Raw genomic sequence first — 71566 nt, forward strand, 5'->3', positions numbered from 1 at the left:
TTTTCTAATATGGACCTCAGATTCTTGTTAACACTCCATGGCACAAATACTGTTCCCTTTAGGCTCTGTGTATGTGTGTGTGTATCAATATTTCTCCCATTTTAAAGTATTACTCCTCCACAATTGTATTTCTGTTAAATCAAAGTACTTTTACTACATCTTAGTACTTCTGCTCAATCATAGTATTTTGCCAAATCATGGTTTTTGTGCCAAATCATAATATTTGTGTTATGTTATAGTATTACTACTAAGCGGAGGAATTTCTGTCATGTTACAGTATATGTGCTGATTACAGTATTTCTGTATAATAGAATTTTGGCAAATCTCCTCAGACCAACACAAAGTCTGGAAACTGCATAGAAAGTCAATGGAGAGCTTGTTCAAAATCACCGCTGGATTTCTCTAATGAGAGGCAGTTTCAAATCGTCATATCTCCTTAACGCAGCGAAGTTAAGACATGAGGCTTGTGCCAATATATCTTCAGACACTCCTGACGCTCACAATTCAAGAATTTCTTTCTCGCCTATTACCATTTGGCCATGAATTGGGTTTGTTTGAGGGTAGGAAATTCGTCCCTCGCTCAGATTTCTTCAGATTTCAAACTCTGGAAATGAGGCACTTTTTTCTCTCGTCCTATCTTTTTGATGGATTTCCACACAGACCTGAAAATTTCCATGACTGTTCACCAAAGCCTGCTGTCTCTTACGGTGAAAGAATGATATCGATACTCCAAATAGATTTAGAGTGACAAAGCATTGTTTGAGGGCAAGTCAAGGCAGTTTTCGCTTTGCCTCTACTCAGTTATGGTGCATCAGAAGTCAAATATCTTCAATAATTCATATTTTCAAGATAAATTGTCAACACCTTAAGATTCCCCCATCTCTTCTGAACAAAACGGTGTAAGAATGACCGTTCTAGCCCCTACGGTTAGGAAATTATAGCCATTTGTTTGAGGGGAATCCTCACTATGAAAAATAGACAGCACAAATCCTGTCTCTGTGCTGCGTGTGTAAAAACAGGTGCACCTGTTTTGGCGGGAAAAAGTACACAGCCTCTCTGATTGGTGGATTCAAATTCAGCAGCTCCCAGGCTGTTTGGCTGCTGCTGCTGCTAGTGTGTGTGTGTGTGTGGGTGTGTGTGTGTGTGTGACAGAGAGAGAGAGAAAGAGAGGGCGAGAGAGAGTTTTTATGAGAGCATCTTATTGTATGATTTAAATTCAATATATTTAGACTGGTTGACTGAATTTGATCCTGTGTGTCTCTCTGTGGTTGTGTGTTTCCATATGTGTCCATATATTTGATTGTGTGACTGTTATACTTTTTTTTTGCTGATTCTTTTTTTTCATTTAACAATTACATTTGAGGGACCCTTAGAATGTTCAGCATTTTTTCAGCTGTTCATTTTGCTTTTCCAATTTTTCTATTTAAGTTATTACTATTGTGCTAAGTCATAGCATTTCTGCTGCTTTTCAGTATTTCTGCTAAATACAGCATTTGTGCTAAATCATACTATTTCTGCCATTTTATAGTATTTGTGCTAAAACATAATATTTCTACTAAACGCAGTATTTCTGGGTAATCATAGTATTTCTGTGTATTCCTGCCAGCTCCTCAGGGAGCCAATCCTCTGTGAGAACTGTAATTTTCAAATTGACATATCAAGTCATGCATGACTTCCCAACCAGCCAATCATATCTGAGGGCTGAGACATTCAAATTTGCATATTGAGGCCTTCATGACTTCCCAGCCAACCAATCACATCTGAGGGCTGACACATTCAGATTTGCATATTGAGGCCTTCATGCCTTCCCAGCCAGCCAATCATATCTGAGGGCTGAGACATTCAAATTTGCATATTGGGGCTTTCATGGCTTCTAAGACAACCAATCATCTATGTCATATATCTATAATTATTCATCTTTTAAAAAGACAACACTTGATGATTCCCCCATGTCTTCTGAACAATAGAATGTTAGACCTGAGACCTGAAAATTTCCATGACTGTTCACCAAAGCCTGCTGCGTCTTACGGTGAAACAATGATATCGATACTCCATATAGATTTAGAGTTACAAAGCATTGTTTGAGCGCAAGTCAAAGCAGTTTTTGCTTTGCCTCTACTCAGTTATGGTGCATTACAAGTCAAATATCTTCAATAATTCATATTTTAATGATAATTTGTCAACACTTTAAGATTCCCCCATCTCTTCTGAACAAAACGGTCTTAGAATGACCGTTTTAGCCCCTACGGTTAGGAATTTATGGCTGTTTGTTTGAGGGGAGTCCTCACTATGAGAAATAGACTGCAAAAATCCTGTCTCTCTCTGTGCTACATGTGTAAAAGCCTGCACTTGGTGCACCAGTTTTGGCGGGAAAAAGCTCACAGCCTCTCTGATTGGTGGATCCAAATTGAGAAGCTCACAGCTGTTTGACTTACCTAGAAACATGCTGTTAACAGCCCCTGTTCACTTGCTGCTGCTGCTGCTTTGTGTTTGTTTGTTTGTGTGTGTGTGTGTGTGTGTGTGTGTGTGTGAGAGAGAGAGAGAGAGAGAGAGAGAAAGACAATTTTTCGGGCAGCATGTCATTGTTGGATAAAAATATAATATATTCAGACTGGTTGACTGGCATAGACCCTGTTTGTGTCTCTCTCTCTGTACATTTGTGTATCCATATTTGATTTTCTGTGTATCTGTTGGCTGTTCTTATTTGGGTTTTTTTCTAAATGTATTTTTATTTTATTTTTTTTCACAGGTGAACAAAAATTAGTTTTGGGCAAAACTTAGCCATGTTCCTTTTTATTCAGCTTGTCATTTTACCTTCCCAATATTTTCACTTAAGTTATTACTATTGTGCTCAATCATAGTATCTGTTCTAAATCATTGTTATTAAGCTATATTGTAGGATTTCTGCTAAATCATAGTATTTCTACTATATTATATTTTTCTTTCTAAATATATCATTTCTGCTATAGAATAGTATTTCTGCTATGTTATAATACTTGTGCTAAACTGGAGTATTTTTGCTAAAACATAGTATTTATTTAAAATTACAATATTCATAGTATATTGCAGTGTCTCTGGTAAATCACAGCATTTCTGCTATGTTGTACTGTTTTTCTAAATCATAGTATTTCTGTAATGTTTAAGAATGTTTGGCTAAATATATTCTTTCTGTTATCTTATACAATTTCTCCTAAATTCTTGTATTTTTGAGAAGTTATCGTGTTTCTGGTAAGTTACAATGTTTCTGCTAAGTTCTGCTATGCTATTGTATTTCTGCCAAGTATTATGTTTCCTCTAAGATATTGCAGTTCTGCTAAGTTACTACATTTTAGCAAAGGTCCTTTGCTTCTGCAAAGTTTTTACAATTTCTGCAACTTTTCAGCTTTTTCAACTATTTTTAGCAGACAGCTTCAGCATTACAACATCCACACTGCATTTTCGCAGGAAATGCAAATTTTTCTAGTTATTGTGTGGATGCCCTCAAGGGCTTCCACACTATTGTTTTCCTGTTTCTCTTTATTGTGTGGATGCCCTCAAGGGCTTCCACACTATTGAGTTCCTGTTTCTCTTTATTGTGTGGATGCCCTCAAGGGCTTCCACACTATTGAGTTCCTGTTTCTCTTTAAACTTTATTCTTTTTCAAGGTGCTCGCGTTTTTCGGCACTTAACTACTTCTCCAGTTTTCAGCCGATTTTCTCCGTTCAAACTCTAAACTGTTCTGCTCTTTCTGCTAATTCCAGCTATATCTTTTGGTGTTTATAACTATTATACTTTTTAAAATATTACACTTTTTTCCTTTAATTTGTCCCATTGAAATGAATGGAGAACTTCCACAATTCTGCTAAAACTTTCTTGTTTTTGAAACTTAACTACTTTGTCATACTTTCACCTAGAAACTCCATTCAAATTTTAAAATGTTCTCAGATTATTGGGCTATTCCTGTCTGATTCAGCTTTTTCAGATCTTCTACCGTTTTAATCTTATCTCTCTTTAAGTTTTCAGTTGCAAAACTGTTATTTTTCAGAAAATACATGCGTTGCTATGGTTGCTATGCAATTAAGTCAGAGTGAGTGCTGGTCTGTTCTGAATTTTCTCTTCATGTCTAAATAACTTCTTGCTACTCGATCAATTTCCACTCAACCCCCACAAATTATACATCAAAACGTAGGTATTTTTGCTGGCTTTCAGACAATGTCACTAACTTTATTGTGAGATTTACCGTTTTTTCGCAATTTGCCTCGGAGTGACACAAGGTCTGACAACTCCCCATTCAAAGTCTATGGGGAGGTTTTGAAATTCAGAGCTGAAATTCTGTAACGGGAGGTATTTTCAAATCGCCATATCTCTTGAACAAAGCAAAGTTAGGACATGAGGCTTGTGCCAACTCTGGAAATGAAGCCGTTTCTTCTCTCGTCATATCTCCGCGACGGAGGTAGAAAGAGCTATGAAAATCGCAGTCAAAATACACCAAAGTCCGCTGATTCACCCAGTACAAGAATTATGCTGCTAGCCCTCCTAGTTTTTGAGTTACACGACGTTTTGTAACTCCAAAAAACGGCGTTTTTCGCCTCTCACCGCGATCTATTTTCTGACTGCACAAGTATCTGTCTTTCAGACCCCCGCCCCTTTCCAGGTGGCGCAATCAGTAATGACACGGCTCTGCAGCTCAAAGGTCATGGGTTCAATCCCACCTTGGTCCACGTTTTTTTTTTTTTTCACTACAAATTTAGACACTATCACAGACCTGTAATTTATATTGCTAATTTATTACAATTCTGCAAACTTTTATGATTTTAGCATTTTTTCTAATATGGACCTCAGATTCTTGTTAACGCTCCATGGCAGAAACAAGTACACAGCCTGATGAAGCAGACTGAGGCAGTACCTCTGATTGGTGAATTTGAGCAGAACCAGGTTGTTCTTTCATTTCATTTCTTTATTTATTTCACACATGGTTCAACAGTGTTTCTTTTTCTACATACAGAACCTTGTGCCTCTTTTCAGCAGAAATTCTGCTCATTCACCTCATCTCTTGTGTTGGAGTGCGCTCTTGTGGCGCCTTTTGGGTAGTGCCTTAGTAAACGTGAACACTGCAAAGAAGTGGTATCAGACTGGTTTGTAGTGGAGGAATTTGTTGCCAGTTTCTTTCATCTTTAATCCGTATTCATGTTGTAATGTAGTAGTACCACAATATGGCAGAAACACTATGTTTTGGCACAAATACTTTGATTTAGTATACTTTAGCTTCTTCACCCCTTTTCAGCAAAATTTTCATTTTTTTCACCCCTTTTCAGCACAAATTCCAGCTTTTTTGGCTGTATTCAGAAAAAAGACAACTCTTTTGAGCAGAAACTCTGCTGATTCATCTCTTTTCAGCGCAAGTTTCCTCTTCTTTGCCTCTTTTCTGCAGAAATTCTGCTGATTCACCTCTTTTCTGCAAAATTTTCAGCCTTTTCACCTCTTCTCAGCACAATTGTCAGCAGCTTCTGCTTATTTCAGCAGAATTGTCCGTCTCTCCACCTCTTCTTGAGAGAATGACTTTGGCTCAGGGAAATGAATAGCCGCCTTTGAGCAGAAATTCTGCTGATTCATCTCTTCTCAGCGCAACTTATTGCTTCTTTACCTCTTTTCTGCAGAAATTCTGCTGATTCACCTCTTTTCTGCAAAATTTTCAGCCTTTTCACTTCTTCTCAGCACAATTCTCAGCAGCTTCTGCTCATTTCAGCAGAATGGTCCGTCTCTCCACCTCTTCTTTGTAAGAATGAGTTTAACCCATTGAGAGTGACTTTGGCTCAGTGAGATGAGTAGCCGCTTTGAAATTAGGAGGGCCAGGTTCGAATCCTGCTCAGGGCAACATTTTGTTTTCACCAGTTTTCAGCAAAAATTTCTCTGTCTTTACCCCTTTCAGTAGAATTTTTGGCTTTTCACCACTTTTCAGCAAAAAAATTCTGCTTCTTCACCTGTTTTCAGCAGAATTTTCAGTTTCTTCACCGCCATATAACTTTTTCCAAGTTTTCAACTTTTTCAGCTTTTTCAGCAGGCAACTTCAGCGTTAAGGCATCCACACAGCATTTTCGCAGGAAATGCAAACTTTTTCTAGTTCTTTATTATTATTCTTCAAGTTGCTCCGTTCTTTGGACCTTATCTACTCCTTCAGTTTTTGTGCTATTTGCACCATTCAACTCTTAAAAAATTCTGCTTTTTCTGCTCTTTCCTGCTATGACTTTTGGTGCTCATAACTTCTATACTTTCTGAGATATTGAATTTTTTTTGCAATATTTTTTGCCCATTGAAATGAATGGAACACATTATCAATGTGGTCACTTGTTTCTGCTCACCGGGCTGAGCTGTGTTTTAGCTCAGTGAGATGAGCAGCCGTTCTCAGACTGGGAGGCCTGGGTTCAAATCCCGCTTATGGCAACATTTCTTTCAGTTAACAATTAAACTTTTTTTTAACTCTTTTTAACTCAATTTCAGCTTTTTCACCCCTTTTCAGCAAAATTTTCAGTTTTTTCACCTCTTTTTAGCCCAAATTCTGCTTATTCACCTCTTCTGCAAAATTTTCAGCCTTTTCACCTCTTATCAGTACAAATCTCAGCTGTTTTCAGAAAAAACCTCTTTTCAGCAGAAATTCTGCTGATTCATCTCTTTTCAGCGCAACGTTCTGCTTCTTTGCCTCTTTTCTGCAGAAATTCTGCTGATTCACTTCTTTTCTGCAAAATTTTCAGCCTTTTCACCTCTTCTCAGCACAATTCTCAGCAGCTTCTGCTCATTTGAGCAGAATTGTGCATCTCTCCTCCTCTTTTTAGAGAGAGTGAGTTTAGCTCAGTGAGATGAGCAGCTGCCTTGAGACCAGCAAGGCCAGGTTCGAATCCTGCTCAGGGCGACATGTTTTTTTTCACCACCATGCAACTTTTTGCAACTTTTCATCTTTTTCAGCTTTTCAGCAGACAGCTTCAGCGTTAAGGCATCCACACAGCATTTTCGCAGGAAATGCAAATTTTTCTAGTTCTTTATTCCACTATTTACTAGTTGCTTCCGTACGTTTTTCGGCACTTAACTACTCCCTCAGTTTTTGTGCTATTTTCACCGTTCAAATCTTAAAAAATTCTGCTCTTTCTGCTCTTTCCTGCTATGACTTTTGGTGCTCATAACTTCTATACTTTTTGAGATATTGAATTTTTTATGCAATATTTTTTGCCCATTTCTGCCACACTATCAGTCTGGTCACTAGTTTTCCTTGCCGGTTTGAGCTGTGTTTTAGCTCAGTGAGATAAGCAGCCGTTCTCAGACTGGGAGGCCCAGGTTCAAATCCCGCTTATGGCAACATTTCTTTCAGTTAACAGTTAAACTTTTTTTTAACTCTTTTCAACACAAATTTCAGCTTTTTCACCCCTTTTCAGCAGAACTTTTAGTTTTTTCAGCACAAATCCCAGCTTTTTCAGCTGTTTTCAGCAAAAACCTCTTTTCAGCAAAATTTTCAGCCTTTTCTCCTCTTATCAGCACAATTCTCAGCAGCTTCTGCTCATTTCAGCAGACTTGTCCGTCTCTCCACCTCTTCTTTGTGAGAATGAGCGCGAGAGCGACTTTGGCTTAGTGAGATGAGTAGGTGCTTAGAAACTAGGAGAGCCAGGTTCGAAACCTGCTCATGGCAACTTTTTTTTTTTTCACCACTTTTCAGCAACAATTTCTCTGTCTTTACCCCTTTCAGTAGAATTTTTGGCTTTTCACCACTTTTCAGCAAAAAAATTCTGCTTCTTCACTTCTTTTCAGCAGAATTTTCAGTTTCTTTATTGCCATACAATTTTTTGCAGCTTTTCATCTTTTTCAGTCATTTTCAGCAGACAGCTTCAGCATTCCGGCATCCACACAGCATTTTCGCAGGAAATGCAAACTTTTTCTAGTTCCTAATATGTCACAGGTGAACTTTGACAACTACCGAGCCATTTTATCCTTTGTGAACATTGGAAATGTACACTGGAAGTTTCTGGTTAGTACAAGCAGCATTTCTGTGAAAAAAAAGTTTGTTTCAATAAAACATTCTTCATAATTTATGTACTTTTTAAATTTATTAATCTATCGCAGTACATAAATGCAGATGACAGCTGTCTGTATTTGGTCGATCCTTCAAGAAACTCTTTGGAGCAGGAAGAGTCTGACCGTGCAGCCAAAAGATTCCGGTAATCATGCATTATTACATGTATATAATAATAACATAAAATATTAGGTACTCTGTAATGCCATTAGAAAAGTGACAGGAGGACAGAGGATGTCTTTTTCTATAGGTGAACATATGGTTGTAGATGAAAGTGTAATAAAATCCACGGTTATCAGTTCTTTAAAGAATTAAAAAAAATTACTTCAAAATTACACACATATGTAATTTTAAATAATAAAAATACCCTGACAGTGTTTAAGCAGTGAGACATTTGACACAGTTAACATTTGTAGATTTAAAAGAACATATTATTATTTTTGATACTTCATGTAACATAATCTACAGCACAGGGCTTTCTGACACGCCATTAAAAACACATTGATATGTATTATATGTGTCTATGTGATTTATAAAAAGTACAGAATGTTCTTTTTCTGTGTGACTTTTATCTTTCATTTCTATATAAATGTCATGTACATTATGTTCACACAGTGAATACTTCAAAATGAGAAGGACATGCTACAACAAAACAGACTGGGTGAATGTGAGACTTCGAGGAGGAGTACTGACACATCCATTTCAACGGGATGGTTCTAGCTGCGGAGTAATGGTCATCATGGTATGGTACCACATTAAAGCAATAATATTGTTCTGTAAAATTAGATAAGAAGATAAGTTAAAAATAATCTCAAAAGGTTAAACTGTTTAAATAGGAAGTGTAACATTTGCAGATGTTTTCAATTAAATTTTATTTTTTGTTTTCATTTCAGATGGCCAAAGCAGTAATGGAAGCATTCCCAAATAAACCAGAAATGACATTTTTGACGGCAAAAAAAGAGATGGCCCAGGCACGAAGGACATTTGCACAGACAATACTTGAGGCCTCAGGTGTGTAATATCTTTTTCAAATGGACATATTTGTTTGTGTCAAACCGAAGGACACTAACATATATATATATATTTTATGTTTTAGTATTTGACAGTGACACCAACTGTGCCATGTGTGCAACAGCGAAACCACCCAATCCAGGACCCTCCATCACTGACTGGGTATAGTGTTTTTAAAAAATAGTTTTGTTATCTACAACAAAGTATTTGACTCTGTGTTGTTAAGGATTGTAAATTATGAAATCATAGAATTATTTACTTCATGTGTTTATGAAAACTCATATGTTATTTGTTTACAGATTCAGTGTGATAACTGCAACTGCTGGTTCCATTCTGAATGCCTGGACATGACAAATGAACAGCTCAGCAGCGCTCAGAAGACAGAGTGGAAGTGTGTGCTTTGTGTAACCTAATTCTACATGCAGTGAAAGCTACTAGAATAATCTGCTTATAGTTATTATTGGTGTTTTGAGGAACACGTGTAAAACACAATATGTATAACATTCTTGCTTTGAGCACGTATTTTAAGTATTTCCTTTTTGATTTTTTGGGTTGATTTGTGTGATGACAGATAATGAATAACAATATATCAAAACTGTATAATAGTAATCTGAGAAATCTGTAATATGAGAAATGTAATTTCTCACCCTGACCGGTCACAGCAGATGGCCGCCCCTCCCTGAGCCTGGTTCTGCTGGAGGTTTCTTCCTGTTAGAAGGGAGTTTTTCCTTCCCACTGTCGCCAAAGTGATTGCTCATAGGGGGTCATATGATTGTTGGGTGTTTCTCTGTATGTATTATTGTAAGGTTTAACTTATTATGTAAAGTGCCTTGAGGTGACTATTGTTGTGATTAAGCGCTGAATAAATAATGTCTAAAACTAAAGTTGCTACTTGAGGTGGTGTGTGAATGATGTTTTGAAAATTTAAATTTTGTGTGGAAAGAAATTTCTTGTAGTTAAGCAAATACTTGAATGAACTCATTTTGTTCAGTAATAGATTACGATTTAATTTAATCAGAAAACAGTACAGTAATTTGGGTAAAGTTCACTATTGATTTACTGGAAAACCGTACAGTAAATTTGGCTGTGGATCACAGGGTGAAGAGTGGAGATGGCCTAGAGTCAAAATCCAGTGAGATATCAGTGTCACCTCTTATAGTTTTCCTGTAATCTGAGGTGAAAGATGGGAATATATAGAGTACAGTAGAGTAAATTGTGCAAAGTTTACTATCAATTTTCAGGAAAACCGTACAGTAAATTTGTGTGTGGATCACAGGGTGAAGAGTGGGGGTCACCCAGAGTCAGAATCCAGTGAAATATCTGCGTCACCTCTTACAGTTTTCCTGCAATCTGAGGTGAAAGATTGGAATATATAGAGTACAGTAGAGTAAATTGTACAATGTTTACTATCAATTTTCAGAAAACCCGTACAGTAAATTTGGCTGTATATGACAGGGTGAAGAGTGGGGGTCACCCAGAGTCAGAATCCAGTGAGATATCTGTGTCACCTCTTACAGTTTTCCTGTAATCTGAGGTCAAAGATAGGAATATATAGAGTACAGTACAGTAAATAGTGCAAAGTTTACTATCAATTTTCAGGAAAACCGTACAGTAAATTTGGCTGTGGATCACAGGGTGAAGAGTGGGGGTCACCCACAGTCAGAATCCAGTGAGACATCTGCGTCACCTCTTACAGTTTTCCTGTAATATGAGTAAAAAGATGGGAATATATAGAGTACAGTAGAGTAAATTGTGCAAAGTTTACTATCAATTTTCAGGAAAACCATACAGTAAATTTGGCTGTGGATCACAGGGTGAAGAGTGGGGGTCACCCACAGTCAGAATCCAGTGAGACATCTGCGTCACCTCTTACAGTTTTCCTGTAATATGAGTAAAAAGATGGGAATATATAGAGTACAGTAGAGTAAATTGTGCAAAGTTTACTATCAATTTTCAGGAAAACCATACAGTAAATTTGGCTGTGGATGACTGGGTGAAGAGTGGAGATGGCCTAGAGTCAGAATCCAGTGAGATATCAGTGTCACCTCAAAAACTAATCCCATACGGCTTGTGTCAAAATTTGATTGATGACCCTAGCCTTGACCTTTTGACCCCTCCCCTCCCCCACCGGAAGTGTGTAATTTGATCCCTAAGCGTGACGAATTGCATCCGGAGAGGGGAGGGGGGAACTCCGGAAGTGTGTAATATGATCCATAATCGCGCCACCTGTTGCGACACCTGTTGTTGGAAAAAAAAAAAAAGTTTTTAGAGGGGGGTCTGTGGAGGGAGGAGAATAAAAACAGAGAGGGCGGCGCACACTTTTCTATGCACAGACACAAGATGGATCCTTTCATTCTGCAGCCCTGCGTTCCTCTGTACTTGGACAGGGAAGAGATCTGGGGATCAGAGAGGGAGGGGTTCCTGAGACATGGGGGTGACGCATCAGATTTCTGTTGAGTCAGTGCTGTATAGAGAGACAGAGTGGCAGTTAGTTTTCCACAGACAAACTCATAGTTTGAATGTTTAAATATTATGACAATTTTCTCAGTAAAGAACTATTTCTTTTTTCAATAGCGGATGTAATTTTACTTTCTTATATTACAGGCACAATAAAATAAAAAAACTTTAAGATTAAACGACTAGTAACGGATTACATATATATATATATATATATACATATATATATATATACATATATATATATATATACACACATATATACACATATATAGTGCCGGGTGGAGGTAAGCTACACCAGCGCTTGTAATGGGAAAAAAAGACTGACTTCCTATTGGCTGTAGAGAACCATTTCTTTCAATAGTATTTTCTTTTCTTTTATTACAGACGCAATGACAAACCTTTAAGATTATCAGCCTAGCAACAAATTGCATTTTTTATAGAGCGGGGTGGAGGCAGGCTACACCATCGCTTGTAATGAAAAGAAGAACTTTCTATCTGCTTGTAACCTACAGACTGCCCACCTCGTACGTGTAAAAATAAATAAATATCCCTTAGTGAATACTTAGGATACTTGCTTAAACAATTAAAACACCCTCAGATGCGCTATTGTGTGGGAAAGACTTTTCTTTTTTGAGAGTCCCTTTTACAACAGACAGAAAAACAAACCGTAAAAGATAATTGCCGAGGCAGACGGTCTTGTTTCTCACACACACACACACACACACACGCACACACCCACCCACACACACACACACACGCACACACACACCCGCGGGTCAAGGAGGAGTCGTCCCTTTCCAGAGTTCAATGCTTATAACCTATAGTGCGCCCGTATGTGTAAAGTAAGCCTTAGCGAAAAAATATTATTATTAAAACACCCCGATGAGGTATGTTTTGTGCAGCCACTCCTTGTCAGATCAAAGTAAAGAGTTTTTCTTCATTTTTTTGAGCTCCTTTTACAATGGGTTTTCTCAATAGACAGAAACTCTAAAAGAAAACGGTCTTGTTTTACGCACATCGAGGAGGAGTCAACAACCCCTCTAATCGTTATTAGTATTTCTTAATGCCTCCAGCCAAGCAAAGAATTTCATAGAGGCCTCAACTCCTTGTACGTGTAAAATAACCTCGAGTAAAAAAAAGAAAAAGAAAAAAAAGCACATATTCAGAACTCTATCCCAAGTATTTTTGTTAAAACACCTATATGAGGTATTTTGGTTTTGTGCAGCCACTCCTTCCCAGATCAAAGTAAAGAGTTTTTCTTCATTTTTTTGAGCTACTTTTACAACAGGGTTTTTTCAATAGACAGAAAAACAGAAACCCTAAAAGTAAACGGCCTTGTTTTACGCACATCAAGAAGGAGTCAGACGACCGTCGGTTCATCCCGGTCAGTTACCTCCGAGAGATCGGGATGCTTCCTCCGTCTCGTACCATAAACGTATGAGAAAAAAAACCCCCAGAGAATTTATTATTTTGATAAGAGTGAGAGAGAGAGAGCGAATCGAACAAACTTTTCTACAAAACGTTATACCACTCCGGGTCAGGAGGGGTGATATAGCACGGAATGGCCGGACGACTACGCCGGATGGAAGCATAACCGGAAGCGTGGCAGGGACTTTCCCTTTGACCTTCATCCTGCTCCATGATCAGCCATTAAATCTTTCCTCAATATTGCTGTAATGTAACAACAAAGTTAGTGTTTTCAAGATCAGACATGTCCCAAAGCATTCCTTACACACTGTCGCTGAATTAGCATCTGTGGCACAAATAAGCTTCAGGGACTGACTTGTTTTTTAGAACCGACCTTTGACACTTGGATGTCAGCTTAATTTTTTACACAAAGAGAAATTTGACCCTAGTAATAAAAAACACGATACTGTGGTGAATACTTACCTCAACTTTGATGTTTTTTTTCACAGCTATTTATTTAGAAAACATGTTACAAGGACACAATGCACATTGCAGAGTACATGAATGGGAATTCCTCCTCTCTATACTTACACTCCTCCCTAACAAATGCCGAGTCATCATCTCCATATTGTGTGTCCCACTTTTCGAGTTTCATTGAAGTGTGCACAAGATGTAAAACAATGTATCAGTTTTTTAAGTCCCCGGTCTAACAAGATGCCGTTCATTTAAGAGACTAATAATTTTTTGATTTTAATTTGTGCTAACGCAGTAACATTAAAAATAAAACATAGCAGAACTCATTTTTGTTGGACACAAGAACAACTCAAGCATATTTTTCGGGAGCCGGAACTAGGGCTTACAAGTTTGCCGTGCCCCCCCTGGGGACCAGTGCGAGGTTGTGTGGCGTGGAGGGTCCAGACACTCCCACAGCGCAGACTTTGCTATCTGCACAGAGCTTTTCTGGTGTGGCTTATGCAAAAGAGACAAAACAGCGTGTTTCTCTGCTCCCGGTAAGCCTGCCCTTTATAAATATCTCTTTGATTATTCAAACAGTGTTTAAATTGTGACTCCAAAAAACATTTTATCTATGTTAAAATATACAGATATATATATATTTCAAGTTTTTAGCTCAAACAGACTCTTGAGCAAAATCCGTAATGGCATAACCAGTGTGCAGCCTAATGTACATCTTTTAAGTGTATGTTTATAGGTACATGAAGCGTACCTCTGAAAAGAGTCCATCATTTGTGAATTTACAGATTTATTTTTTTTAACCGCAGTTTGTGAAATTATTGTAGAAAATTGTAGCTGTTGGCATGATGACACTGTATATAATTTGGATTATTTCTTTATCTTGTCAAGATCCATGTCATGATTGTAAACTGTTTAAGCTGTACATTACTTTGTTTGTTTTTTGTAGTCAACATTTTGGTGCTTTTATTTTGAAAGTCAAGTTCTCTGACAAGTTGCGCTAGTTTCCTCTTTGGGTAGAAAGAAGAAAAACACCTGTAAGCGCGCAGAAAGGATGGTTTTATTCGAAGACACGTTAAGTGGACTTTAACTACACACGATTAAAGGAAACCTCAGAAGAACGGCGGCTAATTCCCTTTTTGCAGCATGCAGCCAACGAGGTATTTATTGATTTATCATGTTTGTTGTACAGTGTTATTTTTAGTGCTGTGTCTTACGCTGAGTTTTATTTTGTTAATACTGTATAGTTTTCACGGTGGCTTTGGAGAGAAGTCTTCAAATAAACCAGTGACAGAAAACCACTTGCGTCTGCCTGTGCTTCGAGGGAATTATAAAAATGTCTTTAAACTATCGCTGTTCCTACTTACTGAGCTACTTCTTTACTATGTGAATAAACAATTTGAACGAGAAAGGATTTAAATACACACTGAAGCAAAGGTAAAAACTTTGTAATGACATTTATGTGACCGTTCTTCTAAAATCCGACAGAGAGTGAAAATCCAAGAGCTGCTGCAATCCTCTGCATTAATGATCTTTCTGTTTCTCTCCTTCTGCGTGTGTGTGTGTGCGTGTGTGTGTGTGTGTGTGTGTTCACAGAGGGGAGGTCACGGCAGGAGTTCCCTGAGTTGACACGTATGAACCATAAAGTCAGTTTGGACCGAGGAGCAGTCGGTAAACTACATTCAGTGTAGACAAAATTACTTTTTTATCCGACGCATGCAGAAGAAATCAAATCTCTGTATCACAATGATTTTAATAAAACCTTATTATTTTATGGGGACAAATTACCGTAGATCATTAGTAGGGAACAAAAAAAAAAGGAGGATCACATCAGCAATGGGAGACAGTAGTCTTGATACGTGCTTATAACTTAAAACACACAAAAAACCCCCAGCTACAGCCGGTAAGATTTATGGTATAAACCAGACTTTCACAGTCCGCATCTTTACAGGGTTTTTTCTGCTTTTGTTCACTCCTAGTGTGATTAACAAACATCAACCCACAGAGCCCACTAACTATTAGCTGCTTTTCCCCCCTAAACAGTCAGTTGACTGAGAGAAATGCTGTCCATTATTGTGAACGCTGAAGGAGATGCACTCCATAGTCAAACTTTATATTTCCTTAACTTACATCCTATGTTCGGTTTATTCCCTTTGATGGAAAATTGGTTAAACCATTGCTCAACTTATGTCTGAATGACGACAGATAATTCTGATGAAAAGGAAACTGACCCCGTAAGCACTTTGCAGCTGAGTCGAGGGCTCGTGGAAATAAGGTCAAGGAGGTGTCCGGCGTGAGTGCGGCCTGACATTCCATTTGGGACAGCTGACAGACACATTAGTGCAACTGTGAGCAGCAACTCCAGTATACTGAACATAAGAAAAGTAATGTGTAGGTACTTCTTCTTCTTTCTTTTTTTTTTTCTTTTTTTTAAAAAGCCAAGATTCCAGGGCTCATGCTTATATGGTTTTCTTTTATCCAAAACAATGTTAGTTTAGCCGGTTTGAGGAGTTGGTTCCCTGGTCCGGATATTTGGGATGGTTCAAATGCCGAGTCTCCAAATGCAAACAAAAGGATATTTTCCACGTTATTTCTTAAATGTGCATAAATGGGATGTCCGATAAAAGTAATAAACAATAAATGTAAATCAGTTTTTTTAACTGTGCAGACCCACACCAGTGAAAGCGATAAAAAAACGTTCATGACTTTAAAGAGATTATGAACAAAATGACTATGGACACTGACGAGGAAGAGTTTTTGTATTTCGGCGACTCTTGATGAGGTTGTGTATATGTTTGTTATGTGCTCTAATGTAATTGTATGATAATGTTTTCATTTTGATTAGTTAACCCTCGGGCTAGTCCGGATGCTCACCCGAATAGGTAGAGTATAAAAGGAAGCCATTTTGTTTTTAGTGTTTGTGCTGTTAATATGTGCCTTCAGTCTCGCGTCACATTATTGGAAGGAACCCATGACCGCTGGCCAAAAACTGACAGGTTGTGATCTCAGTGAAGAGGTAGATACGCAGAGACCGCATGAGCATTAGAGGGCGTGGCCTGAAGAAACGAGACTGGGTATATTACTTCAGAAAATAAAAATACATCGCAAGAACATATCTGTTGTGTTTTGGGGGGATGTGAAATAAATAAAAAACTCGCAGCCTCAAAACAGAAGCTGTATCCAAACAGCCTTTAATAAATCCCAAACTTTACTTGAATACATACATAACAAGCGATAAGAATTACAACGTCTTCAGCATCTACAGTGAGGCCACACCCAAAAAAAAAAAAAGGTAGAAAAACTGATTTCATTACACTAGTTGAGCAATCAAAAATCATGCGACCACTCAACTAATCTTAAAGGCTCATAAAAGAAAAAATTATGACAAAGTTAAATGTATCGAGTCTGTCAAAACTAAAAACAAAACTACGATAAAATAAAAAAGGAAACACAAATTGTCCTTGCTTTTTCCAAAAACTGTGAAAATGGTTGTCAAGAGCCCCATACCCATTGTCGTAATGATAACGAGTGAAAAACTAAGAATTTGTAAAATAAGAGTTCATCTGTACAAAACAGGCAAACAAACTACTGCGATCATTCTGTCTCTACACAGCCATCTGCTCAGAATCTGTTTTATTCTCAACTTCATGCAACAAACGCGCCAGGTACGCCTTGCTTTGACCCCACAACAGAGGCTATAATGTTTTCTAGGTGAGGATTTCCCTTCGCTTCCTCCTCAACTCTTTCCAACGCCTCCCCATACCCATCTTTCTTCAGATTATCCACAAAGTTTTCAAATATAGTGAGCAGAGGAAAGGCGTACTCAATCACACTCTCGCTAAGGTTCGGAAACCCGTAGAAAAACCCTCCGCTGTGCAAACCAAACACTTGTCCCTCTGCATCGAAAACCGGGGAGCCGGAAGAGCCGTGGTAGCTACATGAGAGTGTTGTAGGTGACGTAGATATTTTCATACGGGTCGTATTTGATCTGCTGATTGATTTCACAAAGACTGCAAAATTCCTCGCAGTCTTCTAAATTGTCATTATTCTCTCGCCTCTCTTTCTCCATGACCCACGTAGGACTCATTTTTTTCACTCCTCCTCCTGGGTGTCCGACGACACAGGCCTCGCCGTCTGAAGGTACAGGCCCAAATCTCTTAAGGAGCCCCGGCGGTACTTTCTCTGTTTCCAGCTTAAGTATGACATAATCTAACTTTTTGTCGCCGACGAACACCTTAGCATCGAGGTTGTTCCTGTCTGATTCTTGGTCTTCAAAGTTAAAGACCACGGTAACGTTTACAAATTCACGCCAGTTAGGTGTGTTTGATTTAACCCAGTAGTCGAATAAGTGGGCGTTGGTCAAGACAAAGTCGTCAAATAGCACAAAGCCTGTGCCTTGCTTTATGAAGGAACTGGTTATGAGACAAACTGACTCGCTCAATTCGAGCAGCAACATAATGCTGCGAATTTCAGTAAAAGACTGCCGACTCTTTCCAAAGCACTCCTTCCTGTATTTCAGTGCTTCCTGGAAAGAATTTCTGGGGAATCTGCTCTCCATCCATCATTTCAGACGCGGATACTGCTGACAAAGTAGATCGTAAACCTCTTTACGGTCAATGTTGCTGCCCGTTTCTTTGATTGCCGTTGTTAGACTCAATCCGTTCTGTCGTGCTACATCTAAGACCGATGTCATTCCGCCGCTGCGCTTTGCATTATTTGATGCGTGTGGAGGTTTCTGCTGCCCCGTGGTGGCTGCATCCGTATCTGCTCCCTGTGGAAAACATATCTGGAATTTCTTATTGTCCAGACAATCAATTATGTCTGTGCACTCGGTCTTACGTTCGTCCTTGATGTTAACCAGCTCAAAGTAGCCCAGGTCATCGGCGAAGCGACCGTCTCTTTTCAGAGCCTCGGCCGCAGTTATTCCCTTTTCCCCGTAAACACAAAGATACTCGAACTGTTTTAAAGCGTCATTTTTTTAAAAAACTTTTCTCCTTTTTGGCATTTAGTCCTCCCTTTGTAGCGATGTAAAAGACAGAATAGCAATCTCTCGCCTTAACCATCTTCTTACATTTACTGAAAGGCCTCCGTGCATGCTTGAACATGTTGCGTGTGTCGTCTGAACTGGATTTCAGTCTGGAGTGATGTCCGTGTGGGTCCTGCAGGAAATCAGAGTTGGAAAAGTTGTTAATGTAGCAAAAAAACCAAAATGTAATGCGTTTTGTTCATAATCTCTTTAAAGTCATGAACGTTTTTTTATCGCTTTCACTGGTGTGGGTCTGCACAGTTAAAAAAACTGATTTACATTTATTGTTTATTACTTTTATCGGACATCCCATTTATGCACATTTAAGAAATAACGTGGAAAATATCCTTTTGTTTGCATTTGGAGACTCGGCATTTGAACCATCCCAAATATCTGGACCAGGGAACCAACTCCTCAAACCGGCTAAACTAACATTGTTTTGGATAAAAGAAAACCATATAAGCATGAGCCCTGGAATCTTGGCTTTTTAAAAAAAAAGAAAAAAAAAAAGAAAAGAAGAAGAAGTACCTACACATTACTTTTCTTATGTTCAGTATACTGGAGTTGCTGCTCACAGTTGCACTAATGTGTCTGTCAGCTGTCCCAAATGGAATGTCAGGCCGCACTCACGCCGGACACCTCCTTGACCTTATTTCCACGAGCCCTCGACTCAGCTGCAAAGTGCTTACGGGGTCAGTTTCCTTTTCATCAGAATTATCTGTCGTCATTCAGACATAAGTTGAGCAATGGTTTAACCAATTTTCCATCAAAGGGAATAAACCGAACATAGGATGTAAGTTAAGGAAATATAAAGTTTGACTATGGAGTGCATCTCCTTCAGCGTTCACAATAATGGACAGCATTTCTCTCAGTCAACTGACTGTTTAGGGGGGAAAAGCAGCTAATAGTTAGTGGGCTCTGTGGGTTGATGTTTGTTAATCACACTAGGAGTGAACAAAAGCAGAAAAAACCCTGTAAAGATGCGGACTGTGAAAGTCTGGTTTATACCATAAATCTTACCGGCTGTAGCTGGGGTTTTTTGTGTGTTTTAAGTTATAAGCACGTATCAAGACTACTGTCTCCCATTGCTGATGTGATCCTCCTTTTTTTTTTGTTCCCTACTAATGATCTACGGTAATTTGTCCCCATAAAATAATAAGGTTTTATTAAAATCATTGTGATACAGAGATTTGATTTCTTCTGCATGCGTCGGATAAAAAAGTAATTTTGTCTACACTGAATGTAGTTTACCGACTGCTCCTCGGTCCAAACTGACTTTATGGTTCATACGTGTCAACTCAGGGAACTCCTGCCGTGACCTCCCCTCTGTGAACACACACACACACACACACACACGCACACACACACACGCAGAAGGAGAGAAACAGAAAGATCATTAATGCAGAGGATTGCAGCAGCTCTTGGATTTTCACTCTCTGTCGGATTTTAGAAGAACGGTCACATAAATGTCATTACAAAGTTTTTACCTTTGCTTCAGTGTGTATTTAAATCCTTTCTCGTTCAAATTGTTTATTCACATAGTAAAGAAGTAGCTCAGTAAGTAGGAACAGCGATAGTTTAAAGACATTTTCTACAATAATTTCACAAACTGCGGTTAAAAAAATAAATCTGTAAATTCACAAATGATGGACTCTTTTCAGAGGTACGCTTCATGTACCTATAAACATACACTTAAAAGATGTACATTAGGCTGCACACTGGTTATGCCATTACGGATTTTGCTCAAGAGTCTGTTTGAGCTAAAAACTTGAAATATATATATATCTGTATATTTTAACATAGATAAAATGTTTTTTGGAGTCACAATTTAAACACTGTTTGAATAATCAAAGAGATATTTATAAAGGGCAGGCTTACCGGGAGCAGAGAAACACGCTGTTTTGTCTCTTTTGCATAAGCCACACCAGAAAAGCTCTGTGCAGATAGCAAAGTCTGCGCTGTGGGAGTGTCTGGACCCTCCACGCCACACAACCTCGCACTGGTCCCCAGGGGGGCACGGCAAACTTGTAAGCCCTAGTTCCGGCTCCCGAAAAATATGCTTGAGTTGTTCTTGTGTCCAACAAAAATGAGTTCTGCTATGTTTTATTTTTAATGTTACTGCGTTAGCACAAATTAAAATCAAAAAATTATTAGTCTCTTAAATGAACGGCATCTTGTTAGACCGGGGACTTAAAAAACTGATACATTGTTTTACATCTTGTGCACACTTCAATGAAACTCGAAAAGTGGGACACACAATATGGAGATGATGACTCGGCATTTGTTAGGGAGGAGTGTAAGTATAGAGAGGAGGAATTCCCATTCATGTACTCTGCAATGTGCATTGTGTCCTTGTAACGTGTTTTCTAAATAAATAGCTGTGAAAAAAAACATCAAAGTTGAGGTAAGTATTCACCACAGTATCGTGTTTTTTATTACTAGGGTCAAATTTCTCTTTGTGTAAAAAATTAAGCTAACATCCAAGTGTCAAAGGTCGGTTCTAAAAAACAAGTCAGTCCCTGAAGCTTATTTGTGCCACAGATGCTAATTCAGCGACTGTGTGTAAGGAATGCTTTGGGACATGTCTGATCTTGAAAACACTAACTTTGTTGTTACATTACAGCAATATTGAGGAAAGATTTAATGGCTGATCATGGAGCAGGATGAAGGTCAAAGGGAAAGTCCCTGCCACGCTTCCGGTTATGCTTCCATCCGGCGTAGTCGTCCGGCCATTCCGTGCTATATCACCCCTCCTGACCCGGAGTGGTATAACGTTTTGTAGAAAAGTTTGTTCGATTCGCTCTCTCTCTCTCACTCTTATCAAAATAATAAATTCTCTGGGGTTTTTTTTTCTCATACGTTTATGGTACGAGACGGAGGAAGCATCCCGATCTCTCGGAGGTAACTGACCGGGATGAACCGACGGTCGTCTGACTCCTTCTTGATGTGCGTAAAACAAGGCCGTTTACTTTTAGGGTTTCTGTTTTCTGTCTATTGAAAAAACCCTGTTGTAAAAGTAGCTCAAAAAAATGAAGAAAAACTCTTTACTTTGATCTGGGAAGGAGTGGCTGCACAAAACCAAAATACCTCATATAGGTGTTTTAACAAAAATACTTGGGATAGAGTTCTGAATATGTGCTTTTTTTTTCTTTTTCTTTTTTTTTACTCGAGGTTATTTTACACGTACAAGGAGTTGAGGCCTCTATGAAATTCTTTGCTTGGCTGGAGGCATTAAGAAATACTAATAACGATTAGAGGGGTTGTTGACTCCTCCTCGATGTGCGTAAAACAAGACCGTTTTCTTTTAGAGTTTCTGTCTATTGAGAAAACCCATTGTAAAAGGAGCTCAAAAAAATGAAGAAAAACTCTTTACTTTGATCTGACAAGGAGTGGCTGCACAAAACATACCTCATCGGGGTGTTTTAATAATAATATTTTTTCGCTAAGGCTTGCTTTACACATACGGGCGCACTATAGGTTATAAGCATTGAACTCTGGAAAGGGACGATTCCTCCTTGACCCGCGGGGTGTGTGTGTGCGTGTGTGTGTGTGTGTGTGGGTGGGTGTGTGCGTGTGCGTGTGTGTGTGTGTGTGTGTGTGTGTGTGTGAGAAACAAGACCGTCTGCCTCAGCAATTATCTTTTACGGTTTGTTTTTCTGTCTGTTGTAAAAGGGACTCTCAAAAAGAAAAGTCTTTCCCACACAATAGCGCATCTGAGGGTGTTTTAATTGTTTAAGTAAGTATCCTAAGTATTCACTAAGGGATATTTATTTATTTTTACACGTACGAGGTGGGCAGTCTGTAGGTTACAAGCAGATAGAAAGTTCTTCTTTTCATTACAAGCGATGGTGTAGCCTGCCTCCACCCCGCTCTATAAAAATGCAATTTGTTGCTAGGCTGATAATCTTAAAGGTTTGTCATTGCGTCTGTAATAAAAGAAAAGAAAATACTATTGAAAGAAATGGTTCTCTACAGCCAATAGGAAGTCAGTCTTTTTTTCCCATTACAAGCGCTGGTGTAGCTTACCTCCACCCGGCACTATATATGTGTATATATGTGTGTATATATATATATATATATATATATATATATATATATATATATATATGTGTGTAATCCGTTACTAGTCGTATAATCTTAAAGTTTTTTTATTTTATTGTGCCTGTAATATAAGAAAGTAAAATTACATCCGCTATTGAAAAAAGAAATAGTTCTTTACTGAGAAAATTGTCATAATATTTAAACATTCAAACTATGAGTTTGTCTGTGGAAAACTAACTGCCACTCTGTCTCTCTATACAGCACTGACTCAACAGAAATCTGATGCGTCACCCCCATGTCTCAGGAACCCCTCCCTCTCTGATCCCCAGATCTCTTCCCTGTCCAAGTACAGAGGAACGCAGGGCTGCAGAATGAAAGGATCCATCTTGTGTCTGTGCATAGAAAAGTGTGCGCCGCCCTCTCTGTTTTTATTCTCCTCCCTCCACAGACCCCCTCTAAAAACTTTTTTTTTTTTTTCCAACAACAGGTGTCGCAACAGGTGGCGCGATTATGGATCATATTACACACTTCCGGAGTTCTCCCCTCCCCTCTCCGGATGCAATTCGTCACGCTTAGGGATCAAATTACACACTTCCGGTGGGGAGGGGAGGGGTCAAAAGGTCAAGGCTAGGGTCATCAATCAAATTTTGACACAAGCCGTATGGGATTAGTTTTTCACCTCTTATAGTTTTCCTGTAATCTGAGGTGAAAGATGGGAATATATAGAGTACAGTATCAATTTTCTCAAAAACCGTACAGTAAATTTGTCTGTGGATGACAGGGTGAAGAGTGGGGGTCACCCAGAGTCAGAATCCAGTGAAATATCTGTGTCACCTCTTACAGTTTTCCTGTAATCTGAGGTGAAAGATGGGAATATATAGAGTACAGTAGAGTAAATTGTGCAAAGTTTACTATTAATTTTCTCAAAAACTGTACAGTAAACTTGTCTGTGGATGACAGGGTGAAGAGTGGGGGTCACCCAGAGTCAGAATCCGGTGAAATATCTGCGTCACCTCTTACAGTTTTCCTCTAATCTGAGGTCAAAGATGGGAATATATAGAGTACAGTAGAGTAAATTGTGCAAAGTTTACTATCAATTTTCAGGAAAACCGTACAGTAAATTTGGCTGTGGATGACAGGGTGAAGAGTGGAGATGACCTAGAGTCAGAATCCAGTGAGATATCAGTGTCACCTCTTATAGTTTTCCTGTAATCTGAGGTGAAAGATGGGAATATATACAGTATCAATTTTCTCAAAAACCGTACATTAAATTTGTCTGTGGATGACAGGGTGAAGAGTGGGGGTCACCCAGAGTCAGAATCCAGTGAAATATCTGTGTCACCTCTTACAGTTTTCCTGTAATCTGAGGTGAAAGATGGGAATATATAGAGTACAGTAGAGTACATTGTGCAAAGTTTACTATCAATTTTCTCACAAACCGTACAGTAAACTTGTCTGTGGATGACAGGGTGAAGAGAGGAGATGACCTAGAGTCAGAATCCAGTGAGATATCAGTGTCACCTCTTATAGTTTTCCTGTAATCTGAGGTGAAAGATGGGAATATATAGAGTACAGTATCAATTTTCTCAAAAACCGTACAGTAAATTTGTCTGTGGATGACAGGGTGAAGAGTGGGGGTCACCTAGAGTCAGAATCCAGTGAGATATCTGTGTCACCTCTTACAGTTTTCCTGTAATATGAGGTCAAAGATGGGAATATATAGAGTACAGTACAGTAATTTGGGTAAAGTTTACTATCAATTTTCTCAAAAACCGTACAGTACATTTGTCTGTGGATGACAGGGTGAAGAGTGGGGGGTCACCCACAGTCAGAATCCAGTGAAATATCTGCGTCACCTCTTACAGTTTTCCTGTAATCTGAGGTCAAAGATGAAGATATTAAAACTACAGTACTGTATATTGGGTAAATTTTATTGTTAATTTTCTCTGAATCGTACAGTAATTTGGGCTTTGGATCATGGGGTGAAAAGTGGAAATGAACCAAATTTAATAGTGTCAGGACAGTTTCTCAGCCGGTCTTCATCCGTACCGTAATATACGTAAGAGTAGTGCAACCACATTTTAGGTGCGGCTGGCGGGGCGGCTAGCTTTACTGTGACTTCGTAAGCGAGGGCTCACTTGACCGCGGTCACGTTTTATCAGTGGCACGGAAGTAGCTGGCAACGCAAGTAATCCGGGCGCTGCAGCTTTAAGCAGCTGCGCGCGCTCCCGCGGACGGCAATCACTTTCTGGCAGAGAATCACTTTTTGGCACAACACCATGGCAAAAAGTTAGTCTAGAGCCCTGCTAGTAAATACTTGTCACGTCAAGACAAGTTCACAGCAGTAAGTACACTAAATAAATTACTAACAAAGCGGTTCACACATTCATAGTATGTCCATAACAGTGCAAAAATAATTACTTACATCATGGCATTGATTTAAAGCAAGATAAACTTGCATTAAATTAAGGAGTTGTATATTGTCATGGATTTTTGTGTTTATATATAGGGTATATAATTTAAATATCCCTATGGTGAAAACGGGGAAATGACGTTATAGTCTTAAACATTTAGTGAATGTCTAAGCTCTGGTCAAAACAAAAAATAGTGGACTGTGGTCGTGTCCAAATTCATGGGCTGCATCCTCCTGAGGCCGCATTTGTAGACCGATTACGTCACAGCGACGCGCCGAAGGCTGTCCAAATTCGTAGACTCCTCCGAATGCAGCCGACAAATGCGTCCTCCTTTTCCCCGAATTTGAAGGATGGGTCGGGTGTGTCCTTCGTGGCCCACCATATCCCAGAATTCATAGCGCGGCCCAGCCAAACTCCAGTTTCCGGCAATGGCGGCCGCTACTAAGTTTTAAAATTACTTTTATTAATCTTTCTGGGTCACAAAATAAACTTTTAACATATTTTCAGGCGAGAATGTAGCTGTGTAAACTTCAAATATCTGCTCGGTTTATCAAGGTATTGCATATTTGCAAAAGTGCTTCGACGTTTTCGGAGACGTCTGTTACCCACGAGCTTGATAGCTAACCGATAGCTAACCGAGAGCTCGAGGGTCACTGAAGCCGCCGAGAACGGCACAAGTCCCGGCACATCATTTTCAGATCACCGCGGACTTTCGCTACTGAGGTTAAACGTAATATATAAGTCACTTAGACAACCTAAAAATGATATTGTTTGGCTTTTTTCAGTGTTTTATTTGTTCATGAGTAAATCGGTTTGGCTGAGATTAAAGATATTAGATTAGATTAGATAAAATAAAACTTTATTAATCCCCCGGGTGGTTTTCACACAGCTGAATAAACGTCAAACAGAAAACCGATTAAACAGAAGTGTGAGATGGTCGAGAATTTACGCCAGTGTCCTGTTATATTTTAGATAGCAAGGAGCAGACGGCTGTTTATTAAACTCCACCGAGACAGCGGTGACGTTAATCAGAAGGCTAGACCGTCCAATTTCACAGCCGTTTACTTCCGGCCTACCCGACCTTCTGAGGACCCGGCCCACGTAGACCGCGATGGCCGGGTCCTCAGGAGGATGCAGCCCATGAATTTGGACACGACCTGTATTTTGAAATAATTACTCCGGAAGTGTACTTGTTGTCTTTCCGGCGGAAGCTGCAGACGGCGAGAATTGCAGCGGCAAACCCTACACACACTGGGTTGAAAAGAGCTTCTCTTATTCAGCGTTACATGTCCTCTTGAACACAGACATGTATCGCCCGGGTGAACCTGTTCGCCAGGCGCCTCCACCGCTGCCGTTCGGACCTCCACCGCCTCACGGCCCTCCTTTTAGACTCACAGGGCCCTGCTCTGTTCCTCCTCCTGGACACTTACCCCCCAGGCCCTGTGGACTATATCCGGGCGCAGCACGAGATTATCTCCACAACAGACCGTCGAGTGGGCATTTCGTTCGTGTACGTATCCAAGACTAGGTAGTACTAGCTTAGTGACGAAGTAACATGATTGGGAAAAGGGAGTTGACAACCATAACGCTAGCGTACGAATTCATAGACCACTGTGAGATGCAGCTCTTGACACGCCTCAGTGCACAGCATGCACCTCTCATTATGAAAGAAGTGATTGGTTTCTGTATCCTAACTCAGTTTTTTTGTGGGTAAATGCGAGTCACGTCACTGACAAAAACATCTGCAAAGAGCACGCTGCACAACTGCACAACGAAAACTGCAAAAACATTTTATTTAAATTAAAAAAACACACATTGGTGGGAGGGAAACAAAGAGAAACTGGCTTCTTTTTCCACTCTAACCGTGTTTACAGGCCGTTATCTGTTTTACACTCTTGACCAAATAACAAATACATGTTCAGTGAACATAAAAAAAAAAGTCTTCGACGTAATGTTAAGTCTTTTGTGCTATTTGGTGCATCTCAAATATATAAAAGGAATAATCCTAAAAGTAGCTATATTGAAACAAACAAGAACAGAAAGTAAAATATTCCCTCCAAACAAAACGTATAAATACGAAATGTGCAATTCAGTCCATGCTCCGCCCATCAAAAAGTCACCTGCGTGAATATATCACCTGACTGACGATTGTCAGTTGGAAAAGTTTTTACAAATCGCCCAAAAGTTAATATGTAGCGTCTTCATAGTTTGGATCATGTGGATCAGGAATATCAAACCATTTTGCACTGTGGGGCACACAGCCCACATTGATGTGTGTACCAGACAAATTCTGTGCAATTCAGTTCTAGTTATAAAGCACCAAATCACAACAACTGTCCTGCAAGGCAAGGCCAGCGACACTCCCTTTTCTGTCAATGTAAAGAACTGTAACAACACATTAAATTCCTAAGATATGTTAATAAAAGACAAGTAAGTGCAATTTCAACTGTATATATAATAATATATTTCCCCCAGGGATCAATAAAGTATTCTGATTCTGATATCTCAGTTTTTGTACATGATAAAAGAAATCCGTCAGCGGAACTCTTTGGGCAAGAAATAAGTGTGTAAACATGCAGAAAACATTCTGGTAGCTCACTGGCCAGACTGTCTTTTAATTATAAAACAGAAGACTTCTGTTAATCAAAGCTATTTTTTTTCCTACCACCTTAAGGTACATAGTGAAAAAAAAACAGGAAAATTTCTGTCATTTAATTGTTTCTCTGTTACTTAATTACTTTTATCCAGCAAGTTGTAAAGGTTAAGGACATACAGTTAAAAGTCTAGCATCTACGCTGTCCAAAGACACACAGTTGGCTGGATTGGAGTCTTTGTCAAGCCAATTTTGGCCCCTGGCCCTTATGTTTGACAACCATGATGTAGACAGATAGATATATAGCCTACAAATTTCTGCTAGACTAAACATCATTTTAGACAAAAGAGTGAATGAAATAAAAAAAAAAAATAGTTTCTGAAATGGTAAAGAAAATCAAAACGTCTTCATAAGAAAAAAATGTGTAAACGTTAACGTCTTGTTTCAATTTTGAAAAATAGTCACATTCCTTATACATTTTTAATAACGTAAGCTGGCTGCAAATAACTACTAACATTCCATTTGTTACCTGCTATCTAAAAATGACCCTTTTAAATTTATAGAGGTGGCTGGTAGAAAGACATATGAGAAAAGTTATAAGAAATACACTGTTATCAACCCTAAAACAGCCGTAATAGCTCGGAATGCTTTCGAACTTTCAAACTTGCAGACGAACTAGGGGAACACATAATCTTCTTTAATAATGTCTTGCATTGGTTAAAGGTTTTTACCCCCCGGATGAAGTACAGAAATGCTAGTCCACCTGTTTGTTTCTTTCTAAGATATGGTAGAAATGGTGCTGCTGTCTTCTGCTGATCCATTTTCTCTGTAAGAGTAATTAATACTTGCTAGCTTCCTATCTAATCAGCAACTGTTTATGTTTATATGTATGTATACATTAACATGGTACTTAGCTAGAGAGGGCTACCTTCGGGTCATTTCATACGCAACTTTTTCTTTTAAATCCTGTCTGCTGTGGAGTAGTGACAAGCGGCAGGCTTTGTGGTTAATTTGTCAGCTCCGTATGGATCAGTATTTGCTCTAACTGCTTCACATCAACAAGGGTAAGTTTGCACTTTTTTTTCCCCGATGAAAAACAGTCTAGATCATTTGTGAGTTGTAGTGTTTTATAGTGTCTCTGTATGTTTGAGTTGCTAATTACTTTATGACAATAACTGAGCAGTATCATGAAGTGTATCTCCAGGGAGTCTCTTGTCCTGTGGTTGCTCTAAGTCAGTGTTTGGAGCATACTTCACTTTGATTAGTCTGTTTTGTTGAAATAACAACAAACTCTGAGTTGACGTAGAAAAATGTGAGTTGGTGATCTCAGGAAAAGAAGTATTTAGATAGCATGACCCAACCAATAAGGTCAGCAGTGTAAGCTACGGTTGAATGAGCTTGCTGCTGTTAGATATTATTAGATCAAATGTGGAATTATGCCAAACATCATGTGTTCCTACTTAGATCATCTGACTTTAAGGAATAAAATTGATAGACCATTCTAATGCTGGCACATTCATCCCCTTTTAGATAGCAGAAACCATCTTAACACAATGCAGCCAAACCAACAACTTCCTTGTTACATAATTTCCTTAGGGATTAATAAAGTATTCTGATTCTGATTCTTTTGCATTGTTAGTTAGTTTTTAAGTGATGAGTTATTTAGTAAAATTAATCCTTAAATAAATCAGTCCTGGGGGTGTTCATCCCCGGTTTGATTTCGGGAGGTTACAGATCCCTTTGTGGATGTGTTAGTAAGAGCATCCAGTGTAAAAACCCACGTAGCTCTTCATCTTCAGTAGTTTGTGTGAGATTCTTCACAGGGAGTGTGATTCTCCCTCTGCGAGGAGTTCAGCTGAGAGAGTGAATCTGGACTGCATCCGTACTGTTTTAAATGTTATGTAATAAGTTTAAACTGTTATGTAACCTGAAAAACTTGTAATGGAGAAATTAGTTATCCCCTTCTTAGGATTGTACCATTAGTTTATGTCTCTGTTTTGTGTTTAAGGTACCAGTGACACATTTTTATGAACATAATATATGCTCTGATAGTGTTTATTTACTTGACATTGTTTCCCGTATTTTGCAGGATAACATTTTAAAATGAAATCGAATTGGATTTTGATAATCTTGCAGATGCACTGAAGAATGGATGGGATTTGAATTGTCCCTTATTTGCTTTTAGGAATGGGCAAATACATGTAAATATGTTATTGTACTGATTCACGACTTTTTTCTTAAGAAGCATTTAACATGTCATTTTTAGCCTTCATGTAGAGATTTGTCTTCCTTTGTACAGCAGGAAAAAAACAGTACTATCTGTGGCTGCTACTCAGTTTGACTTGGTGGAAGTTGTATGTTTGTGTGCCTACATTTATCAGAGGAAACTAATGTGTATTTTAAAATCTAGTTTGTTTAGTTTACAAAAGCCAAAAGTCTTGCTAAAGAAACATTTTGGAAGTTGCATGTTTTATAGTCACATAACTGTACAAGCCAGAGTTCAAGAAGCCTTGGAAGCATTTAAACACAAGTCTGATTATCATTGTGAGCACACAAGATTGTGGCCATGGCTGATTTTTATAGCATTTTAATATATTTATTGTATGTGGCACATGTTACATTAGATAATTAAGGAGCTCTGTTTTTTTAATCTGTCACAGTGTCTTCATTTGCTTGGTTATGTTGTGACAAAATAACAAATTTATGTGTACAAAAACCTTTCAAAAAGTAAAGAAAACCTGTGTCCTGTGCTGTTTTTTTTTTTTTTTTTTTTTTTTAAACAATTTCGTTTTTACTGTGGTCGAGAAAACTCTACTTTAGAAACATCAGCTAGTGTTACTAGAGTAGAGCTGGCTTTTTATGCTTTTATTGAGACTCAGCTACTCCATTCGCATCTCTTCAGAGTCACTGACTGCAGGTTGTCATTCACACAGTGGTTCAGTCACTTTTTACAGCATGCACTCTGTTCAGAATGACCTGGAAGGTGATGTTGATGCTTAGCACTCTTTACTCTATTAGTCTGGTGGGATTATTTTATTTATGCAATTCATGAATAGGCGTGTTACTGAACTTGCATTTGAAAAAAAAACAAAAAACCCTCCTAACAAGATCTGATACAGAGTTTCCTCCCTGAAAAATTTTCCTAATCTTAAAATGAAACATGAAATCTGTAATTTTAAAGCAGACCAAAAGTTTCACATTTCCATGGTGGTTTGCTAGGGCCTTATCTTAATTGCAGAATCCTAACTCCTAAACCATCAATGTATTTTCACTTAAACAAGCAGCTTTTTTAAGTGCATTAAAGCTATATAAAAATTTAACAGTGCAAATGCAAATTCCTTGCTGACAGTTTAACCAAAAGGTATTTCCAGTGGAAATTGGCCGACATATCCTCAGCATAACCATGTATAATATCCACTGAACTTAAAAAGAGGTTATACACACACAATACGGTAATATTATGTTGAAGCACAGTACATATCACTCCGCCAGGCTCCTGCCTACGATAGCCGTAATGGTCCGACAATCCATCAAGCGGTGAGGCTTCATAGCTTAGCAAAGTCGTACTGAAACATTTGACAGATTTTCGAGCGGGATTATAAGGGGCACTGTTGATTTTCAGAAAAATCAAAGGATTGATTTTAAGTGTGCCCTATTTTCCAAACAACACCGTAATAACGACGGCCCGCTAGCATGCTCTACCAAATATAGTGCTTTTTTGTGTATCTGACGGATGAAAGCCAAACCAGTTCCACACCACTGAAGTTGCAGCATTTTTACAAATCAATTCTGGTTCATCCGTTTCATTCAACAATCCCCTTTCGCTCTTCTCACTCTGCGTCGCCGCCATGTGGGCATGTAAACAAAGGCACTGCGCATGCGCGTTTTACCCATATTCTATCGCGATATTTCATTTTCCTATCGTTGCCCAACATTACACCGGTATTACCGTGAACGGTATGATATAGCCCAGCCCTACTTGACACTTGACACAAGTAGTAAAAGCATTGATCATCTCTGTAGTAATAGTGACAGTTATGCTCTGTGCTCTACATAGAATAATAACTGTCAAAATTACTACAGGTGGCAAGATGCGGCAGGTCAAACATAGGCTGCTGTAAGATTTTGTAAAAAATTCTAAAATCAGCTAATAACTGCCTGTTGTGACCAGACCACTTAAACGGTTAATCTTTTGTTTTTAAATAGAAAACCAAAACTGTGATAAACCAAAGCTGCATGGGCATGACCATTTGTAGATAAATACTATCATTTGAGAAATGTCTTTTTAAAATCTCTTCAGAAGTTTTTCCATACAAAATAAAAAATGCCATAGATAATCTTCTGCAGTTATAACCTGTACAGCACTATAACATGAATTCTGAATGCTCTCAGCCCCACTGTAGCAGCTTCTCCTCCATAGACCGTAGTACACCAATTGCTTTGGGAGGAAGCCAGCAGATCGTTACTCCTGCTGAACCATCAACACATCCGGTACCACAGTGGAATCCCCCTCCAGTGGAACGTCATTCTCTAGATAATAGGTCTGTGTGTGTGTTTGTGTGTTTCTGTCATTGAAATAGTGTGTATAAGTCAGTTTTAGCATTAAAGTATTCTTTTGTTTGTGCCAGTGTTTTAAACACATGCTTGTTTGTTTATAGTGACCGTGCTGGTGAGGAATTCCTGAGATGCATTGCAGCCAACAAACCCCTCCCAAACTATCTCAAAGGCAACATGGCATACAACCTGGCTGAGGCATTTAAGTCAGCTAGTATATTGAAAGAAGCAGTCAAATCAGACCGTGAATTCCAGAAGCATGTGGCTAGAAGCAAGAGCCGTAGTCGAAGCCGTAGCAGAAGCCAAGGCAGGTCTCGAGCCAGGAGTCGTGGTCGAAGCAAAAGCAGAGTACGCAGCCGAAGCAGGGGAAGAAGCAAAACTCATGCCTGTGGGAAGAGTCGAGCTAGAAGCAAAAGCAGGGCTCGCAGTAGGAGTCGGAGCAACAGTCGAATTGAGAAAAAGAGTCATGTACGGAGCAAGAGTCGAGCAAGGCGATCCAAGTCACGAAGTAGCAGTAGTGAAAAGAGCCGAGGCAAAGGCAAAAAGAGAAACAGGAGCCCTGGACTCATCACCGTCAACAGCAGTAATAATCTGCCAGGAAATAGTCTGTTAGAAGGATTGAAGCTGGTTATGAGCAGCCAAGATTTGGAAGATCAGCTGCCATCTCTCAAAGATATCATTCTCACTATTAAGGTAGAGCTTATTACTTATTCCACAAGTTATGCTAAGATCATTGTTTTGCTGGACCAAATTGAAACCAGCTGCATTGTAATAAAAAAAAAAACCAACATTAAGAGTTGAGTTAAACAACTATCTAGAGTAGCAATTAGCCTTACATATTTAAATTACACCTAAAGTTCATAACAACAAACCCTAACATTATAGTAACGCTTCCCAAGTACTAGCATGATTTAGCATTTGTAAGTCATTAATTTGTGTATTTTTTTGTTTGTTTTTAAATTAAGACAATCTTGCAGTGCAAAACAAAATTCTCTGACATGCTTTATGTAACTTGATCTAAAAATGACATTGTGTAAGGAAGTAACCAGTAATTGATAGAGGTTTCAGCAGCATTATTTATATATATTTTTATAATATAAAGAAATAATCAAATTCTATGTAAAATGTCTTTAAGTAGAAGTGCATATGTTAAGTTAAGTAAAATTCTTGTAATTGCAGAAGCTGTTTTTAGAAAAATAAGACATTTCAGTGAAACCTGTACAAATTATGTGCTGTATCTACCTTGCATGTTACATTGGGACATTACTATTATAAATTGCTATTATATTTAAATAACAGCAGCTTAAATTGAAATTTCTTAACACAGCACATACACGTCTCAGACATTGGCAGTTGTAACTGTTAAAAGCTGTAGTTTATAATGGTGAGGTTTCAATATAAGCCATAAGAGCCAGGAAAGAATGTTAGTCTTAAGTTAAAGCATGTAACAGTGCACTGGAGCTTGAGGTTTTTGGTTGGTTTTTATGCTGAACTTATTTATGCTGAAATGAGAATTACATTGATCTACAAAGGCTCATGGGTGAACAATTGATTGCTTTAGCCCTGAACCTTTAAACTGAGCAGTATAATTGTGAGCAGCCACAAATTCAGTGCATCTAATTGTGATTTCTTCTACACAGGCTCCACATGAGGGGAAAAAAGTTGAGTGTGTATCTAATGAGCCTACACATATGGAACATGACAGTCAAGACAGTTTATCAATGCTGGAAAAGGAAAGCATGCTGCTTCCACATGAAAGAGTTGGTGGTGATTTCTCATGGCTTCAAGGACAAAGTCAAGAAGATGCTGCATACCAGAAAGCTAATGAACTTGAAGATGAAGAGTCTTTCTTGTATGGGAATGAACCAGCTTCCCAGATTAATGAAAAGGCCAAACTACAGAAAGAGAGTAGTTCCCTTTCCACTCGTTGTGGACATCTTCTTGATCCAAATCAGTCCCTGCAGTTGGCTTCTTCAACTTTTGTCCACTCCAATCTGGACAACATGGAATATGAGAAAATCAAGATCATATTAAAAAGCCTGGGTTCATCAAGTGAGATCAAGGGGAAGACGCAGGGTCAGAATGAGCAGGAGTCATCTTCTACACTTGTCAATTCAGACAAAGCAGCAGCAACTTTAGCATTGCCAGCACTCAATAACCCAAATGTACGTCAGGCTCTGGAGTCTCTGCAATCTCTGATCAAAGGTGAGAGATTTCTATTAAATGAATGATTCAGCATAGTTTACTCATGCTACTGAGTTTCTATTTTTTTCAGTATTTTGTGTTATTAACAATGCCTTTAAACAGTTTTTTGATTTACTTCATTATGGCAGATTATGTAATGAGTTACACATAACAGACTTTTAAAGTTTAAACCTGGAATTGTATGTTATTTGACTTGTCTGTGAATACAAACCATACGCAGTGTATTTAAAATAAACCTAGATAATTTAAAAAGATGCACTAGTTAATGGACTACTGTTTTCAGGACTGGAGTTTGGCATGTTAGCTAACTTCGTCTTTGTTTTTGAACCAGAAGGGATTTGGATTTTATATTGGAGGAAGAGTGGAGATGCCCAGAATCCACGTTTTTTTTTTTTTGAAGTCCAGTATCCACAGTCACTGATAATTTGGGGTGCCGCTTCATCTTCCGATGTTTGTAGTGATTGATCCACTGTGTTTTATCAACTCCATTTTCAGTACAGAAGATTGTACAGCACTATCTCACAAGTGCTATGGAGATGCTGGTTTCTTTTTCCAACAGGACCTCTATCTAGCTACAGTGCCAAAATTACTAAAATGATTTTCTGATCTGTTTATAAAGTAAACAGTAATAACATACTGTTACTTTATTAACAGCATGTTATTGGTCAGCTAACTTATCTGACGCTAACCCCATAGAGCAGCGGTGCCCAACCTTTTTTGCGCCACGGACTGGTTTAATATCAGACAATATTTTCACGGACCAGCCTTTAAGGTGTCGTGGATAAATACAACAAAATAAAATGAAAAGGCCAAGACAAAAACTGTGGTATTTTGTAAATATAGTAATAAACGCTAATTCACTGTGTAATTGTGTAACTTTATTAGCAGCGTCCTCCTGAAATGCTCCAACAAATTTGAGAGTAACATCGTCCTCTCTGCCACTTGCTCTCGCGTAAATATTTCTTTCAAAATAAGACACACAACTGCAACACGGGAAAAGACCCAGGGAAACAGAGTTAACGATAAAAACCATGAAAACCATAAATTTCACAACCAAACCTCAACTCTCGCGGCCCAGTACCAAACGACTCGTGGCCCAGGGGTTGGGGACCGCTGCCATAGAGAACATACAGATGAGGTAAAGGGTGCTCAGGCTCGTAAACACGTGCTTAACTTTTGGTGAAAGAGTCTTGGTTTTCTTTGTTTTCTTTTTTTCTGTTTTCTTTGAATTCTTCTTTTTCCAGGGTGGAATGATTGTACAGCATACATTTTTAATTACTTTAAAAAACAAGAATTGGGTGCACAAGTTTAAATTTATTTAGAATTTTCTTTAAACCATACTGTGTTAACATTGTACATACAGGCTCAAATATATACGTCCCCACTAATATTTGGTTAACTGTCCCTTAGCAAATTGCACCTTGACCAGATTAGGGCTGCCACGATTAGTCGACTAGTCACGATTACGTCGACTATCAAAATCATCGACGACTGATTTAATAGTCGACGCGTCGTTTGAAGCTTTGTAAGATCACAAAAGACGCAGGAATAAGTAGTAGGATTTAAGAGTGTAATAACGGACTGAAACAGAAGATGGCAGCACTGCATGTACAAGGATGCCAGCTGCCATTAAACCCCGAAGAAGAAGAAGAAGTAGCTCTGTCCCAGAATTCATAGCGCAGCCCAGCTCAGTTTCCAACAATGGCGGCAGCTAGTTAGTTTTAATATTACTGTTATTATTCTTTCTGGGTCACAAAATAAACGTTTAACATATTTTCAGGCGAGAATGTAACTGTGTAAACCTCAAATATCTGGTCAGTTTATCAAGACACCACATATTTTCAAAAGCGCTCCGACATTTTCGGAGACGTCTGTTAACTACTTGCTCAATAGCTAGCCGGGGGCAAGGCTCACTACAGCCCGTGAGAACACCGGACTCCCGGCAAATCGTTTTCAAACCCACCGCCGTCTTTCGCTACTCAGGTTTAACATACATAAGTCACTTAGATAACTTAAAAATGTTATTGTTTGGCTTTTTTAGTATTTAATTTGTTCCTGAGTAAATCGGTTTGGCTGAGATTAAAGTTATAGTTTTTACACAGCTGAATAAACGTGAAGCAGACAACTGGTTATCAGAAGTGTGAGATGCTCCAGAATATACTCCGGTGTCCTGTTATATTTTAGATAGCAAGGAGTTTATTAAACTTCAACAAAAAAATCTGCAAATTTCATTAAAATTTAATAAACTATCATCTTGTCTTTATTTTTAGTTAGCACATATCTTAAACACTTAAAGCTGTAAGCTAATGATAGTTATATAAGAGCAGATGCATGCTGGCGCAATAAGCTGTACGTTTTACGTCCAATGGATGCATGATCTGATTAGTCGACTAATCGCAAAAATAATCGGTGACTAGTCGACTATCAAAATAATCGTTTGTGGCAGCCCTAGACCAGATGCTTTTAGTACCCATTAACAAGCTTCTGGCGTAATCCTGGCTAGATATTTGACTAGTCTTCTTCTAGCTGCTGATCTGAGGAAATGTAAAAGAGGAAAGATTTTGGAGGTTGTAGTCCTCCTTCATTATTCCAGCCACTTTGTGCAATGCACCAGTGCAACTGTTTTATGTGAGTGGGACAGTTTGCGTGTTCTTTCTATTCTTGGCAAAGTGCTGACATATCCAAATAACTTGTACTTATTTATAATTGTTTGAATTGATGATTCTGGAATGTGTAGTTTTTTAGAAATGTCTCCATGAAACATCCCCTGCATGTTTAAATCTACAATTATCCATCTTAGATCTTCACAGAGTTCCTTAGACTTTTCCAGTGTTCTAGACATTGGTCAATGCCATGACTGCTGGCAATCAACTTTTTATGCTGGAAAAGAGAAACTACCAATTGTAGTCAACTGGTAGTTTTGAAAAGTCAATAGGTAAAAGCCTTGTCAAGTTAAGATACTGTAGAACCTTCAGCACCACTTATTAAAACATAGTGAAGTGAATGTATAGATTTAAGCATACGTATACTTTTTGCCCTATGTAGATTAGAGACAATCCATCAATTTAAACTTATGAACCAAATTCTTGTTTTAAGTAATATAAGGTGTTGTATAATCAGTCCACATTGGAAAAGGGTTAGGGTTAAGACTCAAGTGACTACTGTGATTACAACTGTAAATGTGCATACTTTTCAGATGTTAGACATTTCTGCATTGTAAATCCTTTTTGATTGATATGAGGAAATATGCTACAAGTCTGAGGTACTGGATTTCTGATTTTCATGTGCTGTTAGCCATTAAAACAAAAGAAGCTATTTCATTTTGTTTAATGAATATGGGAAATATATATATCTAAATTTACCCCTTTTAAATAAAAATAGACTCATAAAGGGTAACTTTTGCAGAGGTCATGAAAGGGGAAAATGGGAGAAAATTATGAAGATCAGACCTTTTTCTTGTAGAAGTCTGTAAGGAGTTTTATTTATCCTGTGAAGTTGGGCATTTTGATATGGGAGTCTGTCGAGATTGAGTTGCTTTTGGAGGCATCCATGAAACTGCATTTTCTGGCTCTCTGAAATTTGGCTTCCTTCTTCTTCTTTTTTTTAAATCCCAAAAGGGAATTGGGAAAAACCAAAAAGTAATGGTTTAAGTAAACAATTGTTTATTTGTTGTTTTTTTTAAATATGTATGTATTTAAGCATATGCTTAAATATATACGTCACACTCTTTTAATCCAGTTTCTGGATAACTAAACTATAGTGACTTGCTAATTATCACATCTTTTGCATTAGATTAGTTATACTAATAGTTTTTATAATTCTGTCATTGTGTGGCTGGTGTGGTTGTGATTTTTTTTTCTTTTTTTTTTAATGAAAAAGGTCATAAAACATTTTAAATTTCATTAGGTCAACCATGAAGAAACATATAGAACGCCCAGCATTACTGTTGTCTAAGGGATGGCAACAAGCACAAAAGTCTGCTTGTGTGAAACCAAGAGATTTGTATGAGAGCTATTTACCCAGCTGATGTCACCTGGTCTGATGTCTTACACCTCTGTTTTTATTCTTTAATACTTTTATTAGTGAAAACATAGTTATACATTAATTACCGTTATTCTTTGTTCCTTAAGCTACAAAGGACAAACGAACAAAAAGAGACTGCACATCTCAAGCATCTGATAAACATAAGGTGAATTTTCAAGCGTCATTCATGTAATGAAGTGAGATACAGGAAAAAAATGCTAAAGCACCCGCTTATTTTGAAATTCAAATGTGTTTCACAGGAGGGTGACAGTGAGGAAAGGAAGAGAGAGAAACAACAGAAAGTAAATAAAATGGAGTCTTTGGCCAAAGAACTGGATGAACTGTTAAAACAAGATGGTAATGTAGTGTTCTTTGTTTATTTCCATTTTGTTGTCTCCCACAGTCTAAAATATTCCTTACACTTAAATACTTTTCTTCTCCATTTGCAGGACAGGGTTTTATAACTTCAGTTACTGGCTTTTACTGCCAGAAATGTGAGGAGTTCATTGGAGATTTGAAGTCTGCTGAAAACCATGCAGCTATCCGCCATCATAGTAATTCTATTGTGAGTACCCATTGTACATAACTCATTGTGGATGAGGCACATGATACTCTACATTTTTTTTTGAAAAACATAAAAGGATAAGTATGTAACAGATTTTAACTTGGCTGACATCTTTTTCACATAGTCAAGGTGCTCCTTGTATATACAGGAAAAAAATGTTCAATGATTTTTAGTTATATTTGAATCAAATAGGATCATAACCCTTCAACTTCTTGACTACATATTTAACGGTTTTAATGCCACTTCTGCTGTCCAGTTGTGGACCCAGTTCTTGTTGTTTAAATTCATTAAAGTTGTAGGCTGTAGAATCCTTCCACCCTGGAAAAGGAGCAGTTCTAAGAAATCATTAAAAGCCTAAAATATACCATGATGAATGTATATTAACCCAATTATACAAGCTTGAATCTAAAATGTTGTTTTCACAATGAAAGAAACTTTACAGTTATCCCAAAACTGTTCATGTTCAATTCAACTTTTCTTCCCCCCCGTGTGTTTGTAGCCAAAAGAACAGACGGACAGGCACTCTAAAGACAGCAAAGGACACCCTCATCATTACAGTGCCTCCAGTAATCGACACCCTGCCCCCCCAGACAGGAGAGATCACAGGGGTTATGGTTACCACGGGGATTCAGGAAACCACCGGAATAGGACAGACCATCTACGGAATTGGAAGGATGAGAAAGATTTCAGAAGCCAATACCATGATGATGACCACAAAAGTCACAAGGATAGAGATGAAAACATCTTCTTGAAAGAGGAAATGAAAAAGGAGCAAATGTTTATAACAGTCTCCGATGGACTGACACCTTCAACTTCTAACATCAGGGTCAAGGAGGAGGTGGACAAGGAGAAGTCCACTGGAAGCCATGGTAAAGTTAAAGCGAAAGACCTAGAATCATCCAAGGAGAAAAAAGGCAGCATTGAAAATGATAAATACAGTGATAGCACTGATGATGACGGAAAATCACCTAAAACAAAAAAGAATAAAAAGAAAAAGAAGAAGAAGGAGAAAAAGAATAAGAAACAGAAGGAAGATAAGTCTTAGGTGTTATATTGTCCTTGTCATATAACTCTGGGATCATGGTGTAGCAGCTTATTTCTGGACTGATTTTCTAACATAGTTTTCTCACTTTCTTTTCCTCCACCCAATTGTTTTTTGTTACTGTCATTATGAAGGAATAGACTGATATGTTAGGAAGCACGTTTGTTGGTGGTCGTTCTCTAAAAGTAGTTTAGTATTACTTTTATCTTTGTGTATCTAGGACAGTGGTCTTTACCTCACTTAGAACTAAGATTGACTTTTCTCAGTTAATTTAGGTATTTTTTCCCACTTCAGACAGCGTGTGTGCTCGGTCAAATGAATTCTCATGTGGAATGAAATGTTCTCATGTGTTCCTCAGTAAACAGGCAAACAAAAACCTTTTCCAAAACGTCTGTTCCCTTTACACATTCTGCACAGTTTTCAGCAGTACTGTATTAATGTCTGCCACGTTTCAGGTATGGCATCACATCTTGGTTCTATCTTTTAATTAAATGTTCGAGAAAATAAGCAGTAAGTACTTTTTTCATTTCATTGGACCAACAGCATTGTAGTTTTAGAAAAGTTATACATGTATCTGACATCTTGTATTCATTATGATCTCAAATAAAGTAAAATAAACAAATGTGTACTATTCCTTAGTTTTTTGGGTTTTCTTTTTTGATTTTAAAGTCAACTTTATACTGTGTTTGAGTGGCAAAAAAGGGTCACTAATGTCCCTACAGCACTTCAGCATCAGAACTGTAAGCCTTTCCCACCCCAGTATTGCATCCTTTTCTTGCTTCCTTCCCCACACATTCAGTTCCTTGGTAATTTAACTGCTCATTGGATCGGAACTATGATTGGTCATTTTATATTGATGCTTTTATGTTCTGTGTCTTATGTGGTGGTCTCTGTGCCTTTTTAATTGCCCCTTGGAGATAAATAAAGGGAATTTGAATTGTATCAATACATTTGAAGTGGTCATATACGTGTTTGATTTAATTTTAAATTCACCAGAATTTGTTTTTAATATCTGAAATGTTCAAATTTATTCAGGTAAATGGCAAAGAACCTGCATCTAAAGAGTAGTTACAAATTGGAAATAGTGAAACTACAAGTAACTCAAAGTTACTTTACTAAGTTCGTAAGCTAAGTTATTTTTTCTTGACGTCTGTGGAAAAAAAAAGGTCTGACTGGTTTGACTTTTTTTTTACATACTAAGGCTTTTGCCTGTGTCGAATGTAATGCAGTCGAAGCTCATCTATCAGAGATGAATATGCCATCCAAAAATGGAGAAACACACTCCATATTGTGAATTATTATAGGTATATCATATGTATCTTTTTTCTATTGTATTTACCAACATCAAGAAGTCACAAGAAAAAGAAAGACCACACCATGGTACATGTTTAAATAGGAAACGTTTATTGATCTAATTTATTTATTAAACAAAAAGACATAATTTTTTTCACCTCAAAAAATACATACACACAAGGGTTGTCCAATATCAGACAGAAATGTGAACTCCACTCTGTAGAGTAGGCAGTAAACTGTGAATTGTGGATTCAAGCTGTTCATATTTTTGGCCACCAGATATGACCGTGTTGAAAAGCTTTGAGTAATATTAAATGGAGTGATTCTTATATAGTGCTTTCTACCCTCCCAGAGTACTGAAAGCTCTCTATACAACATGTCACATTCACCCCATTCACACCCATTCACACAAGCACCATCTTCTATCAGCTCACTACCATTCACACACATTCATAGAGCTACCTGGGGTTGATATCTTGTCCAAGGATATTTGAAATACCTTCCGATCAGCAGATGACCTGCTCTACTTCTGAGCTACAGCCACCCGTTTTTTAACACAAGCTTCAATGCTTCAGAAAGCTTTGTTTGCCATCACTGACTGGATTCCTAAAGAAATATTTACATCAAGGACTGTTACCTACCAAATAAATAAATAAAATTGTATGATGTTTGATGTCTGTCTGCTGACTGCCCAATAAAAAAATAAGTGAGGACTAGCTCAGTAATTTAGGTATGCTATTTAGCTAACACTGCCATCAACCCGTCCAACATGCTATACAATAAACTCACTAAGTGTTTTGGCGATTGTGAAGGAGCATTACTGCTGAACATTTAGATGGTTGACAAAATGGCTCTTCCGATGTTTTCAGCTAAATCGCTGGAGATGCTGGTAAGCAAGAAGTGACTGTCAGGGGAGAGCAGTCACACAACCTGACCGCTGCTTTTATTTTGGTATTTTGATTGACCAGGAGAATAATTTGCGTATTTGCTAAATATTTAGTTTGCCATAACATTTAGATTTAAAAATAATATTTGGATTTAACATTTGTTTAGATTTAAAATTTAGTTTTAATTATAAAAAGTTACAAATATTTTGGTAAATATTGTATAAGTGACTCGATGTTTTATAAGGTTTGAACCTACATGTGGAAATATGTTGGTGTTAATTTCAGCATTTTCAGTTTACAAACGGTGCCCCATATTCCTAACACACAGCCGCAAAGGGAGATAACAGTATTGTATTTCTAAACCAGCTAACATCTGCCAGAAACAAAAAAGCCCTTCAGAAGCTAAAACAGCAAAAACACTTCTGAAATAGAAATAGGTTAGTTTATGATATTACTCGTTACTCTGACCTAAATTTGCTGCTCTTTTTATATATATATATTTATTGACATTTTTTAATATAAGAAAAAACAAACAAACAAAAACAAACAAACAAAAAAACAACAGACAACACAACAGCAAGGGCTAAAACACACAAATAAGACAAAAGTTTACACTGCAACGACAAAAATACTACTTCAACACTGGCAATAAACAAAAATAAAACACTAAGGTGGTAGGCTAAGTTATTGGTGATCAATCTAACAGGACTTTGTTTTAATACATGGTCTAAAAATGGCTGCCACACATCAAAGAAATTACTAAGTTTGTCCGCTAATGTATACCTAATTCTCTCCATATGTAGTAGAGCAGTCAGTTCTGTGAGCCACATTTTGAATTGAGGTACAATATCCGACTTCCAGAGAGTCAAGATAATTTTCTTAGCAATTACCATTCCGAACAAAACTGTAGTTTGTGCAGCAGAGCTGAGGTGTAAAAGGGAAGAGGAAGATCCAAACAATGCAATTACTGGGTCCAGCTCTAATGTGCAATTATAGATATCAGAAAAACAATTAAAAATGTCCAACCAATAGTTATACAATTTGGGACAAGTCCAAAACAAATGAGTAAGAGAGCCTTCTCCAAGTTTACAACGATCGCATATCGAACTGATAGAAGGAAAAATCCTTTGCAGTTTAGTTTTTCAATAATGAAGTCTATGAAGCACTTTAAATTGAATTAACTGATGCCATGCATTTATAGAGCAAGAATGGATCCTACACAGACTCCTCTCCCACACCTCATCTCCAATCAGCAAACCAAGCTCTTCCTCCCATGCCATCTTCAAAAAGTCAGATTTAAAATTTAAATACTCAGAAAAGGCTTTCACAAAACCAGAAACCAACTTTTTAGAATCCGGGGAACTCAGAAGGAGTGTAAAAATTGACCCCTCTTCCGGAAGAGATGGAAAATTAACAATACTCTGACGATCATAGTTTCTTATCTGTAAATAATGAAAAAAATGTGACGCAGGGAGAGAGAACTTGTTCTGCAACTGAGTAAATGATGCAAAGTGCCTGTCAATATATAAATCTTTGAGAGTAATAATACCTTTCTGTGTCCTAAAATTGTCCTAAATTTGCTGCTCTTGTACTTACATTTGTGTCTCAGTGGCAGGTGGATCACATATTGTAAGGGCAGAACCATGAAATAGTTTCCAGAGCATTTTCATTTTTTTTAAACTGGGGTGTCCATATATGTTAAACTCGGTATCGAGACAATATACATGATTAATCCAGGAGGGGGGTGGTACAAGTTTCTGATCTATCCTGCAGCATCCTCCAGTGGTGGAAAACTAAAACATCATTTTGAAATGAGAGGGGACAGGGATAGCTCAGTAGGTAGAGTGATGGCCCCATGACCAGAAGGTTGGGGGTTCGAATCCACTAAACGGCTATCCTGAGGAGGTACACCTGAGCAAGGTACCATTCCTACACATGGCGCCCAATGGCTGCCCACTGCTTCACTGAGTGAATGGGTTAAATGCAGCGATGAATTGCCTCACAGGGATCAATAAAGTGTAAGTATGAAAGAGCCACACAAGCAGAATATGCTTGTGTTTTTCTACAAGCATATTCCAACCTAACCCTAGGCTAACCTTGGGAAGCGTATCTGCTACTGGAAGGTCGCCGGTTCGATCCCCGGGCTCTCTGTCCTGGTTGTTGTGTCCTTGGGCAAGACACTTTACTCTACCACCTACTGGTGTTGGCCAGAGGGGCCGATGGCGCGATATGGCAGCCTCGCCTCTGTCAGTCTGCCCCAGGGCAGCTGTGGCTACAACAGTAGCTTGCCTCCACCAGTGTGTGAATGTGAGAGTGAATGAATAGTGGCATTGTAAAGTGCTTTGGGTGCCTTGAAAAGCGCTATATGAAATCCAATCCATTATTACAAATACTGATATCAATTTTACTAAACACAACTTTTAGAAGTATGCACGACAGGAGGCCAAGATTATAAAGTAAACTTAAAAAAAACATTAACAAAAAACAGCCATGTTAATAAATTCTGAGCTTTTCTAAAACTCTAAAAGACAAGAAATCCAGCAGGTTGATGCCCTGGGATCAGCAATGACAAATAAAGTAACTCAGATCTGACTAAGAAAGATTCCAAAATGAGCACACATCATCTGGTCTCTTTTTTTTAAAAGATTATTTTAAAAAAAGATTAAAACCTTTATTGGATAGTGTAGCAGTTAATATAAACAGAAAGCTGGTGAGAAAGAGAGGGAGATGATGCAGCAAAGGACTGCAGGTCAGACTCAAACCCAGTCCCCTACACATGCTATATGGCATGTGGTTGCCTGCTCAACACTGAGCATAAGTGACGCCCAGATGCCGGTGGCTTTGAGGCTGTTTCATAACAGTTTCATATGATTTTTTTAGTGATTCTTAGTAAACAACTGTGGCTAAAGTCTGAATTTCAGTGTGTGTGTATGGGTGAGAAATACACAGGGTGTGAGAGACACATTATCAGGAAGAGGAAGAGACTGAAATCTTCTGAATGTGGATGGCTGAGCTCGGACTCAGATCATTGCTGATAGTAACACTCTCTATATAGGTCTATATTTCGAATTCTTCTCATTAACATTGGTTTCAATCATATATGTGCAGGGAATATTAGACAAGAGGATTTACACAGATGGGGACCTCTTGGCTCGTACTTTTTGGCACTTTAGTCATCGCTTCTGAGGTGAGACTTCCTTCTTTGTTTATAATTTGGCAGTCTATATTCACTCATTTCTTACTGTCCATTCTGTTTAAAGTTATGTAAAATAAATTAATCTTGTTCAACTGAATTTGATAGCACCATTTCTTTTAAAAAGCAGCGGGGCTGTGTTAACAATCTCTTAAAATTTGGCTCACATCTACCAAGGCCTTCAAGGTCAACTTAATGAATTATTGGTTGAAAGTTGACAAAAAGCTTTATCACTTAGAAATTAGGATTCTTACAAGTGTGGTGTCTGTTGTCAACATAAAGAATTGTACCATATGAAGATTTAAAATATCATGCCTGGATTCTCACCTCTCCTTTAAAGTCATTACATTAATCTGAATGTCAAAGTGATAATAATGTGATATAGAGCTATTTTTTAACTGGTTTTTTTACTGCCATTTTTTGTAATGACAACATGTTGAGATTTAGGGAATGATGTGAGGATTCTAAATAGCATCTTACTTAGGACCTCTGAATTAATACACTACATACAAATACACTACCAGTCAAAAGTTTGGAAAGCTTTTTCTTTATTTTCATGACTCCCAAAAAGTCGATTCTGTTCATCTGGAACAGTGTTCCAGATGAACGTTTTCAGTGGGAGAAACATTTTGTCACTCATTCAACTGACTTCTTCAGTCTCAGCTGACTGCAGATTTCTCCAACCTTATAAACAGTACATTTGCACATTGACTGAAACTAGTGTAACCATTTACATACATACCAATTTAAATATATGTGCAATGCTTTGGCTCTCGGAGGAGGCGGACCCTCTCCTTTTCACCCTCTCCTTCCCTTATTTTCCCTGCTGCTTCTATGTCCTTATCTGGTCTTGTCTGACTCTAACCCTGAGAGATCCTCTCATTCTTGCTCTTGTTCTCTAAACCTAAAGAAGAAGAACTTGATCAACTGGTCTCTTAATGCAATTGACACTATTCTCGACGAGAAGCCTGGGTTCGGGAGAGCCCGAGTGTCCTGGAGGGACTTTCCCTGCCGGATACATGACGGACGGGTGGCAGAAGTGGCGCATCGTGTGCCTAGTGGGTCTGTCTATTGAGGACACTGAAGACAGCTACCTATTCGGCACCATGATAATTGGGCTCTTGCTGATTGGAGTTGGCTTGGCCCTGGCTTATCGGAAATTGAAGAAAGCGGTGCATGCTGTTCAAAACCCCACAAGGCTTGCCGCTTTGATCGAAAATGTGGGAAGAGCTGTCAGTACTCAGACTGTTCTTAGTGAATGCAATATGGGAAGATCTTGGAGGAGCTCACAGCTCTTAAACGGGAGATACACCTGGAGACCAGTGATGGACGCTAAGAACAACTGTAAAATTGACGCAGTCTGTTCGTTCTAAAACAACATAGCCAACATTTTTCATGCAGCCACCCCCGACGGCGCCAGCTGAATGCTCGAAGGCAGAGGCTGACAATGCTTGAAGGTTGATGCCGACGAGAACAACAACAATTCTTCCAAGAGATACGATCTTCGCCTAACAGGCAAAAGGACACTTTCTCAGGCTGAACACAGGACACACATCTGACACGCGCGCACACATGTACACAGATACTGATACGCCCTCACCATTACTCTCCCTTCCCTGAGTCGAACGCCTCCTCCTATGCTTACCTCCCATCCGATGTGGACAGCGGATCAGCTGGAGGGGCGATCGAAAGACTGCAGCGGTCCCAGATCCAGCTGGAATACTGGAATATTCTCCCATGTTGCTTGTCTGTGTTCTATTGCGTGTGATATCTGTGCATTCTTTTTCTCCTGGATTGCCCTTCTGCGTTACATATTTCACTGTTTTTCCTTTTGCTACCTAGCCTGACCTGTCTCCCCAATGTGATGTTTGTGTATGGTATGTACGGTCGGCAAGGTATGTCATCTCAGTTGTGGGCAACTGCAACCGACAAATAAAGGCTATCTCATCTTATTTTCATGATGCATCCGCTCTTTAAACCGACACTGTCGGTTCTTAGTCGTTGGAGAAAAAGCAGCTCACGGCATCCACAGCTAAGAAGCTAATTCACCATGCGATCGTCCGCTGTCTGTCCAATCTTGGCCCCGCAGTTAGTACATGCATATCAGATGGCCAAGTCTTCCAGACTTCACAACTCATCGCCAGTTTATGTTATGTTCCCTCCTGTGGTGTGAGTACACGAAGTAGGGCTTACACAGAGGCAGACAGATAAACATGTTTGCTGTTTACATCTTCTTCTTTTTCATAGGTGTTACCTATGAAAAACTGGTTCCCCCGTTTCGTGAGGCCGAAGTGGACTCCTATTTTAACGCTTTTGAGCATATAGCGGCTGCGTTAAGCTGGCCGAAGGAGTTTTGGCCACTATTGTTGCAATGTAAACTGGTCGGCAAAGCCCAGGAGGTGTGTACCAGTTTATCAATTGAAGATAGCCTTGATTATGACATCATGAAGAAGACTGTGTTGCAGGCATATGAGCTTGTCCCAGAAGCCTACTGTCAAAAATTTAGGAAGTGTGAAAAAACTGCCAATCAGACGTTTGCGGAGTTTGCCTGTGAAAAGAGTCGCTTGTTTGAAAGATGGTTGCAGGCCAGTAAAGTGAAGGATCTTGAGGGGCTGAAGGAACTTCTCTTGTTAGAGGAATTCAAAAAATGTTTGCCGGACCAAGTAGTCATTTATCTGAATGAGCAGAAGGTGACGTCACTTGCCAAAGCTGCAGTGATGGCTGATGAGTTTACTCTCACTCACAAAACTATATTTTCAGCCGCTGTCGCACATAATATCAGGGTGGGACAGGAGAGGAAAATAAAGTCACCAAAGGTAGGACGGAAGGATAGACAGGAGGATGGTGGAAATCGCGACTGTTTTTATTGTCGCGAACCCGGACATCTGATCGCTGTCTGTCCCGCGCTCCGGAGGAAAGAGCAGCGCAAAGGCTCTAAAAATCCAGCCGGCGTAGGTCTTATTAAAGTTGTCCCTTCGCCTAAAATGCATTCCACCCATGATTTGCACCATACGGATGCTGAAATAGAGCCGCGTTTAAAACCATTTATCACCAAAGGCTTTGTTTCTGTGACGGGAGAAGAGAGGGATAAGGTGCCTGTTACTATTCTTCGGGACACAGGTGTGCATCAGTCATTTATGTTGGACAGTGTACTGCCATTGTCAGATAAAACTGCTTGTGATTCAGATGTGTTAGTCTGGGGAATTAAGATGAGCGTTCTTCGGGCGCCGCTACACAAGGTGCATTTGCATTCGCCCGTAATAACGGGGCATGTTAAAGTTGCCATGAGTTTGCAGTTACCCATTAAAGGGGTTTCATTTATTCTGGGAAATGACTTGGCTGGTGGAAATGTTTTTCCCCCGCCTGAAGTGGTGGAAACGCCTGTTGCTTCTGTTACTGATGCTGCCACCCCTATATCAAGTGTGTTTCCTGTTTGTGCTATTACTCATGCGCAATCGCGCAAATTTGACGACGTTATGGATGTCGCTGACACATTTATGGCGACGCTAGACGAAAGAAAGTCTCCCAGCTGTGAGAGTGGCAGAATAGAAAGCGGCAATGGTGTGACAAAGCTGATGCCAGGGCTGGGTGAAAAGTTAAATAGGGATGCACTGATAACCGCTCAGCAGAATGACTCGTCACTGGCTCCCTGTTTTATGTCCGCAGCCGCGAGTGCAGAAGGTAAATCCCCCACTCCTTTTTTTGTACAAGATGAAGTTCTTATGAGGAGGTGGTCCCCTGACCAGAGTGGTTTGCGTGGTGCTACGCAGGTGGTGGTGCCGAAGCCACATCGAGGGCAGGTGCTTAGCTTAGCGCATGATGCCAGCATGGCTGGACACCTCGGGGTGAACAAAACTTATCATCGGGTGTTGCGTAACTTCTTTTGGCCGGGGCTGAAAGCCGATGTGGTGGCATATTGCCGTTCCTGTACCACATGTCAGGTGGCGGGGAAACCTAACAGACCAATCCCACCTGCTCCGCTACATCCTATTCCAGTAATAGGTGAGCCGTTTGAAAAAGTAATATTGGATTGTGTGGGCCCCCTGCCAAAATCAAAATCCGGACACCAATACATACTTACCATAATGTGTTCAGCAACAAGGTTCCCGGAGGCAATTCCACTACGCACGCTGAAAGCAAAACCGGTAATAAAAGCACTAATCAAGTTTTTCTCTACTTTCGGGCTCCCAAAGGTTATTCAAACAGACCAAGGAACGAATTTTACTTCGAAAGTGTTTGCACAGGTCGTGGATGAGTTGCAAATAAAACATGTAAAATCCAGTCCATATCACCCGGAAAGTCAGGGTGCTCTGGAGAGATTCCATCAAACCCTCAAAGCTATGCTGCGCAAGTTCTGCACAGAGTCTGGTAGAGAATGGGATGAGGGTCTGCCGTTATTGTTTGCCGTCAGGGAGGCCACTCAGGAATCCTTGGGATTCAGTCCTACGGATCTGGTGTTTGGACATGTGGTCCGCGGTCCCCTCCGGTTTCTGAAGGAGAATTGGTTGTCAGAAACTTCTGAAACCCAGCATAATGTCCTTAGCGGACTTCGGGAAAAAATCCACCTTGCATGTCAGTTAGCCCGGGAAAATCTGACACATACGCAGGCTAAGATGAAAGCTCATTATGATAAAAAGGCTGTTTGCAGAAGTTTCCAGCCAGGCGAGAAAGTGTTGGTGTTGCTGCCTGTGGTAGGGTCCAGTTTGCAAGCCCAGTTCGCTGGCCCATATGTGGTGGAACAGAAACTTAGTGACAACAATTATGTGATCCAGACCCCAGACCGCTGGAGAAAGTCTAGGGTTTGTCATATTAACATGTTGAAATCGTATCACTCGAGGAGCCCTTTGAGTAAGCCATCTCCAGTGTGCACCGCTAGTGTTGTTTCTCCTTATGAACCCTCTGATGACGGACTGCTCGAGAAAAGTGAAGCGCTGGGTAGCGGTCGGTTGAAAAATTCGGAGATCTTAAATGATTTAGACACATATTTAGCCCACCTGTCTGAGCCCGCTCGCGCTGACATCACTGATCTGATAGAGAATAATTTATCACTTTTTTCTGATCATCCTCGTCAAACTGCAGTCCTGTGCCACGACATTGACGTGGAAGGACATAAACCGATTAAGCAGCATGCCTATCGAGTGAACCCAGTGAAAAGAGCGATAATGCAGAAGGAAATTGACTACCTCTTAGAACATTGTTTAGCTATTCCGAGCGCCAGCGCATGGAGTTCGCCGTGTGTGCTGGTACCAAAATCCGACAACACTCCTCGGTTTTGTAATGATTACAGGAAAGTTAATGCTGTTACCAAACCTGACTCATTTCCTCTTCCTAGAATGGAGGATTGTATTGATAGAGTGGGATCGGCAGCTTTTGTAACCAAACTTGATCTGTTAAAGGGTTACTGGCAAGTACCTTTAACCCCCAGAGCATCTGAAATATCTGCTTTTGTCACGTCAGATCATTTTCTCCAGTACACGGTTATGCCGTTTGGGTTGCGTAATGCACCCGCTACGTTCCAGCGCCTTATGGCCAAAATACTGGTGGGCGTGAATAACTGCATTGCCTACTTAGATGATGTTGTCATTTACTCATCCACCTGGTTTGACCACTTACAAACCCTCTCTCTCGTTTTCAGCCGTTTTCAGAAAGCCTCGCTTACTCTAAACCTGGCCAAATGTGAATTTGGCAGAGCCACCATCACATACCTGGGAAAACAGGTGGGTCAGGGACAGGTACGGCCGGTGACTGCAAAAATACAGGCTATTGTCGAGTTTCCGGTCCCACAAACGAGAAGGGCGCTGCGCCGATTTCTAGGAATGTGTGGTTATTACAGAGGTTTTTGTAAGAACTTCGCTACTGTTGTCGTTCCTCTCACCGATTTGATCAGCCCGGTGAAGCCTTTTGTGTGGACGCCTGTTTGTCAAACTGCTTTTGAGTCTGCGAAGGTATTGCTGTGCAGTTCCCCTGTTCTTACGGCACCTAATTTCACGTGCCCTTTCAAGCTGGAGGTTGACGCTAGTGCGTCTGGCGCAGGAGCTGTCCTTATGCAGGAAGACCATCACGGCGTGGATCGCCCAATTTGCTATTTTTCCAAAAAGTTCAACAAACATCAGATGAACTACAGCACTATTGAAAAGGAAGCCCTTGCTTTGTTGTTAGCCCTGCAGCATTTCGAGGTGTATATTGGATCCAGCTCTATACCTGTTCAAGTATTCACTGACCACAACCCATTGGTGTTTCTCTCCCAGATGCAAAACTCAAATCAGAGACTTATGCGTTGGTCCCTTCTTTTGCAAGATTTTAATCTGCAAATCAAACATAAGAAAGGGACGGAAAATGTTATCGCTGATGCCCTGTCGAGAGCGGTCTCTTAGTTTGGAAATTAAACAATAGGAGGGTTGTTTAATTCTTATGGAAGGGGGTGTTACGAACTTGTATTTTCATGTGTTTGTTCTGGGCAGGTAATATCTGTTTATGTTAATTCAGCTGTGCCAGGGCTCTGCTCCGATTGGTGCGTGGATACACCGCCCCGACGTGACTGGTTCCAGCTGGAGGACCCGCCCATTAAAAGGAGGCTGGAGTGCTACGGCGGGAGAGGTCCTCGCGTTTCTCCTCATTACCCAGCAGTGTAACTGTGGCAGCCGCTGGCTGCAGTGCGGCTTGAAAGTGTTGGAAGTGGAGTGGGTAGGGGTGAGCTGCCGTTTCTTTTGATCACCCGTTTTTCTCCTGTTTTGAATTAGTTAAGGAGGTCAGACTCTGTCTTTATTTTTGACTTTATTTTGGTAAGGTCAGGGGTGCGGGATTTGTGTAGATTTGTTTTGTTTATTATTTTGGCCTTGGCTCACCCTGAAGTGTTGACACTCCCGTTCTGTTGTTCCTCTTCTTTTTTCCACTTTGTAAATAAATCACAATATAACGAACGGATTTGTTTCCTGTGGCTGCTTGGGTCTTGGGGGGGAAGCGAGTGCCTCGTTCATGTTATTGCCTGGCCCTAGACGGGTCGTAACATAGGGTTTATTGGTAGTTGGCAAACAGGAAAATGGTGCCTTACCGCCACAAACTGGTGCGGAGTGTGGACGGAAATGACGAAAAAAAACCCCAATTCAAATCCTCTGAAACAAATGAGTCTGCCTTAAAAACCAAAATATGACCTGATAACTTTCAATTGGTTGATTTGTTTCTCACTTTCATATCGTCAGTTGTCTTCTTTCAGCATCATACTTCTGACAATGCAATAAAACGTGTTCTATTGTTTCCTGTTCTCTACTGCAGTCACACTCACCTGTGCGGTGTTTTTCTATTAAAAGTAATGTGCTATTCAAACCACTGTGTCCATATTTTGTGCTGTATTCTACTCTTGATCTCCGTCCTACTAACACTAATATCCATATCCACTATTGGTCTCCTTGTTGCTTCCTTTGCTGTCCTATCTGCCGTTTCATTTCCCTTAACTCAATGATACGCTGGTACCCATAAGAATGTGACCATAAGCCCGATCATAATAACTCTGAATAATGTTTGCTGGATCTCTATCAGAATGTCAAGTCTGCAGTCTGAGTGACTGTCTTGCAAACTGGCCAGTGATGAACTTGAGTCTGAGCATATCACATATCTCAGATCAGATCTCTTGTATCTTCAATCCACTAGACAGCTAACAATATTGATACCATTTCTCCTGTGTATGCTGATAAATCGTCACTGATCCTTTTTCCTACCTTGATATTAAATTCAGGAACAATAAATGCTATCCCGCTTTTGTTGGATGTATTCTTTGATGCATCTGTGTAGATTTTGACATAACTGTAATCAGGGGTGATTCTAGGATTAGAGCTTTGGGGGTGCTGAGCACCCAGAGAGCTGCCCAGCCAGGCAAAATAAACTTTACACGTCACGATGAGACTTCTTCCCTGTCTCTGTCAGTCCCTGCATCCTTAAATGTCTCCAGTTGTCCCAAGTTCTCTCTGACTGTCCCCTGTTTCTCCCTGTCGTCATCATCTGTTGTCTTCATCTCCGTTATCAGTCATCATAATTTTACCATCTCTGTGCAAGTCTGCAAATTTCTTTATTAAATCATATGATTCTTAAATTCATCAAGTCTCTCTGTGCCTGGGTCCTTGTCTCAAAACATGACATTACTGTTTTGTACATTTTAACACAATTTAATCCCCACAATTGTGAAAGAAAAAGCAAAACACTTTTTTTGTCTGTAACAAAACCATCAAATCTGATAAAGGTTATTTAAATGCTGCAAAAGAAGAATGGACTGAAATTTAAAAAAAAAAATACATATCCTAACCTTAATTCCTGGGGGAGAATAATGAATGATGCTCATAGTGAGTAAGAAGTAAACTGAGTGCATTTTTTGGACAGAGATTCACTTTTAATGTGTATGTATAATATAATACAGATACATAAAAAACACTCCCAAAACAGAATAAATTATTACAAATAAAAATCTTTACTGCAGATATTAATTTGACTAATTTAATAATAATCATTTTGTGTTGTAAGATTTATGGGTTTCATGCTTTCATAGTGGTCCTTGGGAGAGCTTGACATTTTTCTCAGGTGGTACACACTGTAAAAAGTTTGAGAAACACTGATAAGTGTATGTGTGCTTTTGGAAAACATTTAAAGCTGCTGTACAGAATCTTTGAAACAAGCTAGCTTAAAACATTTTTATAATATAAACAGAGCACTCTGCTTCTCTTTACAGCTCCTCACTCCACCAGGGCTGTTTGGCACTTTCTGATGTGGCAAATGTGGTGCACGTACTGCGGCAGTCATACAGACAACTGGACAGTCCAAAGGTTGGCCTACCTATTACTGGCTGAGGTTTTAGTAGAGTTGTGGCTGAACCACATAAACATATATCATTAATTTTAATCTCCCCAATCAATGATAATGTTATGTTGGAATGTAGTTAAAGAGGGTCAAAAATGTTTGTTTAGCAGATTCTGTATAGCAGCTTTAATATAGGGAGGACACAACTTCCAGATTGTCTGAGTAAAATCCGTTTTTTTCTCTTTGCCAGTTTAACAGTTTCTGTTTTGCCTGTCACTGTTCCCTGTATGTTTCCTTACCTGGTTCTTCCTGACCTTGTACTTTCTCCTCATGTTCCCCTCTTTCCTCTCTCCCTCTTTGGACTGACAATCATACACAAATAGATTGTATTCAATTAGATGAAAAATTACATTAATATGAAAAAATACTATTAAGATCACTAACAAAAAGTCCTCTCTCAGTGTACTTTCAACCAAAAGGCAAATAACTAAACCACATGAACATCTAATAAAAGATATAAATATTGAAATATTGAGCCAACATTATTCTTGATTGACGGATGATTTGATTTTGCACTTTTACCTGAATGTGGCTCCTTTTTTTGAAAAAACTTCCTTATATCCCTTATGAACCTGGCTGTCTCTCTCTCTACACACACACACACACACACACACACACACACACACACACACACAACAGGAGTTATAAGGTTAATGGGCATCCAGTCAGTTAGCTAGTTAGTATCGATTTCAAACAGGACAGTGGTAACAACAGAAGCTACGGACAATTTTAAGTTTTAGATTTTAAATAGTCTGTATACATTTCAATGGGAGCAACAGGACGGTCCGTAGCAAACATCATTGGAAAACATGTTTTGAACACTGCAGGTTACTGCAGGTTTTTCAGCTAAAAAGTTTTTCAGCTAAAAAGAAACATGGTCTGACTCCTACCTAACTATATAAAGAGTAACTGAAGGTTAAGCCAGACACTTACACCTCCGCTCCACTGCGTCTCAGCCACCATCGCTCTGGCAGCAACAGAGCTAGAGCCAGAGTAGGGGAGAGGCGAGCTGGAACAAACCATTTTGGGAGGGGGGGGTTATCTATACTTTTGTTGTTAAAATGTTATGTCTCAACCAAGTACTGCATGATTTTTATATTTTTAGCAGTGTGTCACACAAGCAGCAAATATTGTCAAAAAAAAGTAAGAAATCTTTGGGGGTACTTTGATTCATTTTGGGGGTGCTGAAGCACCCCCAAAATGGGCTAAATTCGCCCCTGACTTGAAAATCTTAGCTCAAACAGCTGCAAAACCTATTTCCCCAGCATGGAAATGCTGAATTCTATAAGGCCAAGCCTGAAATATGTGTGTCCGAGTCTTCTATCAAAAGTTACAGCTGTCTTTATGGACGTAGTGAAAATCGTCTTAGTTCGGCGAGACAGTGCATTTCTTGCTATTACATGCATTTGAATGGAGTTCTCGCCTGAAACACATTACGGGTTTTCATTTTGTGAATAACTTGAAAATCTTAGCTCAAACAGCTGCAAAACCTATTTCCCCAGCATGGAAATGCTGAATTCTATAAGGCCAAGAAAGCCTGAAATATGTGTGTCCGAGTCTTCTATCAAAAGTTACAGCTGTCTTTATGGACTTAGTGAAAATCGCCTTATTTCGGCGAGACAGTGCGTTTCTCGCTATTACATGGATTTGAATGGAGTTCTCGCCTGAAACACATTATGGGTTTTCATTTTGTGAATAACTTGAAAATCTTAGCTCAAACAGCTGCAAAACCTATTTCCCCAGCATGGAAATGCTGAATTCTATAAGGCCAAGCCTGAAATATGTGTGTCTGAGTCTTCTATCAAAAGTTACAGCTGTCTTTATGGACTTAGTGAAAATCGCCTTATTTCGGGGAGACAGTGCGTTTCTCGCTATTACATGCATTTGAATGGAGTTCTCGCCTGAAACACATTATTTGTTTTCAGTTTGTGAATAAATTGAAAATCTTAGCTCAAACAGCTGCAAAACCTATTTCCCCAGCATGGAAATGCTGAATTCTATAAGGCCAAGCAAGCCTGAAATAGGTGTGTCCGAGTCTTCTATCAAAAGTTACAGCTGTCTTTATGGACTTAGTGAAAATCGCCTTATTTCGACAAGACAGTGCGTTTCTCGCTATTACATGCATTTGACTGGAGTTCTCGCCTGAAACACATTATGGGTTTTCATTTTGTGAATAACTTGAAAATGTTAGCTCAAACAGCTGCAAAACCTATTTCCCCAGCATGGAAATGCTGAATTCTATAAGGCCAAGCCTGAAATATGTGTGTCCGAGTCTTCTATCAAAAGTTACAGCTGTCTTTATGGACTTAGTGAAAATCGCCTTAGTTCGGCGAGACAGTGCGTTTCTCGCTATTACATGCATTTGAATGGAGTTCTCGCCTGAAACACATTATGGGTTTTCATTTTGTGAATAACTTGAAAATCTTAGCTCAAACAGCTGCAAAACCTATTTCCCCAGCATGGAAATGCTGAATTCTATAAGGCCAAGCCTGAAATATGTGTGTCCGAGTCTCCTATCAAAAGTTACAGCTGTCTTTATGGACTTGGTGAAAATCGCCTTATTTCGGCGAGACAGTGCGTTTCTCGCCTGAAACACATTATGGGTTTTCATTTTGTGAATAACTTGAAAATCTTAGCTCAAACAGCTGCAAAACCTATTTCCCCAGCATGGAAATGCTGAATTCTATAAGGCCAAGCCTGAAATATGTGTGTCCGAGTTTCCTATCAAAAGTTACAGCTGTCTTTATCCACTTGGTGAAAATCGCCTTATTTCAGCGAGACAGTGCGTTTCTCGCCTGAAACACATTATGGGTTTTCATTTTGTGAATAACTTGAAAATCTTAGCTCAAACAGCTGCAAAACCTATTTCCCCAGCATGGAAATGCTGAATTCTATAAGGCCAAGCCTGAAATATGTGTGTCCGAGTCTCCTATCAAAAGTTACAGCTGTCTTTATGGACTTGGTGAAAATCGCCTTATTTCGGCGAGACAGTGCGTTTCTCGCCTGAAACACATTATGGGTTTTCATTTTGTGAAATAACTTGAAAATCTTAGCCCAAACAGCTGCAAAACCTATTTCCTCAGCATGGAAATGCTGAATTCTATAAGGCCAAGCCTGAAATATGTGTGTCCGAGTCTCCTATCAAAAGTTACAGCTGTCTTTATCCACTTGGTGAAAATCGCCTTATTTCGGCGAGACAGTGCGTTTCTCGCCTGAAACACATTATGGGTTTTCATTTTGTGAATAACTTGAAAATCTTAGCTCAAACAGCTGCAAAACCTATTTCCCCAGCATGGAATTGCTGAATTCTATAAGGCCAAGCCTGAAATATGTGTGTCCGAGTCTCCTATCAAAGGTTACAGCTGTCTTTATGGACTTGGTGAAAATCGCCTTATTTCGGCGAGACAGTGCGTTTCTCGCCTGAAACACATTATGGGTTTTCATTTTGTGAATAACTTGAAAATCTTAGCTCAAACAGCTGCAAAACCTATTTCCCCAGCATGGAAATGCTGAATTCTATAAGGCCAAGCCTGAAATATGTGTGTCCGAGTCTCCTATCAAAAGTTACAGCTGTCTTTATCCACTTGGTGAAAATCGCCTTATTTCGGCGAGACAGTGCGTTTCTCGCCTGAAACACATTATGGGTTTTCATTTTGTGAATAACTTGAAAATCTTAGCTCAAACAGCTGCAAAACCTATTTCCCCAGCATGGAAATGCTGAATTCTATAAGGCCAAGCCTGAAATATGTGTGTCCGAGTCTCCTATCAAAAGTTACAGCTGTCTTTATCCACTTGGTGAAAATCGCCTTATTTCGGCGAGACAGTGCGTTTCTCGCTATTACATGCATTTGAATGGAGTTCTCGCCTGAAACACATTATTTGTTTTCATTTTGTGAATAAATTGAAAATCTTAGCTCAAACAGCTGCAAAACCTATTTCCCCAGCATGGAAATGCTGAATTCTATAAGGCCAAGCAAGCCTGAAATAGGTGTGTCCGAGTCTTCTATCAAAAGTTACAGCTGTCTTTATGGACTTAGTGAAAATCGCCTTAGTTCGGCGAGACAGTGCGTTTCTCGCTATTACATGCATTTGAATGGAGTTCTCGCCTGAAACACATTATGGGTTTTCATTTTGTGAATAACTTGAAAATCTTAGCTCAAACAGCTGCAAAACCTATTTCCCCAGCATGGAAATGCTGAATTCTATAAGGCCAAGCCTGAAATATGTGTGTCCGAGTCTCCTATCAAAAGTTACAGCTGTCTTTATGGACTTGGTGAAAATCGCCTTATTTCGGCGAGACAGTGCGTTTCTCGCCTGAAACACATTATGGGTTTTCATTTTGTGAATAACTTGAAAATGTTAGCTCAAACAGCTGCAAAACCTATTTCCCCAGCATGGAAATGCTGAATTCTATAAGGCCAAGCCTGAAATATGTGTGTCCGAGTCTTCTATCAAAAGTTACAGCTGTCTTTATGGACTTAGTGAAAATCGCCTTAGTTCGGCGAGACAGTGCGTTTCTCGCTATTACATGCATTTGAATGGAGTTCTCGCCTGAAACACATTATGGGTTTTCATTTTGTGAATAACTTGAAAATCTTAGCTCAAACAGCTGCAAAACCTATTTCCCCAGCATGGAAATGCTGAATTCTATAAGGCCAAGCCTGAAATATGTGTGTCCGAGTCTCCTATCAAAAGTTACAGCTGTCTTTATGGACTTGGTGAAAATCGCCTTATTTCGGCGAGACAGTGCGTTTCTCGCCTGAAACACATTATGGGTTTTCATTTTGTGAATAACTTGAAAATCTTAGCTCAAACAGCTGCAAAACCTATTTCCCCAGCATGGAAATGCTGAATTCTATAAGGCCAAGCCTGAAATATGTGTGTCCGAGTTTCCTATCAAAAGTTACAGCTGACTTTATCCACTTGGTGAAAATCGCCTTATTTCAGCGAGACAGTGCGTTTCTCGCCTGAAACACATTATGGGTTTCATTTTGTGAATAACTTGAAAATCTTAGCTCAAACAGCTGCAAAACCTATTTCCCCAGCATGGAAATGCTGAATTCTATAAGGCCAAGCCTGAAATATGTGTGTCCGAGTCTCCTATCAAAAGTTACAGCTGTCTTTATCCACTTGGTGAAAATCGCCTTATTTCGGCGAGACAGTGCGTTTCTCGCCTGAAACACATTATGGGTTTTCATTTTGTGAATAACTTGAAAATCTTAGCCAAACAGCTGCAAAACCTATTTCCCAGCATGGAAATGCTGAATTCTATAAGGCCAAGCCTGAAATATGTGTGTCCGAGTCTCCTATCAAAAGTTACAGCTGTCTTTATCACTTGGTGAAAATCGCCTTATTTCGGCGAGACAGTGCGTTTCTCGCTGAAACACATTATGGGTTTTCATTTTGTGAATAACTTGAAAATCTTAGCTCAAACAGCTGCAAAACCTATTTCCCCAGCATGGAAATGCTGAATTCTATAAGGCCAAGCCTGAAATATGTGTGTCCGAGTCTCCTATCAAAAGTTACAGCTGTCTTTATGACTTGGTGAAAATCGCCTTATTTCGGCGAGACAGTGCGTTTCTCGCCTGAAACACATTATGGGTTTTCATTTTGTGAATAACTTGAAAATCTTAGCTCAAACAGCTGCAAAACCTATTTCCCCAGCATGGAAATGCTGAATTCTATAAGGCCAAGCCTGAAATATGTGTGTCCGAGTCTCCTATCAAAAGTTACAGCTGTCTTTATGGACTTGGTGAAAATCGCCTTATTTCGGCGAGACAGTGCGTTTCTCGCCTGAAACACATTATGGGTTTTCATTTTGTGAATAACTTGAAAATCTTAGCTCAAACAGCTGCAAAACCTATTTCCCCAGCATGGAAATGCTGAATTCTATAAGGCCAAGCCTGAAATATGTGTGTCCGAGTCTCCTATAAAAGTTACAGCTGTCTTTATGGACTTGGTGAAAATCGCCTTATTTCGGCGAGACAGTGCGTTTCTCGCCTGAAACACATTATGGTTTTCATTTTGTGAATAACTTGAAAATCTTAGCTCAAACAGCTGCAAAACCTATTTCCCCAGCATGGAAATGCTGAATTCTATAAGGCCAAGCCTGAAATATGTGTGTCCGAGTCTCCTATCAAAAGTTACAGCTGTCTTTATGGACTTGGTGAAAATCGCCTTATTTCGGCGAGACAGTGCGTTTCTCGCCTGAAACACATTATGGGTTTTCATTTGTGAATAACTTGAAAATCTTAGCTCAAACAGCTGCAAAACCTATTTCCCCAGCATGGAAATGCTGAATTCTATAAGGCCAAGCCTGAAATATGTGTGTCCGAGTCTCCTATCAAAAGTTACAGCTGTCTTTATGGACTTGGTGAAAATCGCCTTATTTCGGCGAGACAGTGCGTTTCTCGCCTGAAACACATTATGGGTTTTCATTTTGTGAATAACTTGAAAATCTTAGCTCAACAGCTGCAAAACCTATTTCCCCAGCATGGAAATGCTGAATTCTATAAGGCCAAGCCTGAAATATGTGTGTCCGAGTCTCCTATCAAAAGTTACAGCTGTCTTTATGGACTTGGTGAAAATCGCCTTATTTCGCGAGACAGTGCGTTTCTCGCCTGAAACACATTATGGTTTTCATTTTGTGAATAACTTGAAAATCTAGCTCAAACAGCTGCAAAACCTATTTCCCAGCATGGAAATGCTGAATTCTATAAGGCCAAGCCTGAAATATGTGTGTCCGAGTCTCCTATCAAAAGTTACAGCTGTCTTTATGGACTGGTGAAAATCGCCTTATTTCGCGAGACAGTGCGTTTCTCGCCTGAAACACATTATGGGTTTTCATTTTGTGAATAACTTGAAAATCTTAGCTCAAACAGCTGCAAAACCTATTTCCCCAGCATGGAAATGCTGAATTCTATAAGGCCAAGCCTGAAATATGTGTGTCCGAGTCTCCTATCAAAGTTACAGCTGTCTTTATGGACTTGGTGAAAATCGCCTTATTTCGCGAGACAGTGCGTTTCTCGCCTGAAACACATTATGGGTTTTCATTTTGTGAATAACTTGAAAATCTTAGCTCAAACAGCTGCAAAACCTATTTCCCCAGCATGGAAATGCTGAATTCTATAAGGCCAAGCCTGAAATATGTGTGTCCGAGTCTCCTATCAAAAGTTACAGCTGTCTTTATGGACTTGGTGAAAATCGCCTTATTTCGGCGAGACAGTGCGTTTCTCGCCTGAAACACATTATGGGTTTTCATTTTGTGAATAACTTGAAATCTTAGCTCAAACAGCTGCAAAACCTATTTCCCAGCATGGAAATGCTGAATTCTATAAGGCCAAGCCTGAAATATGTGTGTCCGAGTCTCCTATCAAAAGTTACAGCTGTCTTTATGGACTTGGTGAAAATCGCCTTATTTCGGCGAGACAGTGCGTTTCTCGCCTGAAACACATTATGGGTTTTCATTTTGTGAATAACTTGAAAATCTTAGCTCAAACAGCTGCAAAACCTATTTCCCCAGCATGGAAATGCTGAATTCTATAAGGCCAAGCCTGAAATATGTGTGTCCGAGTCTCCTATCAAAAGTTACAGCTGTCTTTATGGACTTGGTGAAAATCGCCTTATTTCGGCGAGACAGTGCGTTTCTCGCCTGAAACACATTATGGGTTTTCATTTTGTGAATAACTTGAAAATCTTAGCTCAAACAGCTGCAAAACCTATTTCCCAGCATGGAAATGCTGAATTCTATAAGGCCAAGCCTGAAATATGTGTGTCCGAGTCTCCTATCAAAAGTTACAGCTGTCTTTATGGACTTGGTGAAAATCGCCTTATTTCGGCGAGACAGTGCGTTCTCGCCTGAACACATTATGGGTTTTCATTTTGTGAATAACTTGAAATCTTAGCTCAAACAGCTGCAAACCTATTTCCCCAGCATGGAAATGCTGAATTCTATAAGGCCAAGCCTGAAATATGTGTGTCCGAGTCTCCTATCAAAGTTACAGCTGTCTTTATGGACTTGGTGAAAATCGCCTTATTTCGGCGAGACAGTGCGTTCTCGCCTGAAACACATTATGGGTTTTCATTTTGTGAATAACTTGAAAATCTTAGCTCAAACAGCTGCAAAACTATTTCCCCAGCATGGAAATGCTGAATTCTATAAGGCCAAGCCTGAAATATGTGTGTCCGAGTCTCCTATCAAAAGTTACAGCTGTCTTTATGGACTTGGTGAAAATCGCCTTATTCGGCGAGACAGTGCGTTTCTCGCCTGAAACACATTATGGTTTTCATTTTGTGAATAACTTGAAAATCTTAGCTCAAACAGCTGCAAACCTATTTCCCCAGCATGGAAATGCTGAATTCTATAAGGCCAAGCCTGAATATGTGTGTCCGAGTCTCCTATCAAAAGTTACAGCTGTCTTTATGGACTTGGTGAAAATCGCCTTATTTCGGCGAGACAGTGCGTTTCTCGCCTGAACACATTATGGGTTTCATTTTGTGAATAACTTGAAATCTTAGCTCAACAGCTGCAAAACCTATTTCCCAGCATGGAAATGCTGAATTCTATAAGGCCAAGCCTGAAATATGTGTTCGAGTCTCCTATCAAAAGTTACAGCTGTCTTTATGGACTTGGTGAAAATCGCCTTATTTCGGCGAGACAGTGCGTTTCTCGCCTGAACACATTATGGGTTTCATTTTGTGAATAACTTGAAAATCTTAGCTCAAACAGCTGCAAAACCTATTTCCCCAGCATGGAAATGCTGAATTCTATAAGCCAAGCCTGAAATATGTGTGTCCGAGTCTCCTATCAAAAGTTACAGCTGTCTTTATGGACTTGGTGAAAATCGCCTTATTTCGGCGAGACAGTGCGTTTCTCCCTGAAACACATTATGGTTTTCATTTTGTGAATAACTTGAAAATCTTAGCTCAAACAGCTGCAAAACCTATTTCCCCAGCATGGAAATGCTGAATCTATAAGGCCAAGCCTGAAATATGGTGTCCGAGTCTCCTATCAAAAGTTACAGCTGTCTTTATGGACTTGGTGAAAATCGCCATATTTCGGCGAGACAGTGCGTTTCTCGCCTGAAACACTTATGGGTTTTCATTTGTGAATAACTTGAAAATCTTAGCTCAACAGCTGCAAACCTATTTCCCAGCATGGAAATGCTGAATTCTATAAGGCCAAGCCTGAAATATGTGTGTCCGAGTCTCCTATCAAAGTTACAGCTGTCTTTATGGACATGGTGAAAATCGCCTTATTTCGGCGAGACAGTGCGTTTCTCGCCTGAAACACATTATGGGTTTTCATTTTGTGAATAACTGAAAATCTTAGCTCAAACAGCTGCAAAACCTATTTCCCCAGCATGGAATGCTGAATTCTATAAGGCCAAGCCTGAAATATGTGTGTCCGAGTCTCCTATCAAAGTTACAGCTGTCTTTATGGACTGGTGAAATCGCCTTATTTCGGCGAGACAGTGCGTTTCCCTGAAACACATTATGGGTTTCATTTTGTGAATAACTTGAAAATCTTAGCTCAAACAGCTGCAAAACCTATTTCCCAGCATGGAAATGCTGAATTCTATAAGGCCAAGCCTGAAATATGTGTGTCCGAGTCTCCTATCAAAAGTTACAGCTGTCTTTATGACTTGGTGAAAATCGCCTTATTTCGGCGAGACAGTGCGTTCTCGCCTGAACACATTATGGGTTTCATTTTGTGAATAACTTGAAAATCTTAGCTCAAACAGCTGCAAAACCTATTTCCCCAGCATGGAAATGCTGAATTCTATAAGGCCAAGCCTGAAATATGTGTGTCCGAGTCTCCTATCAAAAGTTACAGCTGTCTTTATGGACTGGTGAAAATCGCCTTATTTCGGCGAGACAGTGCGTTTCTCGCCTGAAACACATTATGGTTTTCATTTTGTGATAACTTGAAATCTTAGCTCAAACAGCTGCAAAACCTATTTCCCCAGCATGGAAATGCTGAATTCTATAAGGCAAGCCTGAAATATGTGTGTCCGAGTCTCCTATCAAAAGTTACAGCTGTCTTTATGGACATGGTGAAAATCGCCTTATTTCGGCGAGACAGTGCGTTTCTCGCCTGAAACACATTATGGGTTTTCATTTTGTGAATAACTTGAAATCTTAGCTCAAACAGCTGCAAAACCTATTTCCCCAGCATGGAAATGCTGAATTCTATAGGCCAAGCCTGAATATGTGTGTCCGAGTCTCCTATCAAAAGTTAAGCTGTCTTTATGGACTTGGTGAAAATCGCCTTATTTCGGCGAGACAGTGCGTTTCTCGCCTGAACACATTATGGGTTTCATTTTGTGAATAACTTGAAAATCTTAGCTCAAACAGCTGCAAACCTATTTCCCCAGCATGGAAATGCTGAATTCTATAAGGCAAGCCTGAAATATGTGTGTCCGAGTCTCCTATCAAAAGTTACAGCTGTCTTTATGGACTTGGTGAAAATCGCCTTATTTCGGCGAGACAGTGCGTTTCTCGCCTGAAACACATTATGGGTTTCATTTTGTGAATAACTTGAAAATCTTAGCTCAAACAGCTGCAAAACTATTTCCCCAGCATGGAAATGCTGAATTCTATAAGGCAGCCTGAAATATGTGTGTCCGAGTCTCCTATCAAAAGTTACAGCTGTCTTTATGGACATGGTGAAATCGCCTTATTTCGGCGAGACAGTGCGTTTCTCGCCTGAAACACATTATGGGTTTTCATTTTGTGAATAACTTGAAAATCTTAGCTCAAACAGCTGCAAAACCTATTTCCCCAGCATGGAAATGCTGAATTCTATAAGGCCAAGCCTGAATATGTGTGTCCGATCTCCTATCAAAAGTTACAGCTGTCTTTATGGACTTGGTGAAAATCGCCTTATTTCGGCGAGACAGTGCGTTTCTCGCCTGAAACACATTATGGGTTTTCATTTTGTGAATAACTTGAAAATCTTAGCTCAAACAGCTGCAAACCTATTTCCCCAGCATGGGAATGCTGAATTCTATAAGGCCAAGCCTGAATATGTGTGTCCGAGTCTCCTATCAAAAGTTACAGCTGTCTTTATGGACTTGGTGAAAATCGCCTTATTTCGGCGAGACAGTGCGTTTCTCGCCTGAAACACATTATGGGTTTTCATTTTGTGAATAACTTGAAAATCTTATCTCAAACAGCTGCAAAACCTATTTCCCCAGCATGGAAATGCTGAATTCTATAAGGCCAAGCCTGAAATATGTGTGTCCGAGTCTCCTATCAAAAGTTACAGCTGTCTTTATGGACATGGTGAAAATCGCCTTATTTCGGCGAGACAGTGCGTTTCTCGCCTGAAACACATTATGGGTTTTCATTTTGTGAATAACTTGAAGATCTTAGCTCAAACAGCTGCAAAACCTATTTCCCCAGCATGGAAATGCTGAATTCTATAAGCCAAGCCTGAAATATGTGTGTCCGAGTCTCCTATCAAAAGTTACAGCTGTCTTTATGGACTTGGTGAAAATCGCCTTATTTCGGCGAGACAGTGCGTTTCTCGCCTGAACACATTATGGGTTTTCATTTTGTGAATAACTTGAAAATCTTAGCTCAAACAGCTGCAAAACCTATTTCCCCAGCATGGAAATGCTGAATTCTATAAGGCCAGCCTGAAATATGTGTGTCCGAGTCTCTATCAAAAGTTACAGCTGTCTTTATGGACTGGTGAAAATCGCCTTATTTCGGCGAGACAGTGCGTTTCTCGCCTGAAAACATTATGGGTTTCATTTTGAAAACTGAAAATTTAGCTCAAACACTGCAAATAAAAACTGAATTCTAAGGCCAAGCTGAAATGTGTTCCGAGTCTCTATCAATTACGCTGTTTTATGGATTGGTGAAATCGCCTTATTTCGGCGAGACGTGCGTTCTCGCTATTACATGCATTGAATGGGTCTCGCTGAAACACTGGACGCTGTCATTCAGGCGTTATTTATCCCCCAGTCCACGGGGCTCCTTCCACTTTCGCTTGGTTGATTGATCATACTTTATTCATCCCGAGGGAAATTGGATTAAGGCTGCCAGCCGTGCCAGCGCCGTCTTACCCTTCCGACATACATACATTACACAAACATCACATGGGGAAGACAGGTCAGAGGGTATAACATGGAAAGCACAACATGAGGAAAGATAAGGAGAAAAAATAACTCCCCCCAGACTGAGCTCCAACTGTGAGATTGGGGGATTGGGGGACCGCAGAGTCCCCAATCCCCCGCGGGTTGTCGCTGCCTTGGTACATTGGCGGGCCAACGCCATCCGGGTAGAGGTCAGGATCCAGATCTGGCATTCAGGCACGGATCAGGTTGGGACCTTGCCACATCATTTTCTTTGCGCTCTCCTAAACTCTTTCTTCTTCTCGCCTGCTTTATTTCTCACCTCAATCAGCTGTAACTTGAGTAGCTGTGCCTGTGCTTCCTCCAACTCTTTCTTCTGTTTGTTTACGTCGTCCTGTTCCAATTGTAATCTATGTGTGACATGTCTCTCCCACTGTGTAGACTCTGCTACTGCAAAATCTGGATTTTTCTCTAAATCGGTTATTACTTTATCTGGCAGCCCCTTCAGAACAGCGGCGTGGAACCAAGCTCTGTTTTCCCCTTCCTGACCTGGATGTATGCTAGTTTGTGACATCCAATGTTCCTTAGCTTTTCTAGAAATTCTCTTGGAGTGTATTTTGGATCCCAAGTTATTTTTGGTATTGAACCTACATTTGGAGTCATGTATTTTTCACGAACTGCGTCAGCTAGCTTATCTTCTACTCTGTTATATGGCACGTCATTTCGAAGAGTTGTGGTGTTAGCAATTTCTTCCACGTCTGCTAATCCTCAGCTATCATAGTCCTGCCTGCGATCGAGCAAAAATCGCCAATAGCTAGCTCTTCCCCTTCTGTTAAGGTCCTTAACTTCCTTAACCAAGCTGCTCCTCCCTCTGTTATAGGGGGTAGCTGCTTAACCAGCGCCTCCAAATCCCTTACTTTATATGCGCAATAAACTGGTTCGTGTTTTGAACCCGCTATCAGGGGCATGCTTAGGTGTTTTTCACCGGGTTCGCTCTGAATTCACTCCTTGCTTCCTGCGTTTTTCAGGAAATATGGGCCTACACTGCCTTTGGCCACTTGCTTTCTTCCTTGTGCTAGCCCTCTCACCACTTGCCTGTTGCGCAAGCTCAGGCTTATGCCTGGGTCAGATGCGGCTCCGACTGCGCCTTCTTTCTCGGGGTCGCTCTTTCCCTCGATGAAGTCATGCCGTCTATGTTTTCCTCCTCCCTAAGTGCCTTCAACGTTGTCGGGGGAATTTCCCAAATAGAAGGCTGCCAAAGTAAACAGAGACACAGTGAGACAATATAATCAATCACTGTACATGGGTGAACGTCTCGAGAGAGAGTCACACCAGTACACTTCTTTATTGCAGGTTATATAGGCATGTAGGTTACTCAACAGGGCGGAGGCAGTCTCCGCCTGTTCTCAGAATATAGATTGCTTACAGACAAATGCATATCTTGCTAAAACGTTCTGTTCATACTTAGACTAAACATCTGCTTAAGTGGAACTTTCCGTTCCTCTTTACACAGGAACTTGTCTTCACAGGCATATGATAAGCATAGGCAAGGCTTCATGTTTATCAGGGTGAATCGTCATTCAGAGTTTACACAATCACAAGCAAAGCATATTTGAATAATAAACAAAATCTTTTCCAAACGTGTTATGCTTAACTATGTCCAGTGTCTGTAAGAGTGCCCGTAGGGCATCTCGATTTTCGTGCATGTGTCCATGCACTTTTCCTTCCAGCGGTTCACCCTCACGCTCGCTGACTTACCTGTCTGGACCTGTCCTTTTCTGCCTGGGGTGGGCAATTCCTTAACAATTGTTTTATCGCTCCTCCTCAAGCGATGTCAGTTCCTCCATTACAGGTGTCCGTGCAGCCTCACTATGAGACATTTGCTGCCCCTCAGTTGATTCTGCACCCTGTAAGACGGAAGCACGGTAAGGGGAAGGGGGAGACGAGGGCAAGCCTTCATCTGCAGCTGAGGCTGACAATGTCCCTCCCCATGGGTGGGCTGGCATTCCGCTGCCCTTGACCCTTCTGCGTGTGTCTCAGTGGAAGTGTATTGGACGTCTGCAATTCCTCCAAGGACTATGCCAGTTTGTCCGTCTAGACCACGAACTCGACCTCCTTCAAAGGTCATCATGGGCATCACATAAGGGTGGCGGGACCATCTCCAGGACCATGGATATAATTTTGGGGCGTTATGTTTGTTAACTTCATCCTTCTTTGGAGTCAAGTTTTTCATCTGATCACCCAGCTTCTTATCTTCCTCTTGTAACTGTTGCAGAGACTTCATTATACTCACCATGTCTCCTTTCTCCTCCTCGGCAGATCCAGTCATTTCCACTTCCTCCTTCATCCAGTAAGGCGCTCCACCGCACATGAACAGCCACTTGCATCTTCTCCTTTAAAGCCTTCATCTCTCCTTTGGTTTTGCAGTTCACTGAGTGGCCCCCCAATTCCTCCTGTAACTGTTTCAGTTTCTGTTCACATCTCTCCCCTTCAGTTCTAAACACCAAGTACAGGGGTACTCTGTCATCCATTCCTTTCTGTGAGATTCAAGGAGTTTACTCACCTCAGCTTCCATAGCTGGCATTCTTCTCTGCTGATTTTGATGTTCCTGGGCAAGCCATGCGTATGGCTTTCTTCAGCTGATCCAGCTTCAGTGGTTTGTAACACCTCTGTCCACTGGGTGTCGCACTTGAACCATCAGCCATTCTGTTGAGACTGCCACCAGTTACTTACCTCCTCAAAATAGCTGCTGTTGACCCCTCCTGTCAGTTACCCAAAACACTTCCTTTTTACTCTTAGAAGCAGTCTCACCGCTCTACAATCACTTCCTCTTTTCACCTGCTTAGTGAAACACACACACAGTCAGTCCACCAGCAGCTGCAAACCGTCTTTTCACATTATCTATGCACACACTCAACCACAACCATCCGTCCTCAATAGGAATGTATAAAACCAGTAGTAATTATCCCTGAAAAACACAACCACCCTTAAGAAAATTCACTGTATTTAATATTTATTATGATTATGTTTAAACCCTAGCTGTTGCGCTGCGTTTCCTGCGTTCAGTGAGAAAGAGGGACTAAGCGTAGTCTCCCCAGAGACTCAACAACTCTTCAGCCCTAGTTATGTTTTAACCGTAGAATTTCAATTCGGCAGACCCCAAAATAACATGCTTTTGTCTAAATAAAATGAAATTACTGCACCACATCTAGTGCCGAAATTCGTGCTTACTCACACCCTATATTATGATAAACCAAGAAGTAATAAGTCTGTCAACTGTAACTGCTCATATTATTAACTGAAAGAAGAACCACTTAAAATCTATACAATCCTACTGTACACAGCAAAAGTGAAAAGAGTCACACCTATATTTATCACTCAAACCCCTCCAACTCACTCTCAATCTTCAGACTGAAATGCAGTCTGAATCATGCACAGTTGTCTATTCTATATGAAAAACCCAGCCAAAGATCATACAGTAATTCACTGCAATCAATCAAAACTTTATTTGTGATATTGTAATCAGCAAAACTAGCGTCTTATTACAGGCATGCGGCCATGTTGCAACAATGTTTCTAAAGCCGATAATACTCTAAGCTTTCACCGCCTCCTCAGTTGCATTTTCACACACACACACACACACACACACACACACACCACACACAGTCTAAAAATAGGCACTTCAGCTCACTGCTGACTCACAGACTCCTTCACACACAGATCTCTTATTTTATATTACAAAGACGTCTTATATTTACAATCACTCTCAGGCCTGACAGCTTTAGTGCTAAACAATTTCGACAAATTTAAGTTAACGGTCCAACAATAAAGTCCACTTTTTTAATCAATTAACCAGTATCTTCTGGCCTCATCTCTTTTTTTTTTTTTTTGTCCCATTTGGTTCTTAGCCGTCAGAATTGTTGTCTGAAGACCAACAAGGATACAAATGGATTGTGAGGGTGAGTGGGTGAGTGCTGAGTTTTTGTATATGTGTGCATGAGGTGGGAAAGCATGTTTATGTCTGTGTGTGCCTGTTTGTCTGTGTCTATATGTCAGGTCGGGTCTTAGACTCCACCTCTGGGTACTCCCAGGCCCTCCAAGTGTGAGGCCTATTCCCCTCACCACACTCCCTGCAGGTAACTGATGCCCTCAGGTATTGGTGCATTGGTGGTTCTTGGTGTCCGGGGCTGGGCGCTCAGGTATGCACCAACTCACTCCCGGTGGCTACTTGGCAGGGCCTGGTGCCTGTCGCTCGGTCAGGCCTCTTCCAGGGCAAAGGGGGCCCTCGGGGCCTGCAACTCGGTTCACTCTGGCACAGCTGGCTGCCGGCAGAGCCGGCGGGCACGCCAGTGCAGCCCCCTCTGGCTTCTGCTCCATGGCTACTGGATGACCCCCTCGTCTGGGATCTCCTCAGCCCTTCCCAGGAGGGTGGCACGGATGCCCCTCCGGTGGTACTCCTTGGGCTCTCCACTCTGGGGCCTCTGGATGTCTGGAGCCTGGATCTCCTCCATGCCTGCTTCATGCCCTGGGGGACGGGGCTATGGGCCTCCACACCCTCTAGCAGACCGTTACATGGGGAAACCTTTTGTATACAAGGGCGTTGATCCACACAGGTGTGCACACAGGTGTTCACTGTTCGTAGACATAAACTACACCTTTCTTAGCTGCTACTTCAAAGCACATTGTGCGCTGTCTGTCCTGCGTGCTGCTCAACAACTTTCAATATTTAGTATTTACTGCTGTTCACACTTAGCTAGATTAACGTGATGGTGTTGTGTTAGTATGTTGCTTAGTTTGTTTGGTTTTTTTTGCTTGTCTTCTCTTCTTTTCTCTCAACAGGTGATCCAGGAGATTTTTTTTCTCTTTGTCTTTGTAAGTGCCCTTTCTCACTGTCCCTTTTCCCTTCTTTTTTCTTTTCTTTCCTCTTTCTTTCTCCCTTTCCTATCCCCCAGTCATGTCTGTCCCATCTGTAACAACTGAAAATAAAATAAATGATAACAACAAAGTTTGATCAAATGGACAAAATACGGCAATGCCATGATGATCCATTTGGCAAAATAAATCCATTTGGTATCCTCTGGCCTCATCTCTAAAATCCCTAACTCAATTTAAAAGCCTCCAAGGCCCAAGCTCCAACCTTTGCTGCCCAAAAAAGCGCAAACCACCGTTCCAAACGGTAAAGTGGTCCAACCACTGGCTATTCTGGAGTGCCCCAAACTCCACAGTGGCCAACTGACTATCCCTCGTAGCGCGACCGCATCGTTGGCAAGTGTTACCTCTGAGCAATGCGCTTCTTAGCAGTCCGACTGCCATTCTAGAACAATTTATAATACTTTGAAACAACAATCAACACCTCAGAACAAGTGTATGACTGACGCAGGTCCAACCTTTCTGACCAATGGGGACTCTAACCCACAAA

General features: G+C 40.0%; 3 protein-coding genes and 1 long non-coding RNA gene across 6 annotated transcripts; 3 read left to right on the plus strand and 1 right to left on the minus strand.

Annotated features, from left to right (window-relative positions):
* Positions 1-7872: 7872 nt before the first annotated feature.
* LOC102080104 (uncharacterized) lies at positions 7873-9930 on the plus strand. 3 transcript variants are annotated; one of them, XM_019352409.2, is made up of 6 exons: positions 7873-7990; positions 8086-8180; positions 8651-8777; positions 8929-9046; positions 9126-9208; positions 9346-9930. In XM_019352409.2, the coding sequence occupies exons 1-6, from the start codon at positions 7913-7915 to the stop codon at positions 9457-9459; spliced, it is 615 nt and encodes a 204-aa protein (XP_019207954.1). In that variant the 5' UTR covers positions 7873-7912; the 3' UTR covers positions 9460-9930. The 3 variants fall into 3 exon arrangements, with proteins under 3 accessions (XP_019207954.1, XP_025760895.1, XP_019207959.1); XM_025905110.1 differs by having other exon boundaries at positions 9132-9208; positions 9339-9930; XM_019352414.2 differs by having other exon boundaries at positions 9132-9208.
* A 6369-nt stretch (positions 9931-16299) lies between these two features.
* Positions 16300-21132, minus strand: LOC112845770 (uncharacterized). Its single transcript, XR_003218636.1, has 3 exons — positions 20289-21132; positions 19662-19736; positions 16300-18543 (listed from the first exon to the last, which is right to left on the minus strand). It is a non-coding gene; the product is annotated as an uncharacterized LOC112845770 (long non-coding RNA).
* A 4913-nt stretch (positions 21133-26045) lies between these two features.
* Positions 26046-40478, plus strand: si:ch211-195b21.5 (uncharacterized protein DDB_G0287625). The gene is made up of 8 exons (XM_005466284.4): positions 26046-26375; positions 31851-31999; positions 32117-32705; positions 33653-34217; positions 38348-38406; positions 38501-38597; positions 38690-38805; positions 39305-40478. Exons 1-8 carry the CDS (start codon positions 26172-26174, stop codon positions 39848-39850), a joined length of 2325 nt encoding a protein of 774 aa, XP_005466341.1. The 5' UTR covers positions 26046-26171; the 3' UTR covers positions 39851-40478.
* Positions 40479-45853: 5375 nt separating this feature from the next.
* LOC112845771 (uncharacterized) lies at positions 45854-52549 on the plus strand. Its single transcript, XM_025905109.1, has 2 exons — positions 45854-48901; positions 51707-52549. Exons 1-2 carry the CDS (start codon positions 47434-47436, stop codon positions 51850-51852), a joined length of 1614 nt encoding a protein of 537 aa, XP_025760894.1. The 5' UTR covers positions 45854-47433; the 3' UTR covers positions 51853-52549.
* The last annotated feature ends 19017 nt before the right edge of the window (positions 52550-71566 follow it).

The sequence above is a fragment of the Oreochromis niloticus genome, unplaced genomic scaffold, assembly GCF_001858045.2.
Source record: "Oreochromis niloticus isolate F11D_XX unplaced genomic scaffold, O_niloticus_UMD_NMBU tig00008728_pilon, whole genome shotgun sequence".
Lineage (NCBI taxonomy): Eukaryota > Metazoa > Chordata > Actinopteri > Cichliformes > Cichlidae > Oreochromis > Oreochromis niloticus.

Excerpts from the sequence above, each read along its gene's own strand:
- LOC102080104 (XM_019352409.2), top strand. The coding sequence starts at position 7,913 with ATGTCACAGGTGAACTTTGACAACTACCGAGCCATTTTATCCTTTGTG. Across the intron at positions 7,991-8,085 it reads ATGTACACTGGAAGTTTCTG|TACATAAATGCAGATGACAG; the intron begins GTTAGTACAAGC and ends AATCTATCGCAG. Across the intron at positions 8,778-8,928 it reads GCGGAGTAATGGTCATCATG|ATGGCCAAAGCAGTAATGGA; the intron begins GTATGGTACCAC and ends TTTTCATTTCAG.
- LOC112845771 (XM_025905109.1), top strand. The coding sequence starts at position 47,434 with ATGTTTGCTGTTTACATCTTCTTCTTTTTCATAGGTGTTACCTATGAA. Across the intron at positions 48,902-51,706 it reads CGCAGCCGCGAGTGCAGAAG|CTGTGCCAGGGCTCTGCTCC; the intron begins GTAAATCCCCCA and ends ATGTTAATTCAG.
- si:ch211-195b21.5 (XM_005466284.4), top strand. The coding sequence starts at position 26,172 with ATGTATCGCCCGGGTGAACCTGTTCGCCAGGCGCCTCCACCGCTGCCG. Across the intron at positions 34,218-38,347 it reads TCTGCAATCTCTGATCAAAG|CTACAAAGGACAAACGAACA; the intron begins GTGAGAGATTTC and ends TTGTTCCTTAAG. Across the intron at positions 38,407-38,500 it reads AAGCATCTGATAAACATAAG|GAGGGTGACAGTGAGGAAAG; the intron begins GTGAATTTTCAA and ends TGTGTTTCACAG.